The sequence below is a fragment of the Carassius auratus genome, chromosome 23 (genome assembly GCF_003368295.1).
Source record: "Carassius auratus strain Wakin chromosome 23, ASM336829v1, whole genome shotgun sequence".
In the NCBI taxonomy this organism is placed as follows: domain Eukaryota; kingdom Metazoa; phylum Chordata; class Actinopteri; order Cypriniformes; family Cyprinidae; genus Carassius; species Carassius auratus.
Window position 1 is genome coordinate 8,761,757 of NC_039265.1, and position 72,089 is coordinate 8,833,845.

The 72,089-nt window shown below is 34.8% G+C and overlaps 2 protein-coding genes across 4 annotated transcripts; one reads left to right on the forward strand and one right to left on the reverse strand.

Moving 5' to 3' along the window:
• Positions 1 to 3,891: 3,891 nt before the first annotated feature.
• Positions 3,892 to 42,013, reverse strand: reps2 (RALBP1 associated Eps domain containing 2). Of its 3 annotated transcripts, none has more exons than XM_026199616.1 (19): positions 41,702 to 42,013; positions 30,311 to 30,434; positions 27,192 to 27,367; positions 26,987 to 27,095; positions 24,541 to 24,644; positions 22,234 to 22,372; positions 22,080 to 22,143; positions 21,827 to 21,995; positions 21,618 to 21,674; positions 18,988 to 19,072; positions 18,509 to 18,580; positions 17,095 to 17,143; positions 16,069 to 16,205; positions 14,681 to 14,742; positions 14,283 to 14,372; positions 8,418 to 8,471; positions 8,155 to 8,288; positions 7,153 to 7,258; positions 3,892 to 4,614 (listed from the first exon to the last, which is right to left on the reverse strand). In XM_026199616.1, the coding sequence occupies exons 1-19, from the start codon at positions 41,879 to 41,881 to the stop codon at positions 4,546 to 4,548; spliced, it is 1,980 nt and encodes a 659-aa protein (XP_026055401.1). In that variant the 5' UTR covers positions 41,882 to 42,013; the 3' UTR covers positions 3,892 to 4,545. The 3 variants fall into 3 exon arrangements, with proteins under 3 accessions (XP_026055401.1, XP_026055399.1, XP_026055400.1); XM_026199614.1 differs by having other exon boundaries at positions 8,418 to 8,474; positions 41,702 to 42,012; XM_026199615.1 differs by having other exon boundaries at positions 8,418 to 8,474; positions 18,509 to 18,577; positions 41,702 to 42,011.
• Positions 42,014 to 45,070: 3,057 nt separating this feature from the next.
• On the forward strand, positions 45,071 to 54,743 carry cltrn (collectrin, amino acid transport regulator). The gene is made up of 6 exons (XM_026199617.1): positions 45,071 to 45,197; positions 46,390 to 46,448; positions 46,561 to 46,646; positions 50,270 to 50,386; positions 51,202 to 51,396; positions 52,425 to 54,743. The coding sequence occupies exons 1-6, from the start codon at positions 45,134 to 45,136 to the stop codon at positions 52,564 to 52,566; spliced, it is 663 nt and encodes a 220-aa protein (XP_026055402.1). The 5' UTR covers positions 45,071 to 45,133; the 3' UTR covers positions 52,567 to 54,743.
• Positions 54,744 to 72,089: the final 17,346 nt, after the last annotated feature.

Sequence of the window (72,089 nt, forward strand, 5' to 3'; positions counted from 1 at the left end):
CATTCAGTGTCTTCACATGATACCTCCCTGTGGGTATGAAAAATCTTTTACTGAAGGTCGAAATCCTTTCTCTTAAGAAATGACTGTGGTGAAAGCAACAGTGGCTTGACTATCCCCAGCAGTGTTATACTCCCCTCTGGTCCCTGCGGGTACCAAGGCCAGTTCATTTGTGCTGGGTCGGTGGGAAGGTACGACCTTTGCGTGGCATTTGTCTCACATGCGGCTGCTTGTTAACATTTGCGATGGCATAGGGTTGTGACGGGGTTCAGGTTGTGATGCATTCCATGGACCACTTATGTCATCACAACATAACTCGTGACCAACAGACAGGGAATGTCTTGGTTACGTATGTAACCCTTGTTCCCTGATGGAGGAAATGGAGACATTATTTCCCCATGCCACAACCTCCACCATCGCTGGAGGCCAGTGACAACTCCCAGCTCTTCAGTGTAAAACCTGACGAGTGGATGCACCTGTTGCCTATTTATACTTGTATGCTCGGGGAGTGGTTCAGGAACGCAAGATCCACTCGCCAAATTTCATTGGCACTTTCTCGTAAAGTCAGAGATGATTGGGGCTCTCCAGCAGAGAAAGAGGGTTATGTACGTAACCAAGATGTTCATTATATTTGATGCATTATGTATAGTAACTTATTAAACAATATTGTAAAGTATAACCATCAATGTTACTAGTTTTGGGGGGAATTTTGAATGGGAGCCCATGGAGTCAACACAAGATCTCTTATTTTAGCATTTCAAACTTAATTTTTCTGAATTACTTCTGAAAAGTGTGCCAGTTAGGTTTCTCTCTTTTTTTAGTGCATAAAATACTTATTAGTAAAAGTTAGTAGTAATTTCTTTGGGATGGTTTGCCTTCGCCATGCTTCCTGGAAGTTGACAGTCTCATGTGACAAGAACGAAGTTAATACATTTTTTATCCTTTATTTGGTTGTTTTCTTGCATGTCATTGAGAAATAAAACATGGATAACTCTAGAATAATACTAACAAAAGGAAAATGACAACTATTAACTGTGGCAACTATAGTTGCCGGTGGGCTTAAATGGGTGGTTTAATGGTCAAATACACTGTGGACTGTTCCAGACAGGCAGGACATGAGGCCCAGGACGCGGTTTATGTCATATGTTTGTATAAGCGTGTCACTCTCTATTGTCCTGTTGTTTGGCCTTCATTCCACTGCTGTGGCACATGATGGACAGAACAATGACGTGCTATCAGGCAATGAGGTCAGATCCAGTGTTCACATGATTACCTCTCAACAGCATCCGATCCCAACATTTACAAATTTACATCACTCATGCTATTTTACATTTAAACCACTGAAAGAATTATTTGGCTAAATGTTTTTAGATCAATAGCTGGAATTCTGTTGATTATCTGGACTAACATATGAGGATTTGATTGTTGTTATCAGAACCGTTTGGAATCGAAACAAATTCAAATGCCTGGCTGGAATGCTAATGGAATTCAGAATCACTCCTAAAGGGATCCAATAAGGATAAAAATGAGGATCCCAGTTTATATTAATTGTCCCTAATACCTGTGTACTTACATATTAACTAAATGTGAATGTAGTATGTAACCACAGTGTAAGTACATACTGGTATATTGTATCTACAGCTGTAATATTTCTGTAACTACATATATGCAACAACTCTCAGGATGGTTTGTGTAAGTATAAATGTGTAACAGGACATATTTTATTACATTTTGTAACAACAACATGTATAAGAGTAATTGGAACCATTTGATCCATTGATTTGTTTTGTTTGTTTTATTTAAATATATTTATAAATGTAATTTATTTTAAATGTATTATTATTTCAGCATCATTGCGCAAGAAACATTACTTATTATCATCAATGTTGCTTAATATTTTTGTGGTCACTGTAATAGACTTACATTCAAAAATACATGGTAAGATTTAAATAATAATAATAATAATAATCAAAAAGCTATTTTGAATTTTCCATTTTTCAAAGAATTTATAACAAAATTGTATCAGTTGTTTCCACAATATTAATCAGATACCATTATTAATAACGGAGCACAAATAATATTAGAAAATACCTGAGCACCTAATTAACATATTATCATTTAAGTGGCATTAAAACATGAACATTAAAAAAAAAAAATATTGTGCAGGTTGTGCCTAGTTGTCTTTGAGCATTTATAGTGACATCACAAATGCTGAAAATGTCAAATCTGAAAAGCGCGAGATCAGGCAGTGAAACAAGCTCTCCAGACAAACAGCAGAGGGTCGTCAGAGGTCAAGAGCCATCGCTCCACTTACCACAACTGTACAATTGATTCTCTACGCTCCTCATGCTCGAGTCACATACGAGACAACCAGAGAGATGAACTGATGGGAAAAGATTCCATTCAGGTTGAGTCTATAACATGCATTCCTTCACACTAGAAAATAGATTTAACAATTTCTAAAAACAAACAACAAATACATATATGCATCATGAACATTTAAAAACTAACCCAAAATGACAAGCAAACAGTTTTTAAAAATTTGCAAGGCAAGACACCACATCCATCCCAATCTCCCATAATTCCACCCTGTTTATTGACACACACTCACAAACAGAATATTCCTGAACACTCCAGCATCAGAACACAGTGCATGATAGTCAATCAGTATCAAAAACACACAACATGGCCCACAACAAGCTTGGCCCGCAAAATCACCAACATGATTTGCATAGGAAAGTATTTAGCACACTTTTGAACAAAAAAAATACAGACATTAATACTTAGTTTTTTTTGCAGTGGCTGGTTTTCATTTGATGCATTTTTTTTAAACAATCAACCTTTTTTTGGACATTTCATAATTACTGTTATTACCCCCCAAAAAATATTTTTAGGATATTGATAAATGCTTAAGAAATTACAGAAAAGTTAGAAATAATAGTTAAGATAAGACAAGCAATAAAAGCACAAATGGATGGATGGTTTTTGTAATCCATTACAAGCACAATCACTGGATCACCCTCATTGATCTGAGGTTAGTGGCATTCAACAGGTACGTCTACATATTCTAATATTCCAGTCATAAACAGTCCTGTACTGTCAAACTACTCACATACAGCATGCCGTCAGAACTAGCTGTGTAAAAATAAATGCCTCTTCAGTGTCAACGTTCATCTCATGCATGAACACAAACACACTCACATCTGAAGAGTCAACGCATTCAACACTCTTTGTCCCAGCACATAAAATAATGATCATTCTACGTTTGACTTACTTCCCAACAGTGTTCATCACGGGCGAATCACACAAAAACTGTCAAGGGAGAATTTTTTACCCCAAATCCAAAAGAAAAAATACCTGAAATTCTGAGAAAATAAATTATATTTTTCTCAAAAAAATTGAGCTTGTTTTTGTTTTGTTTTTTATCCCCAAAGTATTATTAATATTTACTATAATGGAAAACAAATATTACATATTATTATGATGAGGATATTATTTGTTGTGCTGACTTCAGTTAATGATTAAATTATAGATTAAATTGTCATAAATCTTAATAGGCTTTACTATATGCATTAGAAATTCTATATTTATTATAATAATTATCAATATAATTATATATAAAATAACTAAATATTTTAAGTCTTGTCAAATGATAAATGACGATTAATCGCATCCAAAATATATTTTTTTTTTGCATAATGTGTGTGCATACTGTGTGTGTATTTATTAGGCAAGTATATTTCAGAAAAATATGTTGTTTATACATTATATTATTTTATAATATAAATTATATGAATGAGAATGAATTATACCCATAAATATAGAGACGTTTAAATATTATTAAAATATATACTGTATGTATATATATTTAGAATTTAATTTGAACACACACACATACATACACATATATATGTTCATTATATGTTCACGTATACACGTATACATGTTCATTTTAATACATAAAATAATAATTATATATATTTAAAGACATTCTAATTCTAATTCAGTTTTTCTTCTGATTTTGGGGTGAAATGTTTCTTGACTTTTTCATGATTCACCCTTATAAGCTTATTCTTGGTAGAACAGGATTAGCCTCAAACAAATTCATTTTTATTAAAATTATGGGAACATAAAAAAAGTAGTTCAAATCATTACTCGATGCATTTGTGCAGTTATAGAACCAGATCCATTGGATAAACCATAAACTGATTTCCAGTTTCCTGGAATGAAGTGAAATACTGAACCTTTTCTTTTGCATTAGTCTGTGTAACTAGCGGTTAGCGGTGTTAGCGTGATTCTGCTGTAAAACAGACGGGAACACACAAACACAAACCCAAAACCAACTAAACCAAGAGAGTTTTTTTGACTGAACAAACTTCCTAGAATTCTTCACATTCTCCCGTGGAGGTAAAATCCTCTTCCTGTGCTTCTGACACAGTGTTTGTGGCGTCCCAAGAGTTTGGTCACTTAAAGTGCGTATCCTGTCCCAGCTCACAGTGTTAGGGACAGAAAGAGAGGGACGGCGAGCGCGTGTCGGGTCAGGACGGGTCAGGTCGACGTCACGGGCCGCAGTAACTCCAGCTGGGATTCCAGAGTAACTCGCTCCCGATGCACAACCTTATGAAGAAGACAAAGAAACAAAGCTGTGATGATCTGAGAAAAGCAGAGCTGACTCGATTCAATTAAACTCGACTTCATTTCACGATCTCCTTCAGGCCTGTATGATATCCTCCGCTCTTTCACAGTCAAAAACCTCAAGCCAAAACAGAAGTGATCTGACCGCTATGTGGTTGTTTTGAGTGGTTGCAAATCTCAAACATGAGCAATATTACAAGCGTTGCTTGGTTTAGCACTAATATAAGCTGATCCTCATTTGACAAATGTTTTGAGCACACAGACATCTGTTATATGAGGAATGCCACTGACTGCTGGTCAGAATGACCTGAGGTCACGACCTTCAGATGACATCAAACAAAAGGATGAAAGCGGCTGGTCTGACACTCACTGATGTTTCTGGAACATTTACTGCTACTTGTCCTCATTTGTCATTAAATGCCAGTATATCACGTATCTTCTGGAACAATCCAGACAGACAAAGACACGCATTCGGATCTGACACCCATCAGGAGCGTCTTCTCAAATATCTGCACTCGTCTGACTGCTTTTTGAAATATATGACAGATTCTTGTTGTATCAGTGAATCTGATACTCCATACATGGTGTTATTGCTCACCAGACTTTGTGCATTTCCACTAAGAAAATTAGAGGAAATATATTGGATATTCTATTGTGCATGCTCATTTTTCCTGTTTTTACATTTATATTACGCACCATGTAGAGCTCACTTAAAAAGTTCATATTTAAAACACTAATAATTGAATAACATCGTTAAACGTAATATTTAGCAAATCTCAAAATCGAAATTTTTCAGACTGTAAATGATCATTTACTGAGGACTTTGGAACATTTAAAACAACTCATTTAGTGATTTAATTTTTATTTATTTTGAAAAAGAAAAAAAAAGGACTGAATTTAATACAAATGAGTGCATCTTTAACAACAATTACATCTTACAATCCAAATACAATACAATCCAATCTCTCTCATGAAATTAATCTACACCTTCATGCATTCGCAAAAATCCTATATTTTTGTTGCACACTTTAGTTTCACTAGACGACTGATTATATATAAATATATTTTGTCATTTATATTTAAATCATGTTTAACCCCTTAAAGAAAAGCAAACTTTGATAAAATAAAGGTGCTTAATTAAATTTCAAAACTTAAAAATAAAATTTTTATATCTACTATACGTTTTTACATTTATATTTAGTTATTTACAGTATGCTGAGTAAATAAAAAAAAAAAAAAAAAAAAAAAAAATTTGAAAAATTTGAATGAAAGAAGAATGTTCTCAAAACTAGGTTTAAAGGTCCTTGCACACCGAGTGCGAAGGTTTTGTGCGTTTCTTTTTCTTTCTTTCTTATTTTTTTTGTGTTTGTCAAGCACAGAAAGCTTGCACACAGAATCTGATGTATTAATAATGATAAAAAAATAAAAAAATTCTTCCAGCAGTGAGGATGATTTTGTTGTCCTCTCTCTTCTTAAAAAGGAAATTTTAGCTCCATCCAATCCTGAGATTGCTTAGAGAGGAAGGAGAGTTTCATCTTAATTGCCAAAACACCTCTTCAAATTGCTATTGATACGATAAACACAGTAAACTGAACCGGTTCAATTTTGTTATGATGGACGAAAGTTTAAGAGACAGTGTGTTAATGTGATTGACACATCATGTTGTATTTATTTTTTAACGTATGAATATTTCGGACGAGAGTTTTGGACTAGGACCTAAAGACTAGAAAACAAACCCTTTTTGTGATGTGAGAGTCGTAACACAGAATACAGTGGTTCACAGGTTAACAGTTCCCAGCATGCAGTGCAACCTGATCTGCAGCACTCTAGCGTCTTTCGCTTTTCATTTCCCTAACTCTCTCTTTCTGTTCTCATTGTCGGTGGTAAAATGCATTTCCAAGCACATTCTGATGCTCACGAGAAACATCTCAGCCTCATTTAAAACACAACAGCTGCTGCAGGATGCACTATTTTAAAGAAGACAACTGCTCGAACCGGAGTCCAACCTTGCATTTTCAGAAAGCCAGCATGTGTGTGTGTGTTCGTTGAGCGGATCTCTGAATGATTTGAGGACTGTAACTCTAGACCATCTCCAGTCACTCAATAATTCTTCAGGCAAACACTAGCTGCCTGTGTTTATATATAAGAGCGGCATGCGTCCAATACCAGACTAGAAGAGATATTTGATCCGCTCTGGCTAGAGGTGTCGGAAATAGTATGTGCTGCCCATCTAGAAAAACTAACCATATGTGAACAGACAGCTTTAACCTCCAGATCCGATCACATGAGACTGCTAAAATTTTAGGCATCAATGGAGGCCATTTATTTATTAATGTCTTGGCTTCTTGGAATAGCCATGTGTAAGAGTAGAAAAAATAAAGGGATATAAATAAAATCTGTCATCCTCTGCACCCTCATGTCAAGCCGTATGACTTCCTTTCGTCCATGGAATGCAAAGGAAGGTGAGAAATGATGACAGAATGTAAATGTTTTGAGTGCACTGTAAGTATAAATGGGCACCTTTAGCTGTTGCTGTAGTTCACTGTTGAGACGTGTCAGGACTGCGTTGGTTTCTCGGTTCTTCCTTATGGCCATCTGGATCTCTCTCTTCTGCTTGGGTGGAGGCCTGGAACACAAGAGCGGATAACCATCATCACCTGTGTATGCATGTGTAGATGAGCTTTCAATGGTGTTCAATTCATGACCCCACTTGTTTAGCATTTAAAAATCACTGATTCATGCTGTTTGTTCTTTAATGTGTTGTGTAAGAGGGCTGTTTATTGATTTTAAGATTTAAATGTAGTTTTAATGTTTCTTAAATATATTATATCATATTGTTAATACATTTTGTTATTAGTATTATGAATATTGCATCTTTATTTTTTTTTAAATTAAGTATTTCCCTGTTTTTTTATATACAAATAATATTTAAGATATAATATATTATTGTCAATATTTATTTTAAATACTGGCATTCTTGTATATTTCAATATTTCATATTATAAATGTAATACATTATTTATTTTTATATTTACATATTTGCTTATTTTTTTATTTTATTTTTATAATTAATATTTAAGCTATAGCATGCTTTTTGGTAAACAGTTACTGTAAACAGTGCTATTCTTGCATATTTAATTATTTTATACCTATTAAATACATTTTATATTATTATTATTAATATTGGATATTTGTATATCTTTAAGCAAATATATGTTATTTGCGATAGTTACTGAAAACACTGTCATTCTCATATTGATTTTATATTATAGATTCAATACACATTAGATTATTATCACTTATTTATATTATTATCTAATCTAGAATACGTTCTTATAAACAGTTGCTGTAAATATTTCCATTCCCCTATATAATATTTTATATTCAACACATTTGAAATTGCATTTTCTGCAATTGCATTTGCTTAACTCTAAGTCATGCAAGTCATCTTTATAGCTATAATATGCTATTGTAAACACTGCCATTAAAAATAAAAATACAAATAAATACAAATATATGGACCTCTGTGTAGATTTGGTCAATGTTGCAGCAGAACAGGGCGTGGCTAATGGGGGCGTGGCACTCTGACTTTCAGGGTGGAGCTTTCTTCGCACTGGCTTCTGAGGGGTGTGGCCTTGATGTCTCAGTGTAGAATCCTAAGAAAAGGTTTAAAAGAAAATCATCAAACACACAATCCCTAAATGATGAGGCTGAGCATCCATGAGAGGTGGGCTTCTTTTAAAGGGACTCAGATGAGGTGCTGGGAGCATGTTAATGGCACATACCGATTTGGGAGGCGCCAGGTCCTCTGTGCTCAGACCTCCTCTCACGCTGCTCTCCTGCTGTAGGAAGAGGAGGAGTTTGAGATCAGAAAGCCTTCAATGTTAGTTTTCCAAAGCAATTTATAACATTAACCAAGACATCGACACATTTGTGAGGATCTTTCATCATGAGGGCCTTCAATAATTCCTCATTTTCTATCTACACTACTGTTCAAAAGGATTTTTTTTTTTTATTCCCATCAAGGCTGGATTTATCTGATCATAATGGCATGAAATATTATAATTCAAAATAACTGTTTTCTATTTGAATATATGTTAAAATGTAATTTATTCCTGTGATGAAAGCTGAATTTTCAAGGATTGCACATAATGCACATAGAAGTAACTAAGTGTTCCCTATGACATTTTTGTGGTCATTTCTTGTTTATACATCCCTGTTTTACACAAGCATGTAATCAGAACATTTAAATTTGAGGTTTTAACTGAAGCGTATTAATCCACATACTTCCTTAAAGGACAGGTCACCCAGAAATGGACATTCTGTCATTATTTAATCATAAAAAAATAAAAAAAAACATTCTGAAGAATGTTGGTAAGCAAGTAAACAGCTGCTGGTCCCCATTGACTTGTACAGATAAAAAATACAGTGGAAGTCAATGGGGACTTCAGTTAAACACATACTTCTGTGTTTAACTGAAGAAAGAAACTCATACAGGTTTGGAACAACTTACGGCAAGTAAATGATGACAGAATGTGCATTTTTGGCTGAACTACCCCTTTAAGTCTGCATTTTCCCTTAGTCGTATCTTTCCTAAAGCCACAATTTCTAAGTCTCTCTCACAGAGGAAGTGGGCAAAGAAAAAGAGATGTAGAAGAGAAGGCCACATTAAATTCTTCCCTCACTCTTTAAAGTGAATTACACAGCTCTCTCTCTCTCTCAATGCTGCACCGTGTGCATTCATGGACCACTGAAGGCATAACATCCGTCTTGACATTCTCATTGAACACTCTCCAGCTTACAACATCCCACTTACGCTGCTGTATTTCACACAGATGTGACTACTGTTCATTTAACCATGCGTGACTGGAACGCTATCGTACTCTGACGGTGTTGTGCAAACATTCAATCACTTCGTGAAAAATGCAATGCGTTGGTTAAAAAGCGCCTGTCGTCCGGGGCTGTGGTCGATGTGGCACAGGGAATCTGTTCTTTATGGCACAATGAAAAGTAATAGCAGAAACAGGCCGATTGTGAGGCTATAAATTTGTCTGAAAAGTCATAAAGCGGTTTGATTTGCTGCGGCACGCAACACGTTATTTCACTCAGCCAGCCGTACCCTCGGGAAAATACGCAAGAGTTACAAGCGTAATTCAGCCGCGTGAAGGTAACGGTGCCCATCGTCGCATATAAAACTCAGAAGGACTATTACATGGCAAAGGAGCATTAAATAAAAACAAGTGTTTCTTCGAACAGTACAAAACTTTGGAAAAATGTGACCTGCCTAGCATAACTGTGAGAGAAAAATAGGAAAAATTAAGTTTGGTTGGGGTCACATAGTCTAAACCTGTCAGTTAAAGCTGTTAATTTACAATAGTGCCACTTGTTGTTTGTATAATGTAGTGAGAATAATACAACAAAACATAGAGGTTTAATTTGCATGCAGAATTAATTCGATTAAGTGAATGCAGAGAGTATAGTATATATAGTCATTCAATAAAACAAATAAAAGCTCCAAAGTTGAAAAGCACATAGCGTTACAAAAACTATAATATTATAATTATATGTAGTTAAAGTTAGAAAAAAAAATGCAATATTTTTATTACATCAAACAAAATGTAATAAAATAAAATATTATATAATAAAATAAAATTTAGTTATTTGTTCCTAGAACAACATTTCTGTCAAATCGGCACAGTCCTAACCCTGACCCTACAGGACAGAAATAATAATAGCCTGATGTTACTGAAACATTTTACTACCCCAAACTCTAAAATCTGATTGGCAGATGGGAATATTACTACAGAATTACTGATTCAGGAACTACGGTACAACCCCAATTCCAGAAAAGCTGGGACGTTTTCTGAAATGCTAAATGCTGAAATAAAAAAATTCCAATGTTGTCACTGATCAACTTAGTTGTACATTTTTGATGGTTACAACACACTCCAAAAACGCTGGGAGAGAGGCATGTTTACCACAGTGTCACATCACCTTTCATTTTAATCATTTGGGAATTAAGGATACTAATTGTTAAAGTTGTGCAAGCAAAAGTTTGTCTAGTCTCGCCTGATACAAGACTTCAGCTGCTCATCAATCTGTAGTCGTTCTTCTTTTCATGATGGGCCATACATTTTCAATAGGAGACAGATCTGATGTCCAGTCAGTCACATTCACTCTGCCTAGTAAGCAGGCACTGATGGCAGTATATATCTCTGTACACTCCCAGTTTATGTCAATGGTTCCCTCACACATGTGGTAGTCCCATGTCCTTTGCACTGATGCGCCTCTGTACAATGTCAGGTTTGCTTTTGGATATATCGCTGGTTCAAGTCTGTATGGTTCCTTTGGTCTCTGTGACTGAGAATTTGATGTCTGGATTTCCCAATAACAAACTGAAATGTGGACTTATCTGACCAGAGCACACATTTTTTATGTATTTTGGACTATTGAAGATGAACTCTGGCCCAGTCATAGAATCACTGTATAGAATTGATGCATAGCTTTCTTCTAGAGTAACAGAGTTTCACGTTGCATTTCTTGATGCAGCAGCACACTGTGTTCAGTGACAGCAGTTTTCTGAAGTACTCCTGAGCCCATGTGGTTATATTTAACACCGCAGCCTGATGATTTCTTATGCAATGCAACCAAATTTTTACAAAACGTCTGGACTTGTTGTAATACAACCAGTACATCCAATTTAAATAAATGATTCAATTATAATAAAGTGTTTCTGTAACGACAGGGGCTCAAACAAATCATGATTATCACAATATAATACTGAATACTACATTAATATGCCCTCTGATCCATCACAAGGGAGATGATGACGATGATGATAATAGCGTGAGAGGATGTGATTTCAGGTCAATCACAAATCTCTTGGTTCCCGCTCAGAAACATCTCAGCTCTGAGTTTAATTAAGCTTGAGCTCATCCCCTGAAGAAAACGGAGAGATCTGAGATGTAAACGAGCGGAGAGTAAGTGATGGAGGATGTTTTTTTGAGACTGTGTTTCCATGACATGTGCCCTGAGCTCGGGATGAAACTCAGTAATGAACACCTCAGGGTTCGGCTGCTGTGTTGTCATTATTCAACAAGGGACGTGAAAATAAAAAAAAACAAAATAAAACCCCCGAGATATAATTAATCACAGAATGTCAGTCTGGTCCAAAAATAAAGTGTTAAGTGTCATCGTTATGACTGAGAAGTAAAATCAGATGTTAGGTGAAGTCCTGCAGGTAGATCATGCGTGTCAGAACTTGCCAGATATGAAGGAACACATGTCTCAGCAAACACAGATGCTGGATTTATTATGGCAACGATTCATAATTGATTCCAATAAATATAAATAGAAAACATACAGAAAATTAAAGGCCAAATCTTTTCAAAAACAAGTTTTTGATTTATAAACATTCTATATTACTTACTTTAATAATAATAATAATATCATTATTAATAATGCTATTATTATTATAATGTAATAAATTAAAATAATAATTTTACTATTATTCTCTCACAGTCTTAGATTTATTTGAATAACTACAAGAAAATACAAAAATAAATAATTAAATACAAATCTTGAACTTTCAAAAGTCCAAAATATTTTTTTTTTATTGTTTTAATAAAACAAATGTTATTATTTATGAAACATGTATTACTATAATCTCACAATCTTGGATTATTTTAAAATATAAAAAATCAAGGTAAAACAATTCCAAAAACAAGTCCATTATTATTTATTTAATTTTATGAAATGTTTTTATTCAATACTCCTACACTATAAATAAATAAATGAATAATACATAAATAAATAAATAACCTATTAGTTTCTCACAGTCTTGGATGCATTTAAATAAGTATAAAAGCATACATAAATATGAACATAAAACATAAAAATATTATCATCATAATTATTATAAAATGAAATATATTCAGTTACTCTTATTCTCTTGTATTGTGTTTAGAATTGAATGAAGTATCAATACCAAATCAATTATTGAGACATTGGAGATTTATTTGAGATTAAAGAACCTATCTCTAATGTCTTTAAAAAGCAGTCTAGAAAGGCGACTTGATTTTAGAAACGCACTTGTGCGATCGCACCTGATTAAGACACTGTTTCTCTGTTCAATAATGTCCTCATGAAACTCATAACTCATACGACTATGACAAATGAATTTCGCACAGCGAACACATTCCCTCTCACCAGTAGTCAAAAGTTAAAAGCACAAAGGGGCAAAAAGGCCATGTAGATGAAGGAAAGCTTGTGGTACGAGAGGGTTAAATGGGCTCAGCTGAGTTATGAGTATTTGATCAGACCAGAATCCCTTCATATAGAGTCTATGGTCAAATCTTCATATCTTCTGTAAGTATTAGCTTTCATAGACAGGGCTTGAGCACAGATATATGCAGGTGCCTGGGCTGTCAAAACAGTGTGTGTGTGATGTAAGCTGAGGTAAGAACGGCCCGCAGCGGTGAGCGCATGAGCTTGTGATGAGAGTGTGTGTGTGTGTGTGTGTTCACTGGGCTCCTGCGGCTTTATACTCTTATTAAACTGTGGGAAACTGCCGTCTCTCCCCAGCCTGCAGCCACAGAAACATGAGAACACACACATCATGGAGAGTTACACGGCTGGAGAGCTGCAGACACGTTCACACACGCCAAAAAGAGGAAGTTCAGTCTCTTCAAAGAGGATACATAATTAATAACCGAGAGATAAGGGATGACAGACAGCAGGAAGAGTGTGTGCACAATTTCAATGAGCCTAACCTTATTAAACTGGTTGATTGGAGTCTCTTTATTTTATTATAATTTTTTTTTTTTTTTTACAAAAACTGTGAATTACATATATATTTTTGGACATTAATAATTGCAATTATATGGTTAAGACCCTGCATGTACTTTTATAAATGAAATAAATAACCTAATAACACTGATTGAGCCATATATATAAAAATCGGCATTTATTGTCTGAATTTCCTAGAAAAATGTAATGATTGTGTAATGTAATGAACATTTTTGGTACGAATATATGTACCGTTACAGCCTAATATATATACAGTATATACATTTAAAAATTATTTCAAATCAATCATAGCTCTCTCACAATCTTTGATTTATTTAATAAATATTTTAATAATTAAATATAAAATTATTACAAAACAAAAAAATAATTTAAATGTTATAAATTCAAATCAATTCAAAAGACCTCATTATTACTGTACACAATTCATTTATTTAAAAAATTGTGTAAAATATGTATTATTGCAATATTTATTCAAAACAATCATAATTCTCTCATAATCTTGGATTTATTTTAATCAATACAAAATACTTACAAAAATCTAAAGTACAAAACTAATACAAATCTAAATGAAATGTTAAAAATAGAGTTAATTAAAATGTCCTAATTCTTAATGTATAAAGCCAATTTATCATAAAATTACATTTTACAAGTCCATTTATTACAAAATTAAGTTCTGCCCTACATTATTCCAGATGGATTTTCTGTTTCAGTTTGGAAAAGTCACATCAGAAGTTGCATTCGGTTGATACAATGCTAGTTTAGAAATCCCACATCTGATAATAAATTGAGTGTGTTTTTTTAGGCCTTACTTTTAAGTAGGATCGATGTGAACATCTACTCACCTCCTCACTAAATTTGCTGAAATCTGCAAAGTTTGGCTGCTGAACGGCCTTCTGGGAACTCTTCTCTGAGCCAGGGAGGAAGCTGAAGATCTGAGACATTGAATTAAGACACAAGTTATTATACAACACAGTAAAAGAAGAGTAAAGTACCAAAACCATTAACCATTGCATGAAACACACCTACAATCTGATTGGATGAGCCATATTTGAAACCATAGAAACTGCGCATCAGTTACATTCAATATTACTGATCATCTTTGACCAGTCACAAACCAGCATAAGGTCAAGTTGGGCTCTGGCAGATGAAAACAGGTCAAATAGCTAATGACAAGCTAGAAAAAGCAGCTGACCGCAGGCATCACGAAACACTGTAAAAGAGCAGATGCTGAGCGGTTCACCTGTGTAGCTGGGGGTCGTGGAGGTAGAGCTGGAGGACGAGGCAACCATCCACTTTTAGCACCTGAGAGAAGACAAGATGTTCAGAAAGCTTCCCAGTCACTCTAAAACTGCTACTACTAGTAAGACTGATTACAAACCTTCAGCACAACAAGATTCATTAACAATTCAACACTATAAAATACTTTGCATCTGTTATGCACTGCAATAATAATAATTTCTTTTACGCAATTTGTTTACTAAAATATTACAAGTACATACAATTGAGAAGTAATCACACACTACATCAGCAAAATAAACAAATAAATACATAAATTAACAAATTATATATATATATATATATATATATATATATATTTTTTTTTTTTTTTTTTTTTTTTACTTTTATTCAGCAAGGTTGCATTCAGTGACAGTAGATCAGAAGTGACTGTAAAGATATTTATAATGTAAAAAGATTTTTCTATTTTAAATAAAATGCATTTCATTTGAACTTTCCATTTATCAAAGAATCCTTAAAAAAAGTGTCAAGGTTTCCACAGAAATATTTAGCATATTTGAATGATTTCTGAAGGATCATGTGACACTGAAGGCTGGAGAAATGATACTGAAAATTCAGCTTTGCATCACAGGAATAAGTTATATTTTAAAATATATTAAAACAGAAAACAGTTATTACAAATATTTCACAGTATTCCTGTTTTTACTGTGTTTTTGACCAAATACTGTAAATGTAGTTCAATGCACTAACAATCAAGCCAAGGCCATTTTTATAATTGTTTGCCTGCCATGAAACTGATGAGAATTCAGCAATAGATATCAGTGCAAAATTGATCAAAGGATATTTTATTCTTTTAAACATTTCTATGGTTTAGACTAGACGCCGAATGTGTTTATGTATAGTAACACACCTTTCAAACTTAAGAAAACCCTCAATAATAATGTCCTTTAAATTAAAACTAACTAAGGGGTTTACTTAACTTGCATGGTTTTTCCACAACTGGGACCAGAATTTTTATTGAAACCGGACAAGGCGCAACCACAAAGATCATTTGTTTTCCGATCAAATACACATCTTATCAAAGCTCTTTTCAAAAATTGGTATGGTAGCTTATTATTCTTACTTTATGAACTTGCGGCTTCATACATTTTAAGAATAAACTTTCAATATTTTCTCAGAGAATCCGGTTACAGCAGCAGTCAAAGTATCCACACATGCGCCAATACGACTCTAGAACAGCCAATACCGCATTGAAAATCAAGTCAAATATTTACTTAAAATGAATGTAATAAATGTAAGATATTTCAATGTCTGTGCTTTGTATTCTCAGCATATGAAAGTCTGTTTGTGTTAACGGTTAAATACTCCAGGAATGTTGGGATGGGCGAGAACCTTGAGCGCTCTGTTGGAAGAGCTTGTTGAGGTCGAGAGAGGAGGCGCGGGAGTGAGTCTTCTGGGGTCGAGGAGGAGGAGTGGGGGGCTCCTCCACCTTCTTCATGGCATCGTCTATGGAGGTGCTGGAATATGACCTGTGGGGAAAACACACATACAGACCTCTTTTACACTGTATACCAAGAAATAAATAGCAATATGTTGTTTTTCCCGGGTTGAGTGAGGGATTTAGATAATACTTTAATATACAATACTATAGTATTTGTATGGTACTTTAGGTACTTCAAAAAACTCCATTGTACTTTTCTGTTTTTAAAGTTATAAACTGTAGTACAGAAACTTTAAAAGATGCTAATCCATGCAGCCGTTATTTCTGTTTCCTTGCGTACAAAAAGTATTCTCGTATCTTCATAAAATTACAGTTGAACCCTTGATGTGACATGGGTAATTTTACCAATCTCTTGCTATGTTTCTGGACCTTGATCATGGTAATTGCATTGCTGTCTATGAGAGAGTCAGAGAGCGCTCAGAATGCATCAATAATATCTTCATTTCTGTTCTGAAGATGAACGACGGTCTTACGGGTTTGAAACGACAAGAGGGTGAGTAATTAACCACAGAATTTATATTTTGGGGTGAACTAACCCTTTAACTAGTAGTTCATAAAATACATCAACTACTGTTTCAAAGTTTAAGGCTAGTATATTTGTTATGTTTTTGAAAGAACTGTCTTATGCTCATCAAGGCTGCATTTATTTGATCAAAATACAGTAAAAACTGTAAAATTGTGACACATCATTACAATTTAAAAGAACTTTTATTTAAACATATTTCAGTTTTTTTCTTTTTATTCCTGTGATGCAAAGCTGAATTTTTAGCATCATTACTCCAGTTTTCAGTGTCAGTAATCATCCAAAAATCAATCTTTTGCTCAAATTTGATGTGTCTGTGTTGAATAAAAGTATGAATTTATAAATAAAAAATAAATAACTGTGTAGCAGTAGAGAGAGTTTAAAAAGGTTTTACCTGGGCCGTGTTCTTGACTTCATGTTTGCATCCAGCTCTTGTGGAGAATCTGTAAAACACTGTATGCTATTAAACAGTTACAGATTAAAAGTATTATTTCAGCAATAAAACTGAACAAACTCCTTATGTAATTTATAAGCCAAACAAAGGCATTGTACTTTACTTACTGAGAACACCCCACATCTTTTATTTACCTGTCATCTACAAGAGAACAAAGCCACAACCTGAAGCTTTAAGCCTAAACTGCTCTCTCTAGCCAAAAGATTCCACTTCTCAACAGAAACACTCGATACTATCCAAACAACAGCATCTGAAACAGGCCTAGAACACCTCAAACGGGCCTCTGTCTTCTATCCCATCATGCACCGGGGCATTGACAAAAACTCAGTATCGACTTGGATTCTCTTTTCTACCAACCCTGGGTGAAAAATCATTTCATAAGAACCATATTGGAAGCAATGTTGCATTAAAAACTGAAGTAATAAAGCGGCAGATTATTTGTGAACGCCCTGGGATCTGGGCACTGTAATAAATATGAGCTGTTATTGGATCAGAGCATAGCTGCATGAAATATTAGAACAAAAGGTCAGCGCTGTGGATATAACGGGCTTTGTGTCCACACCCAGAGGCGCTGAGAGGTTTTACTTCATAACATCGCACCCGTCACGAGAGAAAATAACAAACAGGCCTGTGCTAGGATGATACACTGGATAAATGTGACTTCAACCTGATCTGAGCTGATTTGTAAAGAGACAGCGGTGACTGGTCAGTTTTTAATCATGATTAATCTTATCATGGGTCACTTAAAGAGACAAGTCATCCAGAAATGAGAAATTGTGTCATCATTTATTCATGTTGTGGCAAATACGGATGGCTTTCTTCTGTGGGACACAAAAGTAGATGTTTTGCAGATTGGTCATGCTGTCCTTTACAATACAGAGAGTGGCATTTGTCATTCACACTTTCATGTATTCAAAATACTGTGTAATGTTAGTTACATGAGACACAAAAAACAATGTTTCTGATTGATTTTATACCATGCAAATAAATGTTAGTCTGTTTTTTTACATTAAACTGCCTCATTCTTGTATCAGAAGACCTGAAATCTATTGCACGTGGGCTACTTTTATGAGACTTTTATAGTGCATTTTTTATTTTTTGAACTAGACAGCATGTATTCACTTGCACTTATATGGAAAAGAGCAGCTGGAACTTTCTGCTACACATCTCTCTTTGCGTTACACAAAAGAAAAGTCATACAGGTTGAACAAAATAAGAGTAAGTTAATGACCACAGAATTTTCATTGTTTCCTGAACACAGACAGTAAAGCACAGGTAAATTAGAGGCTTTGGGTTATTTGGTGTGGGTCAGGGGCGTATGCTTGGCCCGCTGCGCCTGAGGACATTGACTCACCTGGTTTTAAAGTGCTGACACGCTGTATTGGCTTTTCGTGCGGGTCTGGAATTCTCTTTGGGCTGAATTCTTCTGACACAGCAATAAAAACACAATAAGAACAGTGTAATAGGACATATACGTAAGACCATCAATAAGTTTACAGGTTTTCCTTTTCCTTTTTTTAGTTCAAGTGTGGAAGAGTGGCCCCAAAAATATCTGCACACTGAAGACACTAAACAAATCTATTATTGCATTAAAACATAAAATATCAAAGCTAGTGCAGTTTATTTTAAAGCACAAATGCACTTACTTAGAAAATCCCTTAATGTTTTGACACTTAGTACAGACACTGCATTTTAAATTTTGTAGGTGTTGTAATTCTTCTTTAGACATTTTTAAGTGTGCAAATACTTTTGAGCCACTGTATAAAAAGCATTAGCTATATTTTTTATGTAATCATGTTTATGCTTATTGACATCTGTCTCTAAAGTCATTACCCGGTTTCCTGCTTTCATCTCTCGTGTCCTGTTTAGCGGTCACACCTGGTCTAGAGGTCATCTGCAGGTCAACAGAACCCATTTCCTGTTTGGGAAAATGAAAAGCCAGAATAAAATGACTGATATGAGGACATTTAGAGGTTCACTCAGATATAAGGGCTGGACTAGATGGATTTTTGATTACTGAGATCTCATATGAGACTCATTAGCACCCTCTGCCTTCAGACAAACATACATTTTCAGAGAAAATTGCACATGAATAAATCTCTCTCTCTCTCTATCTATATGTGCATATTTTTTAACAACCAGGGACTGTTATTAATATCAAAAGCTAAATGAATGAATGAATGAATGAATAAATAAACCACAATAAACTAGCTATTTCATAGTTAACTAAAACAACAACAAAAATGTCAGTTACTGGTCAGTAATTTGGGGTCAATCATTTTTTTTTCTTTCTTCTTTTTAAATAAAATCAATACTTTTATTCAGCAAGGATGTGTTAAATTGATTAAAAAAAAGTGATAGTAAAGAAAATATATTATTAGAATATATATTATTATATTTTTTTATATATTTTGAATAAATGCAGTTCTTTTTAAACTTTTATTCATCAAATATATTAGACAGCAGAACTGTTTCCAACACTCATAATAAATCAGAATATTAGAATGATTTCTAAATGATCATGTGATAGACTGGATGTTACATGTGACACTGAAGGCTGGAGTAATGATGCTGAAAATTCAGCTTTGCATCACAGGAATAATTTTCTTTTAAAAGTATATTCAAATATATTTTAAGTTGTAATAATATTTCACAATATTTCATTTTTTTCTGTATTTTTGATCAAATAAATGCAGGCTTGATGAGCAGAAGAAACATTAAAAATAGTAATGTTTCCAAACTTTTGGTCTGTACTGTATATATATATATATATATATATATATATATATATATATATATATATATATATATATATATATATATATGTATATGTATATATATTAGGGGTGTAACGATTCACAAAATTCACGGTTCGGTTCGATACGATACACTGATGTCACGGTTCGGTTCGGTTCGGTTCGATACGTTTTAGATACAGCAAAATGTAAAAACATCTCAACTTTTCAGAATGCCGCAAGCGCACCGCGGGTCATGTGACAAGAACCAACCAATCAGCTTCATCCTTTCCCGTAACAACGTTGAGAGCTCAGCCAAGATGAAGGAACAGCTGATCATAGTTGTATATGGATTGCAATTTTGAAATAAATTTAGTAGTAGAGCTACTGCAAGCGATTTTTAGAGCTGCAAATCCATTTATCCTTCGCTGAAATTTCCGCGTCTCATGGAGAGAGCACGTCATTGTTGCTTAGCAAAGACAGACGCCTCATGAGCGCTTCTGCCCGAGCGCTTTGGAAAGGAGGAGAAAGACGCGCCTAGCGTTTTTAGGCACGATATGTGAACGGCCCCTAAGGTGCTCGCTCACTCAGCACGCGCTGAAGGCTCGTTGCAAAATGTCGAATGCATTTAACAGACCAGAAATATAAGATCCTAAAATAACCAACAGGTCTGGTGTTTGGGTTGGATTCCCTGTAAGCTATAGTGTCTAAATGCTGCAGGGATAGTTTGCTGCGTGCATGTTTCTCCTTTTTTTTCGTCTTTTCCCAGATAGTACTGACGCATATATCCCAGATATTCCCGCTGGTGTTTTTTTTTTTTTTTTTGTATTCCCGCTGGTGTACCCTGTCATGTTGCAGATGCGACATACCGTTGTTTTTTTATCCACCACTCTCTTGCCATCACCATTATAGCTTAAAGGGAATCCAAAGTGCACCCAAACACCAGACCTGTTGGTTATTGGAGGATCTTCTCATTTCTAGTCTGTTAAACGCACTGGCTATTTTGCAACGAGCCTTCAGCGCGTACTGAGTGAGCGAGCGCCTGCTGAGTAGCCTAACATAAACATATAAGATGGTGTTTTTTTCTTCTTCGGGAGTGTCAGGGGCGTTGCCTGTTACGTTGTTTGGGTTATTGGGCTACCTTGTTGAACGCATATCATTATATTTCTCTCTCTCTTTTTTTTTTTTTTTTCAAATATAATTAAATACTCCAACGAACCGTTCGGTATACATAATGCGTACCGCGTACCGAACCGAAAGCGTCGTACCGAACGGTTCAATACGAATACGCGTATCGTTACACCCCTAATATATATATATATATATATGTATATATATATATATATATATATATATATATATATATATATATATATATATATATATATATATATATATATATATGTATTTATTTCAGTGGCAGCTAATGGAAATAAAATGTTTAAGTTTAAATACTAAAATAAAAATCTAAAACTGAAATAAAATAAATATAAATATAAATATATATAAAAAAAAATATTACTTATTTTATTTTATAATGTTACTTATTTTCAACCATTACTGTGCAACTGTTCTTGTTATATTTTTTGATGCTTTGGCAAGTTTGTGTGCAGATCATTATGCCAGTAAAACATTTTAATATGAGAGAGAATGAGAGTCAAAAAGGACAGAACTAAATGTACAGAACATTGAAATCTTGGCATCAATGTTAAATGAAGATCTTCTTACGAGCTGATTGGCTCCGGGCATCGTATGGTCATCAAAAACAATAAGCGGTTCAGTCGCCTGGAAAGCAAACCCATTTGGAGCTCAGTTCAAACTTGTCTATCTGAATTTTCTCATAATTGCAGAACATGACACTGAATAAGAAATACTAGACAGTTTAAAAACAAGACATCATTAAATGCTTCATTTTTTGCGAGTTTTAGATCTCATACCTCAGATGGTGGCGCTGTAACCACACCTGTTTCCATGAAGCCGGGTCTCAGCGTGGCGGGGAGTGTTTCAGGAATAAGGTAACCATTTTTCCGTGCCACGATCAGATGGAAGGCAGTGCAGAACTCTGGGAAAGTGAGAGCACCATCCTTGTCGACGTCGCTCAGCTCCCTAAAGGACATCAAACAAGACTGTTTGAATACAAAGAGACTAAGTTCACCATACGTTAAAGAGGAATTGAGGCTTTATGTTCACCATATATGAGACAGCTCTGGAATCGGAAGCTTCGACTTGGTGAAGAAGTTTTTTGCAACAGTTCCTGAAAGCATAACCAATGCAAACTTCAAAAGTGTCCACATGAAGTCATAAATCTAACAGTATGAGATGATCTCAGACGGATCTCTCTTACCCATGATGAGAGCGTTGAGGTCAGGCTGGAGACTCCTGAACTGGTTGGTGTAGTATTCTCGCTGCTCCTCGGTGATCCTCCAGGGGTCGTCAGAGTAATCCATCTCCGCTCGCTCCACCAGCCGCTCCACAGACGCAACCTGAATCAGAAAAACAACTGAAAAGCCTGCAGACGAAAATATTTTCCAATTACATATGCCTTTCACTGATTTCAAGGAAACAGCAGGCTCTTGTTGATCAGCCAATAATGAAAAAAGAGCTTCTGAATGCTTTTTATTTAAAACAAGTTGAAGTGGGAATGTACTTATCAAAAGTTACGTGCAGCCTTGGATGGTGGAATGCAATGAATGATAATTTAAGCTCAACATTTCATAAGATTTATTTTTATTGTTTATTTATTTTTAAATACAGGTATTTTTCTTCTTACTATTAAACGTAATACACAATATATTACAATATATAGGTAAGGCTTTTGTAAGTTTATTTGATAAGGAAATTTAAGATTAAAAATACACACATAGTATATACCTGTAATAAAGTCATGTGAAAAAGTTTGGACACCCTAATGAATTCCATGGTTTTCCATGTCAGGACATAATACAAAAAATTATCTGGTTCTTGGCAATAAAACCTCAGATGAACAATAACTCATGACATATTGCACTGTGCCATTATTTATTTAAAAAAAAAATAAAGCTAGAATGGAAAAACCATTTGTGACAAAGTTAGGAGACCTTTACTATTAACACAGGAATTAAGAGGGGAAGTAATGGTCATGCTCTGCTAATCAAACGCCTCTGATTTACTGATCATCGGCAAGTTTGAGCACCTCTACAAATGCAGAAGTTTTAGCAGTTTGCTGCTCTGGAGCCTTCGGGTGTGTGTGTTAACACAATGTCAAGGAGGTAAGACATCAGCAATGATCTTAAAGTGACACAGACATTTCGAAACAATCCATTATTCTAAAGTGAGGAAGATTATTCACAAGTGGAAGAAATTCAAGACAGACATCAATTCTCCCAGAATGGACTTCTCAGCAAATTCACTCCAAGATCAGACTATGTAACGCTCAGAAAAATGGCAGACAACCCAAGAACATGTGAAGTGATAAAGTTAATGACTTTGAGAAAAATTTGCAAAAAAGAATGGCAGCAGTGTTTAGGTTTTCAAAGTTGCATCTAAACAAACCATAAGACTTCTAGAACAATGACCTTTGAACAGATGAGACCAAGGTGAAGAAGTTTGGCCATTTGGTAAAAACCTAAAGAGCATTTCAGCACAAACACCTCATACTAAAAGTCACACATGCTGGTGGAGGGCTGATGATTTTGTAACCACAGGATCTGGGAACCTCACAGTCATTGAGCCGAACATGAACTCCTCTGTATCCCAATGTATTCTAGAGTCAAATGTGACGGCGTCCGTCCGACAGCTAAAGCTTGGCCGATATTGGGTCATGCAACAGGACAACGATCCCAAGAACACCAGCAAATCTACAACACAGCAGCTGAAAAGAATCAAGGGGTTACAGTCAAAGTCCAGAGCTCGTCCTGACTGAAATGCTGTGGCCAGAGCGGTGCAGAAACTTGAATATAATCTGGAGCAATGTTGTAAAGAAGACTGGGATGAAATTCCTCCAGAACGATGGAGGGACTGATTAAGTCATACAGAAAATGATTCATTCAAGTTAGTGCAGCTAAAAGTGGATCTACAGGCAATTCAATCATAGAGTGTCCTAACTTTGTCACACTTGGTTTTTCCATTTTTGCTCAATTTTTGTTAATTAAATAATAAAACTGTGTGATGTGTAATGTGAGGTTTTATTTTCCAAATTGTAAGACCTGCCAAAGACCAGATCATTTATATATATACCGCACATTACTGTAGCTTACAAACACTATATAATTCATATTTATTATTCAATTTATTACTTTTAACACTTCACCAAGCATTGTGAAATTAGGAAATGCTTGACAAAGGTTACAAGATACAGTATCATATTGGACTTTTTCTCTTCCCTTCATATTGTTTTGATGTTTTATGCTCATGTCTGTAATCATTTTGTATGCAATTTACCAAATATACCTAATAAGCAAGTCTAACAAAACATAGGGCCTGGTGTGTATGTGCCCTGATTTGTTATTACTGATATTCTAACCCAAAAAACACTTTTAAAAAGCAGTGTCATGACCTAAATCCTGATTTCGAGCCCTGATGTGTTTCCTCATTTCCTGTAAGACTGACACCCAGATTTCTATCTGATCGTGCAATCAGATGCAAAAACGAGGCGGTGTGAGGAAATGCTCACGCGTGTGATGACCGGCTGCTCCGACTGCACTTTGAGGGAGTAATGACTGGGAGAGGAGTTTTCCTGAGGAATGCTGGGACGACCCGCCACTTTACCATCATACACTGTGAACGACAATAAGAGAGAGAGTGAACATTTCAAGGTGAAGACAGCTGACAGCATATACTGTAGCGTTTCATTACTGGGATCACTGCTTTTGGCATCTAAACAGTTCGCAGCACTGTAAATGACACACTGATGCAGATGACAGCATTAAACACTATCAGCAGATGCCTGTGACATAAAAGACACACTTTCAGACTCAACTTAAACCGAAGAAGAAGAAGAGTAAAAGTTTTCAGCCTGGACTTAATGGAATAATAAATGTAAAGTACTGAACGAGCATCAATTATTCAGGATGAGGTCCGTGATGGCCATGATCTTTGATATAACTGCAATCAGAAAGAATAAAAGAGGCCTGACTGGGGTTTGATCTCATGAGCGTGTTTTACATCTGAAGCCCTTCCAGAGCATCATTTCTTTTATGAGTAGATTCTGAAGTATTAATGGTCCCTGCTGACTAATGAAGAAAGCCGTGCCGCATTCAATAACACTGACGTTTCTCTGTTCACGGCCGGATTTAACAATGAGATAAAAGCTCTTTCACAACGCTGAATATCAGCACAGTATACATTCCTCACTGGGAGAATCTACACTTAATATTCATAATCACTGGCTTTAGTTGAGATTAATAAAAAATGGTATGTTTGAACACGACCCTGTGTTAATAATAAACATAATTGGATGCATGGATGGATGAATAGACACATGGACGGACGGACAGACAGATATATGGATAGATGGATAGGATAACTTACAGTATTTTTAATATCATTTGTATATATGTAAAATGTACACAGTTAATCTCTATTGAGTTCATATGCACTGCTTCCTACTGTACTGAAGGGGGCGCTATTGTATATGTGAAAATACTGTCCTCATAGCAGTCGCATAATTTGCATGAATTTATGATTCTGCATTTACTGCCAATATTTTCTATATACTAGATATTAAACGCTAACCTTGTCATTTTTTGGGGCGTGTACAAGAAGCAGTATTTCTGCTTTCTGACAAGTGCATGATAAAGTAAGTCGAAGTGCATGATTGCTTCACACTTCAGCTTCTTTTGACATTTTAGAGTGCAACGTGTCAAAGGGGACAAGCAGCAATAAATGAAGCACACTAGCATACATTATTACATTAAACGTGGTTAAATATCCATGCTCAAGGCATTTTCCTACCTCTGTGTGTGTGTATGTGTGTGTGTGTGTGTGTGTGTGTCTGTGTGTTGCTGTCTGTGGATAAACTGAAGGTCTTGTGAGTCAACAGGTGTGTGATTAGACGAGCGTGATATTGATACGCCACAGGAGAGCAGCAATTAGCCAACTGCTTTCTGTGGGCAGACAGCAGCTCAAGGCTGAGCGCTCACACACACACACACACACACACACACAGCTGTCTGACAGCATAGGTATCGAGCGACATCTACGCTCACAGTGTGTGAAACACAGCGGCTGTGTGATGTGTTCTCGTGTTATCTAATAACAGCATGACTCTGTGTGTGTGAATGTGGAAATATCTCCTTTCATATTCCCATAGGAATTGCTGGAAAAAGAAAAACTCGTTTGATGCATCATTTAAGAAGAGGTTTCGTCTTCTGTTTTAATTATCTGAATATTTACTATGCAAATGATCATCCGAGTCCAAATATTTATTCTCCACAAGGCAAAAGGATCTAAAAAACTCTCTAAAGGTAGAGTCCAGTATATGATTGCGTCACAAAAGTCTTGTAATTCATTTTATTTCCAGCAGGCAAAACATTGCATATAATAAAAAAAATAAAACAAAAAACCTTGATCATGGGGTTAGCATAGCAAATTAAAATGGCTCTAAAATTAACTTTTAGAGCCATTACATTATATTTTCCAAAGAAATCATATTTAGCGATTATTGTTCAAAAGTTTGGGGCCGGTGAGATTTTTACATGTTTTTGAATGTAGTCTCTTCTGCTCACCAAGGCTGCACTTATTTGGTTAAAAATACAATTAAAAACAGTAATATTGTGAAATAGTATTACAATATTAAATAACTGTTTTTTATTTGAATATATTTTAAAATGTAATTTATTTCTATGATGAAAAGCTGAATTTTCAGCATCATTACTCCTGTCTTCAGTGTCACATGATCCTTCAGAAATCATTCTTATATTCTGATTCAGTATATATTTTTTAAAGAAATTAAAACTTTAAATTATTCAGCAAGGATGCATTAAAACAGAAAAAGGTATCCTTTTTTTATATATATATTTTAAAATGTATTAATTTATTTATTTCCATCCGAACATTTTCCTGTTTAGGTTCATTTGACTGGTCTCTGTGAATGCAGAATGACTGACAGAGACTCTCACCCAATAGCGTGTCTGTTCCGTTTCTCTGTGCAGCATATGGATAGCTGCGATAGGCTGATGGTGAGCGGGGCGGGGAGATGCCAGGTGACCGTGGTGGAGACCACGCCTCCTGTCAGATACAAGTGTGAAACATATTCATTATAATCATCATTAATTACAGGAACAGTATCAAGCTAGTGTTGCACGTCATCGCTGATAACCTGACCTGTTTGTCCATGCTGGTGTCAGGGTGTCTGAGGACAGCTCTGTCTGCAGGGGGATGAGGGGCGGAGCCTGGAAGCGAGCCCAGGATGTGAGCCTGAATCTCATTGGTCGAGGGGTGATTGGGGTAACGCATCTCATGCTCGTTCGTTATCCCGATGAACACAGGAAGAGGAAGTTCTGTAGAGAAGGGGGAATGACACTATGTTCATAACAGTGTACTACTCATCCTATTTTCTGTGTACAGTGGTGTAAAAGAAGATCCACCTGGATTTCACTTTTAAAAAATATATATATTATTAATGATTTATATTTTATTACATTTATTTTTACTTTATTTTGTTTGTTTATTTTTAAATTTTATTAAATTATGACAACTTTTAAGATTGTAAAAAATTATTTTATAAATTGATTACTTCAGATTTTATTTTTTATATTTTTTTATTTTATTTTTTACGATCAAAGTGATTTTGTGGAAAACTTCGTACGCTTCTCAAAATATTTTTTTGAATTTTGTGGTTATTTTTATAATTATGATACCACATTTACCATATTATGTGTGACGCTAGATGTATAATAATGATTCATGACAGTGGGGAAAACTCTTATCAAATTCTGATACACAACTTTTCATCAAGATATTAATTAATAATTAATAGTGCTGTCAAACGTTTAATCGCGATAAATGCATCCAAAATAAAAGTTTTTGTTTACATAATATGTGTGTATACTGTGTATATTTATTATGTATATGTAAATACAAATACATACATGTATATACTGTATTTAAGAAAAAAAATCTGTTTATATACAAAAATGTATATATATATATATATATACTATAAAATACAAGAATGTGAATATAAATGTAATTATATAAAAATATAAATGTATTTTGTTTTTTCATTTTTACAACAATGATATAAATCTATATATTTTCACACTCTATGTTTGTGTATTCATACATAATACATATATACAGCGCACAGACATATATAATGTAAACAAAAATGTTTATTTTGAATGTGATTAACCTCGATTAATCCTTTGACAGCACTAATAATTAATACAAATAAATAAATAACAAATGAATGAATAAAAAGCAATAATAATGGGAATTAAATTTGCGATTTTTTGCAATCAAAATGACAGATTTTGTGGCTGTAAATGATATTTTGTCACACACTAGATGTAAAATAATCATATGACAGGAAAAAATGTAAAAAAAAAATGGTTTACATTTTTTTTGTAATCTGTAAGTTTACAATTACATTTTTAAACAAGTTAACTTTAGTTATGAAAAATGAAATGTGTCAGTAATGGTATTAATTTTTTTATCAGACTAATTTTGTGGGTTAAATAGAAAATTATGCAGGATTGCAAGAGAAAAGAAAAAAGATTTTGCATTGTTTCACGTTCACAGAATTGCGAACAACCTGAGGGATCAGCTGCTTCAGCAAGAGCTAAACTTTGCACAAAAACAGGAGCAGGACGAAGAAGCGCTGATCTAGAGGATCTTCTCTGAAAAGTAAACATAACCTAGCCAATCATTTCTCAAAGGAACCTTTGAGGTCATCTTGATAAATGTGTCTTTTCAGTCAACAAACTCATCTTTATGCTCATCTGTCCACAGTAAACGGAGCAGATAGTGAGATTTGTGGGTTAAACAGAAGCTGCCGTGAGGTCACCTGAGCTCCTCTCTCCACTGTGAGGGTCTTCTAGAGGAACAGTCTGTACCAGGATTAAAGACTAATCCAGCTCCGGCAGGGTGGCCTGGAGCTGTGCGGAGCTCTGAATTAGCCTAGCGCTAAAGATCACAGTGTTTAAGTAAATACATTTAGGAAATGAATGTTTTGCCTCTGCTGAGTTAATATTTGATTTATTTTCTGAGCTCAGGCCCAACAGTTATATAGCAACATTTTGGATAATATTATTGAAACTGGAAACTAGTTGTGCTTGCACAAGGAAAACTCACTGCTATGATCACTGTGGAGTTACTAAGATGTTCAACAGGAAACAATGGTGCTCACAAATAAAGTGATTTGCTTATTTAACAAATAATATGCATAATTACTCATTTTTCTGTTACATGAGCAACATGTTGTTTTAAACAAAAAAAATGCAAAGAAACCTGTGATCATATAGGTTGAAAAACATCAAACAATTTGATAAATAATACTTTTTATGAATAATAAAAATATATATATATTTTTTTTACCCTAATAATAATTAAATGCATCATTAAAAATACAATAAATAAAGATAATACAAATATTAATAGTATTATTAGCATTATTAGCAGAAATAATGATGCATTAATAAATAATAAATATTATAGATTTAATTAAAAACAACATGAAAACAAATAATGTAACAATCTTAATATAGTTTGTATACATGTTTTCATTTTAACTGATTTCCTAAGCAGAAATAACTATTAATCGCCTATCCATATGCAATTTATAAATAATTAATTTTATAAATAGTAAGAAATAATATGAATTATTACCATAATTAAACAAATAATTTAACAGCAACAACAATAATAATAATAATAATGTATATTTTGTTACGTCCTTTTTTATGCAGAAATTATAAACAATAATTGGTTATGGATATTGGTTATTGGATCTGACACTGTATTTTTATTTATTTATTTGATTCTTTGTTTGTTGATTTTTTTTCCCCCTCAAGACCCAACTTAAACTGTAATACAATTGTATTTTCTTTGGTGGATTCTAAAGTAAACTGAAATAAAAATGAATGAATTCAAAAATGAATCATGATGAGAAAATAATATCACGATCTTAAGTAATAAAGCTTTCAAATAATGTATTGCTTATCAGGTTTCTTTCATAATTTGTCAGTAAAAACACTACTGTAATGCCACACAGGAAAAAGTGAACTTATGTTGGTTAAATACGGATTTAAAAGGCAAGACCATAAAAGGAGGCCCTCACAAGCGTTTGGGGTTTAGATCACACGGCTCGTTCTCAGCGAGTTTTGGCTCAGCGTGTGGCGCTCTCTCCGCGCAGCACGGCCTCTGTGCGTTATCCCTCTTTAGTGCAAATCCAAGCACACTAGGGCAAATCCCTGATCCCATTTGTTTCTGCGAGCACTTACCACCTGCGACGCTCTCCAGACGTACCGGCAAACCCGTCTGCGCCGCGGCCATCAGCTTCAGAGCCACATAAAACTGTCCACAGCCGAAATAGCCAAGCCGCTTAGCACCACACACCTCTGTTACCTGATATAAAGAGAGAAAGAGGGAGAGATTTATTCATCAATGGCCACATAGACACTTTAAAATCACAGAATATATACTGGTTAAGTAAATTAAGCTATTTCAAAGGCATTCATTAATGTGAAGTGGACTTCATGGATTCTTCCTTAATGTGTGAAATTGCCAACATGGGAAAATGAAAAGATAATAGCTAAATCCTCATTATCTGCTGAAAAAAGTGGAAAGAATAGCCGGGTTGAAGATAAACCACACTCTGAACAGGCTGAATTTCACTTTTATCTGCACTTCTGTAATTGAAAACTGGTATTGTAATGAAAGCCGCGGGCGCAAAAAAGAAACCGCGCGTCCTGCAGGAAGTGTTTAACTTTAAACACAGACCTTCAGATTAACAACGCATCTCACTTTAGACAGACGCAGACGGTAAAATCCTGAAAACACATGCTGGTATTGACTGGTTTAAGATGGGCTTGCCCAGAACCTCTCTAACAGCTTCAACAGACCAGCCAGAACAGGTTTAGACCAGGTAAACTAGCTTGTTTCATTTATTTATTGATTGATTTGAGTAGCAAATTAACATATTAGAATGAATTATGAAGGAAGGCATCACAGGAATAAATTACATTTTCAAATATAATCAAATAGAAAACAGCTTCTTTAAATTGTAATAATATTTTACAATATTATTGATTTTATTGTATTTTTTATCTAATAAATGCAGCCTTGGTGAGCAGAAGAGCAGAAGAGACTTCTTGAAAAACATCACAAATCATACAGAGCAGAAACAGACATGTATTTGGAGTGAAACAAGATATAAGGCAAGTCTTTATTTTATGCATGCAATTTAGAAAGAATGGTGAAAAGCTGGAAAAGAAAAGGGCTTGATGATGTCAGCAGAAAATTAAAGTCGTTTTAAACGTGGAACGAGTTTGCACTTAAAGTTTTATGATTACAAATTGGAATAATATTCAACAACAAATAATTTTAAATAACAACACAAATATGCATACATTTTATTTCCTCAATTCCAGAAAAGTTGGGACATTTTGTAAAAATGCAACAAAATCAAGAATCTGTGATTTGTTCATTCTCTTTAACTTTTACTTAACTGACAAAAGTACGAAGGAGAGTTTTCAATAACCAAACTAAAAATATTTTGTAAAAATGAACATTTTGATTTTGATGAACAAAAAAAGAGAATGCACAAATCACAGATTCTTGATTTTATTGCATTTTTACAAAACGTCCCAACTTTGTACAAACTCTAAACCCAAGTCTAAATCATGTCTGTATCACTATCCTGAAGTACTATGAAACATAAACTACAATTTCCTCCTGGGAAAAAGCACATAGTGGCACTAGAGTCATTGTTATATCACTCCACACTGCTGGAATCCATCCTTCCGTAAAGACATAATCAATAGAGTTCAGCTCTGTCTTCTCCCACACACAGGAAAAGATCCGTGAGCTTTAAAAAGCAGCACATTGTGTTGTGTGCTGTTAAATATAACAAAAGCCTGCGTGGAGCCAAACGGGTTTCCTTATTGAATAACCAACTTCTCTTCAAGGAAAGATTTCACTTCAACACTCTTCAGAAAAAGCATAACTGGACACATATAGTTAATAGAGAAAAACATTCACATTTGTCAATGCAAGTAAGGTCATGCTTGTTCTCGAAACTCTTATCTCACCGGCGGCGTTCCCTCTGTCTTTCCAAACATTATCTGAAGAATTTACTGTGCTGTGCTGAAGGTGAACTTTAGCCAAAAATGATTTAAACTGAAAACCTGCTGCAATATTCTCATCTAATCAATGGCAGGGGTCCGGCAGGTCAGGCTTTAGACGGATGGAACGCATTCATGCTTATTTCTAAAGGACGCTGAGACATTCTGACCTGCTTGCAAACGTGAAGAGAGTCGATTTCCACACAAATAATGAAATATTCTCTGAACATAACATATGAATTTTATGAATTTGACATTATTACACTTCTAGTAATAATATATGGCCATCAACAAGATTTCCAGTATGCCAAGAAAAACTACATCCAACATGAGAAACTGTAAAGAGACATGATCAGGATCACAGTTAATGTTTAAATAAAGTATAAAAAAATTAAAATAATTTGTTTGGAATAAACAGAGAAATAATTATGAGCAGATTAAATATACATTTTATTTTTATTATTAATTTAATAATGATAATTCTGTGTAATTAAAATACGCAACTGAATGTATAAAATTATATATATATATATATATATATATATATATATATATATATATATATATATATATTTATTTATTTATTTATTTTTTTTTACGTTTATGAAAGTAAATACACATGCGCGCGTGCACACACACACACACACACACACACAAACACACATATATATAGGGTGGTCAGTTTCACACGTTAATTAATTTGTTTATGAAAAAATAACACAATTAAAATATTGTGTTATTGTTTAAATAAATAGAAAAATATATACTGCTATACTATGGACATATATACTATAGATACGGCATACTATAAAATTGGTAAAATTAGTAAATTAGATTGTGCTACATTACATAAGCACATCAAACTTTAAAAATTAGAAATGACTCTAAACTGATATTATTGTAGGACCCATACATATTTATTTACAAAATAATGCATTGGTAATAAGCAAACCTTATCTCATTGTATAACATATGTGGATAAGCTGCAGGGGATTCTGGGATGTGTTAATGTCCTCACCTTCATACTGAAATAGAGGATTAGATTAATTATTTTAGAAAAATACTCTGATTGTAAGAAAGTTAATCATATCTTCAGCTACACGTGAAGTGATAGTACAGGTTTTGGTGGAGGAAGCAGGGTTTGGATGTTAAGTTTTCTCATGAGTGTAGAACAAGCGCTGTGATGCTGTGATAAGAGCGGCTCTGAAGTCAGCTGTTACTGTGACTGATGGAAATAACAATGACTTCTGACAAGAGACTCACGCGCTCTGAGCGTGACCCAACTGCTCGCCTTGAGTTCGAGAGAACGTGTGTGTGTGTGTGTGTGTCGTTTAATCATCTGTCAGTCAGTGTTACTTAAGCCTGACCTGCATTCGCCCGATCTACACAGAGCACATATAATCTTACTCTATACATGTACATGTCGGAGGGAGGATAATAAAATCGGTTAGAAACCTCCCCACCGAACCCTCCTATGGGATGCTGGGATACAGGAGGTCAGCTGACTGCAGTTCCTCTCAGGTCTCAGTGCTCCTGCTTTCTTAAACGTTTGTCCAGCATGTCTTGCCTTCTGACAGGACGTGATTGTATAAGAAAGGCAAGAGCGACATTTATACAGATTAGTATACAAATGAAAAAAATATGAATTTACCAATAACGGCAAATGTGAAATGAAGATACATTTATTCTGGGTTTTGTCTTAGCAAAAGATTCAATCAACATGCTGAGATCTATGGAAGCACATTTTGGGTTTAAAATATAAATAAATTGCAACTGTATTTCACAATTATGACTTTCTTTCGATTTATTTTTATTTATTTATTTATTTATTGCAATTCTAGAGTTATATATCTTGCAATTTTAAGGTTAAATCTTGCAATCCTGACTTTTTCCTCTTGAGAACTTCCCTCAGTTTATATCACAATTCGGACTCTTCTTTTCACAATTGGAAGTTAGCACTCCAAATTGCATGAAAAAGAGTTTATAAATTGCAATTCCAATTCTTTCTTTAAAGAAAATTGCAACCTATAAAATACACAAATGATTACATAATAAAAAAAACACTATTAAAAAATCTAAACCTAAAGCAGCTCTTTTAAGACTACGTAAATGCTGTTTACAATTATGCTGATTTATATTCAGCTGATCATAACTCAACTGGAAATTAACCTTGAGCTTCTGCAAAAACACTACATAATAATAATAATAATTATTATTATTATTATTATTATTATTATTATTAATAATATTATTATTATTAAACTTAAAGTGTTAGTAATGAAAATTAAGCCATAAATTACTCCAGACGAATTCAGTTGTAGTCATTTACAAAATGGTCTTTGATCTTTCAAGCTGTTTGATGCAACTCAGTGGCTGTTGCACTGCATAGGTCCACGAGAAGTTTAATAAAAAACGCATCCATTAAAAAAAAGTGTCTCATACAGCTCCGGGGGGTGAACAAAGGCCTTCTGTAGCAAATCGATGTGTTTTATTCAAAATGTAATAGTCACTTTCTAGCTAATCTAGCTTGCGCTCACAGTTGTAAACAAAGCAGTTCTGGGAGAATGATGTATTAGGTCAGCTTTGCGCATTAAAGGGATTATTACGTTTTTAATATGGATATTTTTCTTACAAAACCACGTCAATTCGCTGCAGAATGCCTTTGTTCACCCCCTGGATCCATTTTTTTAATGGATGAGCTTTTTAAGTTTTGGGTGAACTAACCCTTTAATTACTAAAATATATGATAAATTATTACTTTAATAAAATATTGTATTATTATGTCATTGTAATTTATAATAAAAATTATCAAATAGTCAGCTGCTATTTCAATCATCAATGAATGCTATTGCAACTAAATAAATTCCTTCATAGCATATTCTATAGACACACCATTGATTCAATAAATCTGTGTGGACAGGAAGCTGTATTAAATCCATTCCTGTACAACCGGATCAAACGCAGCTCATGTACCTTCTGTTTCCTCCATCTGGAGTTGGGAAGGGATTTCACAGCGTCCCATCACAAATGTGCAGATGCCAAAACAGTTTTAATGCCGCTGGCAACTGACATCACTTCACATGACACACCCCATTAAATTATTATTTATGTCGCAAAATGGTGTTTATTATGTTAAATAAAGCTCCAGTGTGCAACTCATGCACAGTGTGCAACAGCAGCCAGTGCCATGAACCATTCAGATCTGAAATGAAAATGTCTTTTATTTATTTTCTAATTTAAATTGAATTTAATGAGCAACAAGAATTGCGCATTTAAAGGGGGGGTGAAATGCTATTTCATGCATACTGAGTTTTTTACACTGTTAAAGAGTTGGATTCCCATGCTAAACATGGACAAAGTTTCAAAAATTAAGTTGTACGTTTGAAGGAGTATTTCTGTTTCAAAAATACTCCTTCCAGTTTGTCACAAGTTTCAGAAAGTTTTTTTCGAGTATGGCTCTGTGTGACGTTAGATGGAGCGGAATTTCCTTATATGGGTCCTGAGGCACTTCTGCCGGAAGAGCGCGCGCTCCCGTATAGCAGAGCACTGAGAGCACAACAGACTTCACTGATCAGAGCGAGAGCGTCGCGAAAAGTCACAAAAGAAGTGTGTTTTTGGTTGCCAGGGCAAGACAACCCTGCACAGATTACCAAAAGAGAAACAGCATTAAGAGACCAGTGGATGGAGTTTATTTTTACAGAGCATCAACGGAGTTGTGCAAGTGTTTGTGTTTGTTCCCTGCATTTTGAAGATGCTTGTTTTACAAACAAGGCCCAGTTTGATGCCGGATTTGCACATCGTTTATTTCTTAAGGATGATGCAGTCCCAACGAAAAAGGGTCACGATCGTGTGTTGGAACCGCAGGCGGTGAGTAAAACTGCTTCAAATATCTCTGCCTTCTTGTTAGTGCGTCCGCTTTCTCTTATGAATATAATAAAACTAAAGACTTTTTGGAGTTATGAAGGATGCAGTACTACTCTAAAGGTACTCAAGATTAACAGGATATTGAGTGAAAACGAGCATTTCACCCCCCCTTTAATTTATATAGTTACTATTAAAAGTGTTTAATATTTTAAAATAATGATTTATAATACATTTGAATCATTAAGTTTAATAATTATTATTATTAAATTATTATTATTTGTTATTTATATAGTGCCTTTAAAAAAGCACTGTTGTTCATTTAAAAATAAATCACGATCAGTACATTAAACTATTATGAGCAGCATTTGAATTCAAATGTGCATTTAAAATTGTGATACAACTGCCATTCAAAATAAAATCTAAATAAATGATGAGTTTGGATACATTCACATGTACTGTACTGATCTAGCAGACTCTTTTATTCAAATACAGAAGTTCACAAGAAATTTGTCTGAACGTTTAAAACGTTCGAAGATAAACAGATGATACCAGACGACAGTGACAACGGTTGTTGAACAGGTTGGTCCGGTCCGGAGACCAATGACAGCATTTGAGGAAGGAACTGGGTGTGTTTGCATTATAAGGATTGCAAATGCTGCGCTAAAGTGTCACAGAACATTTCCTTGTGAGTGACAAATGTATTCTATTGCTACTATTACTATTAGAAAAATACAGTTATAGTCAAGCACACGCTAACACTCTCCGCCAAGAGACAGATGGAGACTGCTGCAAATACCACAACAGACTTATTCTACTGTTAGCAAGACGCTAAATCTACAAGACACCTGTGCTGTCATTTACATGAAGAGCTGTCAGTGTGGTCTAGAATGACCAGATTAGCAACCAACCACCCTGAAATGTCCTAGCAACATACTTCAGCATCCACAAAGAGCACCTACAGTAGCAACTAGCTCAAAACTATTCAACAAACTTTACCAAGCACATAGCAATGCCCTGGCAACCAACCAGACATCCCAAAGAAAATGCATAGCAAGATGCTAAAATAACATTCAGCACACATAAACAAGGGCCCTACGATTTCTGCCATGGTGTCGCAATATTGACAATAATTGCGATATTCGAAGCATGAAATATTGACATTGTGCTAATTTAGTGTGTGATTTACCATTATTACTGACTTGTGCTATATAGTGCTGTTTGTTTCAAAACACTAAAACTGCACTCTAATGTTGCCCTTATAAATACCTCCTCTTTTAAAGGAAAAAAGATAAATAACTTCCAAGATTTTGATTTCATCAAAACACTTGTTGAACAGCACTAATCATCAGCACTAATGCATCTTGTAGCAAAAGACCAGGAAATAAAAGAAACAAGTAAAAAGAGGGACAAAACTGATATCATTTTGTAATTAAAGGGAGTACTTGACAAAATAGCAGAGCATCAACAAACAGTTCAAGAAAAAAAGAAAAAAAAGACACCCTAATGAGTATGAAATTCATCACTACAAACCAAAACAAAGAAAAGCAGCATGACTGTGTCTGACGCTTCCAGCTAATGAGGCCTTTCAAAATGTTTTTGTGCATGTGGTTGTGTGTTTGCCCGTCCTATATTGGTTAAGTCAGTATGGGTCGCCAAGCCAGGGCAAACGGACAGGAAACAGAACAGAAGGACATGCTGGACTTCCTGTCTGTGCAGGAACACAATGAGATGATTCTCCCAGCACACTGCAGCAGCGCTCTCGGCCAAAGCCTGCTGAGAAAACACTTCATCTAATCGCCTGAGTTTGTTTGTGTTTACACAAGATTACTTGTGCCTGAAAGTCCATGAAATATGAGCCAGAAACCAAAGATCTTAGAAATCATCTTCTATATGTTATGAGTTAATACACTACAGTTCAAAAGTTTGGCATCTGTAAAATTTGTTTTACATATTATATATATATATATATATATATATATATATATATATATATATATATATATATATATATATATATATATATGTATATGTATATATATATGTATATGTATATATATATGTATATGTATATATATATATATGTATATATATATATATATGTATATATATATATATATATATATATATATGTATATATATATATATATGTATATATATATATATATATATATATATATATATATATATATATATATATATATATATATATATATATATATGTATATATATATATATATATATATATATATATATGTATATATATATATATATATATATATATTTATTTATTTATTTCTATATTCATTATTATTACTGATGGTAGTGGATGGTAGTGTATATCATGAGAAAATTAATGAATTAATTATTTTTTTTATTTTTTTATTTTTTTATAATAAAAGAGTATGATAGACTATGAAACAGTTTAAAAGCTTCCCCAGTCTAAAAAGACTAGCCCTGATGAAAATAAGCTGCAAAAACCTCAGTTGTCAGATTAATATATTAACACATGACCATCCAGTTTAACACATCAACAGTGCCAACCGGGTGTTCAGAAACGTGACCCAGTCACAGTGAGGTAATAAGTAGGACAGATAGGCTAAGACTAATCCTAATCACCAGAATAACTCACGGTGAGTAAAATGTGAAATGAGCAAAGCAAAGGCAAAGCACATGCAAAATGGCTATTTACATTTAAGTCTTAAAGGTACAGTAGCAACAGAATGTAATTCAGAGTTAAAAGACAAAAGTTTTAATTAAAATAAATAAATAAAATTGCATGAATAAATACGAAATTGTACGAACTTACTGCAGAAAAACCAACCTGAATTATTAAGACTTTTCATTTTCGTTTAGTTTAACTTGATACTAAAATATCTAAACCTGAAATTAAATTAAAATAATAATGACAAAAATTGCAACAAAATTCACTAAAATTGAAATGGAACATATAAAAATTAAAAACGAATTCAAATTGTTCATAAAAGCTTTAATACTATATCAATAATATGAAAAAACCTAAACACGGTTCTTTATATAAATGTGACTAAATTTAAGACTAAATAAAACTAATAAGGTCAATGTAAATTTCTTGCTGGTTTATCAAACAGATTCTGTAAACCAGAACAACATGCAAACTTTTCATGGATAACTAAGGTGAAATGAGGTATTATTTGTGTCCCGCCTAACAACCAGTCCTGTGAGCCCGTCCAGCCCAGTGTTATCTGTGTGTGAAAGAGACAGCACCCTTCCTGTCATCCTGATTTCACATGCTCACACAGCCCTTCTGAGTATTTAAACACCACCCACAGCATTAAGACCGACTAAACACAAAGGTAAACACCTTTCACATGACTCATGTGACGTGTCAAATGACACATGACGCATCCTAGAGTTTACTACAGTAAAAATGCCTGGTAATACAAACATCAGCAGAAAATCCTCACCCCAAATGATGATGTTTGTCAGGAATTAAGCTCCAAATGATTTTAATAATGAATCAGTGTCATACAGAAGTGTTTTTACACTGGTTAAATCAGAAAACATCTTCAAAACAAGCACATGACCATAAATTCAGCCTTTTACTATGAAATTACTACTGTGAGTTACAACAAGATAAATCAATATCAAGTCAGAATATATATATATATATATATATATATATATATATATATATATATATATATATATATATATATATATATATATATATAAATTTAAATCAGTAGTCTTATATTACCTAAAATGCCTAATGTAATGAATTACATTTTAAAACTATAGTACATTTCTGTCATGTTTGGAACCAGTAACATAAGTAACACTGGTATATTTGAAGCAATAGCCAACAAATACACTGTATGGGTCAAAATTATAAATGTTCATTTTTAGCCAAAAATCATTAGGATATCAATTATAGATCATGTTCCATGAAGATATTTTGTACATTTTAAATCTTATATTTTGATTAGACAGACAGAAATATATTCTTCGACTTTATTAATGTATTAATCCTGTGAGGCAGATTACACATGATTACAGTAGGCCTATAATATCTAGAATGACTTTATTTTCATATAATCTATATAATGAATCTAGTGTATATATATATATATTAGGGGTGTAACGATACGCGTATTCGTATTGAACCGTTCGGTACGACGCTTTCGGTTCGGTACGCGGTACGCATTATGTATACCGAACGGTTCGTTGGAGTAATTAATTATATTTGAAAAAAAAAAAAAAAAGAGAGAGAAAGAAATATAATGATATGCGTTCAACAAGGTAGCCCAATAACCCAAACAACGTAACAGGCAACGCCCCTGACACTCCCGAAGAAGAAAAAAACACCATCTTATATGTTTATGTTAGGCTACTCAGCAGGCGCTCGCTCACTCAGTACGCGCTGAAGGCTCGTTGCAAAATAGCCAATGCGTTTAACAGACTAGAAATGAGAAGATCCTCCAATAACCAACAGGTCTGGTGTTTGGGTGCACTTTGGATTCCCTTTAAGCTATAATGGTGATGGCAAGAGAGTGGTGGATAAAAAAACAACGGTATGTCGCATCTGCAACATGACAGGGTACACCAGCGGGATTACAAAAAAAAAACAAAAAAAAAAAAACAGCGGGAATATCTGGGATATATGCGTCAGTACTATCTGGGAAAAGACGAAAAAAAGGAGAAACATGCACGCAGCAAACTATCCCTGCAGCATTTAGAAACTATAGCTTACAGGGAATCCAACCCAAACACCAGACCTGTTGGTTATTTTAGGATCTTATATTTCTGGTCTGTTAAATGCATTAGACATTTTGCAACGAGCCTTCAGCGCGTGCTGAGTGAGCGAGCGCCTTAGGGGCTAAAAACGCATGGAAAACGCTAAGCGCGTCTTTCTCCTCCTTTCCAAAGCGCTCGGGCAGAAGCGCTCATGAGGCGTCTGTCTTTGCTAAGCAACAATGACGTGCTCTCTCCATGAGACGCGGAAATTTCAGCGAAGGATAAATGGATTTGCAGCTCTAAAAATCGCTTGCAGTAGCTCTGCTACTGAATTTATTTCAAAATTGCAATCCATATACAACTATGATCAGCTGTTCCTTCATCTTGGCTGAGCTCTCAACGTTGTTACGGGAAAGGATGAAGCTGATTGGTTGGTTCTTGTCACATGACCCGCGGTGCGCTTGCGGCATTCTGAAAAGTTGAGATGTTTTTACATTTTGCTGTATCTAAAACGTATCGAACCGAACCGAACCGTGACATCAGTGTATCGTATCGAACCGAACCGTGAATTTTGTGAACCGTTACACCCCTAATATATATATATATATATATATATATATATATATATATATATATATATATATATATATATATATATATATATATATATATATATAAGTATCATGATAGTGTAATGTGTTTTTGGACATGGCAATGCCATGCAATTCCTTAATGCATCTTGTCAATAGTGTGTGAATATATGGTACTCATTCAATTATTGTATACATATCAGACTATAGTATAACCATCTGATATCATCACTGTACCATAAACACTTTCAAGGCACAAGCAGGTCCCTCAGCTTTCCTCTTTCCTGAACACACCGCCACATACTCAATGTACATCCAGACACAGCAGATATCTGACCCTGGAGCTCGTTGAGGGGTGGCGGTCAATTCCGCGGAAACTCACCTGGTGCAGCGTCTCGGCCGGCAGCTGCGACGCCCGGAACAGCTCCGCCACTTTCCCCGCCGCCAGTTTGCCGCTGCTGTCGGGCTGACAGAGAGCGTACAGCCCCGAGAAACATCTCTGCTCAGTGTCGCTCAGGGAAATGAAGGTCCCTCCGGTGCCCGCGGCGGATCCCTGATCCATCCCCGAGCGTGAGCCGCAGACGTACGGCCTCTCCGTGGCCCTGTGGCAGAGGGACGGAGAGAGGCAGGGAGGGGCGTCCGCTCTGCGGTGCTCCAGTACAGATTCGCTCACACAAACACACAATGAACTCAGATGAAGATTAGCCGATTCTCTCTCAGTACCACATCCGACCGCAGAGAGGCGCCACAGAACCACACAAACTCTCACTGCACGCACCAGCCTAAATATCCACAGGTAAAAATTGCATTTTGATTAGATATTTACGTTGATATTTATTTATTTTTTGTTGCAAAGATGTACATTAATAGATATTTAGACTTTAAATGTAGCCTAAATGTTTTCATTTACATAGTGTTTTAGTGATTAAGAATTTGTTTATTCTTGCTTTAAAGAGTTTTTTTATCTTCATATTGTATACAGATACAATATGAAGATATTTTTGTTAATATTTTAAATTTGTTTGAAGATTAAAATGTATTTAGACTAGACTATATTTATTATTTATTTAACATTTATTTAATATTCTATTTATATTTAAATGCACAAAGACATAACATTTGCATTGTATTTAAATTACATCTAGTAATGACTAAATATATGAAATAGATTTACATTTCATGTTGAAGATTTAAAAACGTCAACGTCTGTACTTAAAATGATGCTTTTTTCATAAATATTTATGCATAGCTACATTTTATGTTAAAATTTTAAAGACTTTTAAATTTGTATTTAAAATCTTACCTTCATATTAATATTTATATGTACATTGTGTTCAAGATTTAAAGACTTGGGACATACATTTGCATTAAAAATGTTACATTTATATGTATAGTACATTGTCATTTAATTCAGAAATGCTCATTTCATATTAAAAGCATGAAAAAATAATGACATTTTAAAATGGCATGCAAACGAGGCTTGCTTATTTACTTATGTTTTATTTATGTTTAGAACTTGAAAGAGAGTGTGCAATTTCAAAAAGCAAACTGGATTCATTTTTATGCATTTGATGTGAATTATTGAGACAATCAATAATGAACAGGCCACAGATATGTAGAATACTAACTATGAACCCTATTAATGATTTCCCTTTGAGTTTGAAAGAGAATACATTAGATCTTTACTGCCATCTTGTGTCAGGCAAATCAAAGCTCATTTATGAACTACGATCATTGTACACACATATTTTATTTCTACTCATATATATTTCTTTCCACCTCAGGTCGGGTTTGGCTTGGCTCGAGTTAAGGTGTTTTGGCTACTTCCTATTACAGTAAAAATGCCTTCAGGAAAATGATGAGATGATGAAGGTACTGTAGTTCTGGGGTGTTGCCTGTCTCATGTGAACAACAGTTCACTCAGGTAGCAAAGCGTGACATTTTATGACATTTATATGTAACAGACAGCGTCTCATAAGACTTTATATCCTGTTTGGAATGTATTGATGTGGAAAAGGGAGTTGAAACAGCACTAAAATCCTAAAATCCTTGGAAAATGTGCTTTTGCAAATATTAACAGGAAATATCTTATTAAACCTCCTGAAAACAAGACATTTCTGTGAAATGCTCAGCGGATGTATCTTGAATTAGGTTTATTTTTCTCACACTGTCGGCAAAGTGTTGTTTCTTGTTTTAAGCATAAATTGAACAAAATTTAGTCAAGGTTACGCATAGAAACTTGCCAGGGGCTGAGACGAAACACATAATTCAGGATCTATTCTCTGAAAACTTAATATCTGATGCTACTTTGCTTCTCAAATACATTCATCTTTTCGTAAGGATGTTTATCTTTACTGGAAAACATGACAAAATATTCATTAGGGAAATTATGTTCTTGCAGAAAGTTATAATATTTGCTTTTATCTAATATCTAAATGTGTATATATATATATATATATATATATACATACACACACACACACACACAGAGAGAGAGAGAGAGAAAGATAATCTCTTATAATCACCAAGGCTGCATTTATTAGTTAAAAAAAAGTGAAATATTGTTACAATCCAAAACAACTGTTTTCAATATGAATACAGTATAATGTAAAATGCAATTTATTCCTGTGATGACGCAAAGCTGAATTTTCAGCATCATTACTCTGGTCTCATTCTAACTGATTTGCTGCTCAAGAAACAATTCTTATTAGCATCAATGTGCTGATTCTTATCTTTTTTTTTCAGGATTCTCTGATGAATAGAAAGTTCAAAAGAACAGCATTTATTATAATAGAAATCTTTCGTGACATTCTGAATGTCCTTGTCACTGTCGACAGTATGTAATGCTCTTTTGCTGCATAAAAATATAAATGGACTGATTCTATAATACATATATGAAACCTGAGGTATAGAACGATGAATGAGTAAACCTGGTCTTTATTAGGTAACAAATTAACCGCATTGAACGTATGCTCATCTTGCAGTGTCAGAAGGTGGTTAACCATCAACCTTCTTTCTTGTCTGATTTGTCTTTTTCTGGTCTTGCAGGAAAAGCTTTCATCTCAAGCAAAGGGAAGATGCAGAAGAAGCGGTTTGCTTCAATCATCAGGGGTTCACAGGAAGCGCAGCCTTCATCTGAGAACTGATTTCCCTTGTATTTTTCAGAAACAACCCATGTCTAACCCACCTACGTGAGTACGCCGACACTTTGAAGTGACGTTACCGACGACATATTCAGAAACACATCATTAAAAATAAAAAAATACAACTTTAAACAACAGCATAAAAGCATAAGACAAAATGACATTTAGGTTCATGTTGATATCACACATCACACAGCTGTAAACACCCGGTGTTTGCTGTGTTTACATACTGAGACGAGAAGACATTATTACAGAAGCAAAAAATCAGAACAGAGCAGGTCAGCGCAGTCACATCTGTTGTTATGAGGAAGAGAAATCATACGCATTTACATTCATAGACCTGAGTGCAAGCAGGAGAGCTGTTTACAGACTCCCACACTATTTCATTTTATTATTTCACGGCAGAAACAATCAAAGGCAGCCAGGCACACAGCTCTCCTTTTAAATTTACATTTATGTTCTCCGCTGACAGTTTCTCCACTATATGTGAATATACTGTATGGTGTTTGTTCTGACTCTCTCTCTCTCACTCTGGAGGCAGATCTAGTCATCGCTTAACCATTAAACAGCTCGGTCCAGCCCTTTGTATCTTATGCTCTGACCGGTTTATAATCTCTGACCGCTGAATTCAGCAGCATATGAGATAAAGTTGCTCATCCAGATAGAGAGAGATGCTAGCTGGAGTTCTTCTTCTGATATTTCTGCCTCCCCTGGTGGCAAAGGATCTCTGTAAAGGTAAAACATCTCAGATTTGCCGGGATCTTGTGTGGATCAGTGTCTGTTTGAGTGAAATAGTTTTCCTCTGATCTTTGCACCTGCTGAGGGTTGGTCATTTGTTTCTGAGTTCAGAGTAGCTGCAGTCATTTTTAATCTCACAGAGGAAAGAAAACACGGCCTTTGAGCCATCTGAGAGGCTGAATAATAGTGTTAAAGATGAATGAATGTACTAGAAAATGTGTTCAATCAGATGGAATTGAGCATTTGTAGATATTTTCTTTTTCTTTTTCAATTCAATTAATAAAATGGATGGATTAAAAAAATGGTCATGATCATGATAATTATGAGAAGAAAAAAAACCAATTCTCATTAAAAAAAAATAATCTGTTTATCTTTATTTTATTTGTTTTTTTAATAATAATTGTATTGTATTGTTGTTTTCCATTTTCTGTTTTTCACTTTATTTTTAGTTTTCTATAATTTGTTCTAGTATTTTATTTGTGTTTTTGCATTTTTCTTGGTTTTAGTTTTTAAAATGTCTATAAAATTGTTATTAATTTTTACTCATTAGTTTTAGTTATTTTAAAACTTTTAGTACTTATTTTTAGTAAGTTTTTGTATTTTTTTTTTTTTTTTGGTTTATTTAGTTTTTTTTTGTGTAAGTTTTAGTATATATATATATATATAGTTTTAGGCTTCATTGTCTTACATTGTATTCATTGTCTTTTTTTATATATATATATATATATACATATGATATTTTTGAGAGATTTGCCTGCCAAGGAAAAGGGGACTGAATTCACGATAGTCAGGATACATTTAAAGAAAATGAGAAAGTGAAATGTTCAGAGGGAGTGTGAAATGACAGTATACTGAAACTTCAAGAGAGTTTAAATTAGGACAAAATCATCGCCGAAGCGTCTAAACATCTAAACTGGATTCTGCCACTTTGTTGTCCGACCAAAAAGAAAACATACTCACTTTCTTGTTTGGCATCGTATCTTATCTCATTCAGTTTGGTATCTTGAGAAATCACTGAGAAATAAAGTGACACATCATTTCCCTAATGAGAATCTTTTACAAGGACGGTACATAAAAACAAACTCAGCAAAATCCTATCAGCCCAGAAAGAACGAGAAGTAACGGATCTACATAACAACAGCAAGCAATGATTTCTGTTAATAAATGAACTCTCTTTCTCTCTCCGTAGACAGTCAAGATGGATTTAAAGTCAGACTAAGCATTAAAACGGCCCTCGGAGAAGAAGCCGTAGGTTTTGGTTTACTTCTCTTTGCATTTGATTTGATGTCCTCCTCATAATTTTATTCAGGCATATTGTGCAACTTGTTAAATAATGAAACTTTTTTTCTGTTTATCTCAGTATGACTGGAATGAGAGCGAGATGTTTCTTTTCAGATCTACTCTGGCGTATGCGATGAGGAAAGAAACTAAGAACGACACGTATGAGTGAGTAACGCTTTCCACCCACGAGCAGGTGACACACTTTACAAAAGATCAGCAGCAGCAAATCTGCTCTGTCCAAGGTTGTTTTTGTGATGACCACTTTGATTGTGATTCAAAACGTAAGCGGAATGATTTGACCACAGCTGTTGAGAAGAGCTGATGGCTTTTAAAGTCAAATCTGTCTGTTCTTCATGCGTGGGTCAGGTTTTGTTGAGGTTAAACGTGTCAATGGTTGCAACAGAGTGAAACACTGGGGTTCTGAAATGCAACATCCAACAGCCAATCATAAGCTTCTTCAGTGCTTGCTTCATTAAATATTCATGTGCTTCTACAGCCGTAGATACTTTCAAGTGCTGGGTTTATTTTCTCAGTTTTTGTACCTGAGGGAAACAGGTGGTATGTTTTAAAAAACTTCAGAAAATAAAGTGAATTATCTGGCAACAGTTCTAGATGGAAGAGCAGTTATTTAAAACATTAACCTAAACTACCCAAGGTTTACAACTGTAAAATGTGAAATATTATAACATGACTAATACGTGAAACATGAAACCATAGAAGCCAAAATTATATAAGGCTCCATTATATTGCATTACTTTGCATTGTTTTGCTTTGTCTTCTATTATACTGTATTACGTTAAAATACATGACAAAGAGGTTAACAATTTCAGATAAACCAAGATTCTATTATTTTATATTGCTTAGCTTTGCTCCGCTTTGTGTTCTCTGCATTTCTCTGCTTTATTTATTGCAGCATTGCTTTTTGTTACATTCTCTTGCCTTACATTAACTTACCCAACTCACAGAAATATTTGAATATAGAAACATTTGGCTTATGTTAAGTTATGCAAACATTATTTCTGGATGTTCTCTGAACGTTCAATACGTCCAGTTTTTTTTTTTTTTAATGGTTATGAGAATGTCATTGGAGCATTTTGCGTTGCTTTTTATTATTTTATGTTGTAGCATTGCTTTGCATTATGTTATGTTTCATGACAGAAAGGTTAAACATTTAAAAGAGACCAACAAAATTATATTGTTTTGCTTCACATTGCTCTGCTTTGCTTTGAGATGTTAATTTCAGATAACCCAAGATCATATTATGTGACACTGCATTGCACTGTATTGCGTTTGTTGCGTTCTGTTTCTTTGCTTTGTGCTGCATTGTATTGTGTTGTTGCAGCATTGCTTTGTGCTATATTTGCATTATGTTATATTAAGTGACAGATGGGTTAACAATTTAAGATACACTGAGATTGTTACATTATTTTGCTCTGCCTTGCATTGCGTTGTCATGTGTTGCAATGGTTTGCGTTACATTATATTACACTGTTTTACATTAACAATAACAGACGGGTTTCCAATTTTCTTCGTTAATTCTTAATATCCAGCAGTTTTTGAAACCGTCTGCCGTAATATTCTCCTCATCGCTTATCAGCCTTTGGCATCACTGGTAGAGTTTTCCTCTGGCTAACATCATTTCTTAGTGCAAGGCAGTAATTTGTATCTATTGAGGAACATAGATCATGTACTGTTCCAGTCTAACGCGGTGTGTCCCCCAAGGCTCCAATCACAGCCCTCTCCTCTTTCCAATTTATATGCCTCCCCTTCGGCAAATAATCTGACAGGCACAGTCTCGGATTCCATTGCTACGCTGCTGACGCGCAAATCTATATCAGCTCCAAAGCCAGAGCAGTGTTTCAACTGCCTTTCTTATGTTCTTGAACTTCATGTAGTGTTTTTTTTCTGTTTCCTTTATTTTTCTCACTCAGAGTTAGTAATTTGAACAGACTCATAACCGTACCAAACCTTCAGTGTATATCTCATCTCCATTTGCCATAAAGATAATGCCTCAATAAGGTGTGCTATAGTACTTTTTGTTCTAAAACTTATGTCTTTCATCTTGCGAACATAAAATAGGTTAATAAAAAAAGAAAAAATCCCATAGCAACACACGATTGATTAAAACTTATTTTCATAAAGCTTCACAAAGCTATAATTTAGTTACTTTAATAAAATAAAGCGTCACATTCACAGCATGAATATTTAACCAAGTTATTCATATCACATATTATTCATTTGACAGATCATTTAAATGAAAATCATTAAGAATCTCCTTCCATGAGATAAATTACGTGTTTAAAATGAAATAGATAAAACACCACATATCAGGTAACCACTGCATTAGTTTTTTTTTATTTTTTATAAATGAGATATGATGTTCAATGAATAGATATAATTTAGTTTAATGATGGATTATTATCCAAGCCCTATGCTCTAGCAGTCATATTACACATTCAGTAATAACAGTAATAATCTAAAGGTGAAAAGAGAAATGCATGATGTTATCTTAGGCCTGACCTGTTTTAGTGGATTAAATATGTATTTTTTAATCAATGTTTATCCCCTCAATTATATTCGTGTAATTGAGCCGCTCTCGGATGTAGGGAAAGCATGACTGATTAATTTAACGAGTGTAATTACGGGCCGATATAGACGCTAATGGGTCAAGGGAAATCAATTGCGGTTAACCTTTCCCAGCCAGATATCGGCCCCTAACGATTGAGAAATCTCACAGCTGAAGTGTTGCAGAGAGGCTTCAGGCTTGTTTGTGAGAGATCCGCAGTATTGATTGATGCCGGTGTGCTAGATAGTGAGCATGCACTCCTTTTGAAGCACCATGATACATTGATGAGATGCTGATTGTGTTTGATCCTTATTGGCGGCTCCCAGTGTATTTTGATAAAAATGATGTCCACTGACATTATGTGAATATGCAAATTCATAAATTATATACAATATATATATATATATATTTAAATGTATATATATTTAAATGTATATATATTTAAACAATAATAATTATTATTATATAATTATTATTATAATAATAATAATTATTATTATTTCACCAAGGCCTCATTTATGTGATCAAAAGTAGATTTAATAACAGTAATATTGTTAAACAATTAATGAATATTAAAATATCTATATAATAAATGATGAAAACGGTTGTGCTGCCTCCTAATTTTCTCTAAAAGTGAGACATTAAAAAAAAGTGTCTTTACTGTCATTCTTGATCAATTAAATGAATTTAATGCAGAATAAAAGTATTAATAAAATATAAAAAAGGAAAAACAAATCTAACCCCGAATGTCTGAATAGTAGTGTAGTGCGTAATTATTTATTTATTTAGGATTATTTAGCATTGGTGATATTAACAGGAAGAACCATCTCATTCTAGTTGGTTTTTGATAACTTAAAGTTAATTTTGTCAACTTTTTAGAGTACTCTATGGCATAAATTAGAAAAAACAATTAGTAATTTGCAAATGAGTTAAAAATCATAAACTTAAATTAAAAATATGTTCTCTGGAGGGGAAAAAAAAGCATTATAACACACAACTTTGCTTCTCATAATCGAAAACAAGACAAAAGTATTGATTGAAGCAGTGATTTTTTAATTTTTTTTTATTTATTTTTTATGCTGTGTAGGTGTATGTGTGTTTGTGTGAGGCTGTTTCATTAGTTTCAGTGCTTTTTCTATGATGCCCTCGAAAACGAGAAGAAAAAAGCAGCACATCATCTGCCTCCAAAATAATACACATTTTTCTAATCAATCTTTTTCAGCATTACCAACATACTGGTGTGCAATGATACACCAAGAGTGTCGTTCATGTTCGTGGTGACATCCCCAGGTCAACCAGACCAACTGATCCCCAAAGAACAAGTAGAAAAAGCAGTGAGGTGAGGTTTATAGGTTTAGACTTTATGTTCTGATGACTTACTCGATGGTACACAGCACATGGGCAACAATGTGACATTACTGCAAAAACGTACAGCCCTGTTTCAAATCCTCAAAGTAAGCTGGCCTGCTGGCATGCAGTTACTTCAAAGTTTGAAAAGTATAATTAAAAAACAAAAACTGAATTTGCAGATAATGAAATATTAATGAAATAAAAGGACACTTATGTGTATTTAAAGAGAGTCTGCTCATGGCAATTTTTAGCAAACTTTTAAAAAGTGCATTTTCTCATGTCAAATGAAACGTTTTATACTTTAAAATGCATTTTAATTAATTATGCTAAAATATATTTTTGATGTGTTGGTTAACATAGTACTAAAGCACATGTTTTGTTTAAACTATAATAGGCTACATTTAATTGCACAAACATTTAATAGTACTTAAATGTTGTCGTCTGCAGAGGAGTGCGATTTTAACACACCATGATTCAAGATTGAAATAAGCACAAAATAGTATTGATTTCATAATTTTCAGTAATTCATCATATCAAATGTATTAACAATTTCTTTGTTTGCCAGTTTGAATTAGCCTAACATTTTCTGTGTGTTTTTACAAATCATCTAGGATGCACGTAGATTTGAAGCAAAAACAAGATATCTGGTTAGGCAGCATAATTTTGACACCTATTTAGAAAATCCTTTGTATAAAGAGCACAACCTTAAGGTTTGATGGTTAAGCCTAAAAATTGGACATTGTCTATCATGAAAAGACTTTTCTTTAGCATGCCAGACCCTTAACACATTTTTCATTATTCCAGGGAGAATAAGCATCGCATAAACAATGCATTCCTGTTATCGGACATGACCCTGGAGTTTTTGGGAATACCGCCGACGCTGTCAGCCCCGATCATATACGACACTGAACCCTGGCTCATCGTGTTTGGGGTGGTCATTGGTGCTGTGGCTGTGGGGATCGTGGCTTTACTGATGTCCACAGTAAGCAAAAAACGACGGTCAGTAATGCTCTTGACAAACCATTTATTACCAGTATTAATTGTAATCAATGATGCACCTAACATCACTGCAAAAAATTATTTGTCTGGATTTCCAATATTAAAACATTTTAAAATCAAGATGCAAGATACTTGAGAAGACAAATGACAAGATATTAAGTCTATCAAAATTGTGACTTACATACATTACAATACAATGCAGAAGAAAATCAGTTTAAAATGGTTAAAAATGACCACAAGAGAGACTGAGGTTTAACCAAACATTTAACATACACATCTCAAATACATCTCCTGTGCCTTTTTCTTTTTTTTCTTTTTTTTACATTATAACAGAACTAAACTAAATACTAAATGCTGCTTAATATATTTGTCAAAAGCAGATTCTTTACATGATTCCTGGATGACTAGAAAGCATTTTGTGACATTACACAGTAAATATCTTTACACAATACATTTTTTTCTTGAAAAAAAATAAAAAAATAAAAATAATTAATGCCCCAAACCAAACTTCTGAATGGTACTGTATATATTTAGAGATTGTATTTTATGAAAATATATGTTTTGATGTAGTGCTGTCACCTCAATTCTAATTGTTTATTTATTCATTCATTCAAACACACACACACGTTTGATTTTGTGAAAAGCAGGTTCATCCCATAGGCGTTATAGTTTTTATACTGTACAAACTGTATATTCTATCGGTCCTTACCAACCCTACACCTAACCCTAACCCTCACAGGAAACTTTCTGCATTTTTACTTTCTCAAAAAAACTCATTCTGTATGATTTATAAGCATTTTGAAAAATGGGGACATGGGTTATGTCCTCATAAGACACCCTCTCCTTGTAATACCTGTGTCATACCCATGTCATTATACAGAGTTGTGTCCTGATATGTCACAAAAACACACACACACATACACACACACACACACACACACACCGTAGGACTTTTCATGCACTCAGACATAGATTACTGTTAGGTCCTTCCCAGATCTGACCTGTTTATGATGTTTTATTCACCACAGAGCCAAAGAAAAAGCTGCTGGTCTTTCAGAAGAGGATGAAGGGATAGTCAAAGAGAACGGAACCGCACTTTCGAGTTTTGGTGGGAAAGAAGGCGCCTATAATCAAGCGTTCTCAAATGACGACCGCTTCACCAAGCTGTAGACGCTGATGACAGCCAAAGTGAAATAGTAAAGCCATTCAGATTCACTGAATAACCTATAAAATGCTTCACATATAACAAAGAATTTATAGCCTCCTGTAGACAGTCCTGGAATGCACAGAAACAAGATTGAGTATTTATTACTTTGTTGAGTTTTTCTGTTAGTTTCAAAGCTAACACAGTGTCCTAATCAATTTTTTTTTTTTTTTTTTTGAGAATTATTTTTTTAAATAATGTTTATTTCTGTAGCTGGAACAACATACAAATTATGACAATGATAATCTCAGGAACTGATTAAGTGCTTCATTATTATTATTAATGTTAAAACTGTCTAATATGACCTGGAATATATAGCCATACTGAAAATGACCATGGAAAATTTACCTCAGATCTTGAAGATATATAAAAGATAAATATTAATTATATAATATAAACTCAGTGTGAAAAATACAATAAAATATGGTTTTAGTCACTCAACTTTTCTCTGAATTTAGTTTTTATCTCACAATTAGGAGTTTTTTCTTGCAATACTGAGAAAAAAAAATTATACAATGTATTCATTCTAAATTGCGAGAAAAAGTCATATTGTGAGATGTAGAATTATTTGATTTAAACTCAGAATTGCAAGAGATAAAATCAAATCTTAGAGAAAAGGTCAGAATTGTGAGGTTCAGACTCATAAATAGGAATTATAACTCGCAGTTGTGGGAAAAAGTCTGAATCGCGAGATATAAACGTGAAATCTGGGGGAAAAGTCTGAGTTGTGAGAAATAAATGCGCAATTGTAAAAAAAAAAAACTTTGAATATTAACATAAATTGCAATTATCTTTTTAATATTTTAATTTGTGACGGATCTATTTGATTATGTACATAACCATTATGTTCTCAGAGAGAGACCCGCCCATATCCTCTTCTGATTGGCTGGAGTTTTTTGACGCATTTCATTGCATGTCTGTGGAAAAACACTTATTATTGTTGGAATCTTATCGCAATGCATCAGGTTAGGACACGGTGTAACATCAATATACTACTGTGCTACAAAAAACTGTCAAAAAATGGTTAAAAGCAGTTATTGTAGTTAATTTTTTAGCTTTATAACAAAGCCCTTCAACATGTCCTGCCCCCATCTTCGTGTTTAAACAGGGAAATATGTCAACTCAGGAAAGAAAACCATGCTTGTCAAACATTTCACGAGGTTTTTAATTCAGCTGACAACAGTAATCCGGAGCATATGCTGACGTCTGAATTATGTTCTAAGGTGCCTGTTTATTCAGCAACAATGCATAATGAATTATTAGAGGGAATCAATAATTTATGAAACGATGAGGCACTTCTACACAGTAACAGATTAGGCAATTTTCTAGTGTCAAAAACAAACTTCTTTTTTTTTCATTATGAGATCTGGATGTTTGTGAATCTATCACACTTCAACTGCCTTAATTGATTGGATCCTCCACTGAGTGGGAAAGAAGATTGAATAATATTAAGAGAAGATCTCCCTGAAGAATATGAGATGTTGAACTTCTGAGAACGTTCCTATCATGAGATTTACGGCACAATCTTTCACTAATTAGATCCTCCGTCTTCACAACCACACACAAAAATAACAGACCAATATCACAAGAAAGCACATAATGTATCCATGCCCTGTAGGAATACAGAGACCAATACAACAGATCATCACTCCACACCTGCTGCAGTTCTTCAGGTGCTAGTTAATGATCTCTGCTGCTATAAGTTCAAGGTTCAAACCCCAGTTTTTGTAATACCTAAACTTTTATGTATTCAAACTTGTTATTTTAGTGCACGCATATTCATTTGGACACTCACTGATACGTACATTATTATTGTACTGACAACAAAACATAAATACCTTGCATATATTACTTAAAAAAATGATTAAATGATGAAAAGGATTACACAATGTTGAATATTTGAATTTCAAAAATGTATTTATATGATAGTACAATACGTTGATTTAATGTCTCATTTGTAATCAAACTGCTCTCTGTTCTATTTTTTCCTTTTTTTTAAGGTAAGACTGGTCACAAAATAGTTTGCTTTAGTCATAAAATCAGTGTGTTTCACTTATATTTAATACTTGTGGAGCTTTGATAAGGATCAATTTCCAATGTACACATAAATTATCATAAAAATAACAAATTCTATAAAAAACTGAATATCTCATTTTGTGTTAAAACTACTTTATTTTATGTTCTGTTTTTTAAGGTTGGACTGGTTACAATAGCTTGCTTTAACCAAAAAATATATATTATTACATTATACATATATATATATATATATATAGTAAATTAGGTTAAATACCCAAACCCCACCCCCCTTTTTTCTTAGGTCAGAATGGGCACAATAGTTTGCTTTTGTCATGAAATAATGTGTTTAAATTATATTTTATTCTGGAGCTTTAATGATGATTAACTTCCACCATATAAAGAGTGCAAATGACTTTAATTTAATTACAAGTCCCATCTGGATTTCATTTACGAATAAATTTACCATGAAAAAGATCTTTCTCTGACTAAGACTCCCCATCATGTATGGATAAATGAGAATCTCACTATGTCTCCGTACTGAACTCTGTCACCTGCGGCGATGCTCTTGCAGGTTGAAGTTTTCAGCAATCCCCACCAGTCTGATGGTTTTTATGCATTTACCAGATGCTTTCATCCAAAGTTATTTACAATGCATGCAAAGTATGCATTTTTATCAGCTTTTGCATTCCCTGAAAATTAAGCCTTGAAATTGCCAGTACCTTATTTAAGTGTTAAACATTTGTAAATCTCTACTTTGTTCATATCAAAACATTTACATTTTAGAATATGTCAGTGCTTTGATGTTGCACTTTCCCAAAGTTTAGAAAAATGCATTTAATGTGCAGCTCCTTCAAAATCTAGCAAATGCAAAGGAGATAAAACAGACTGCGCACAGACAAAATATTAAACCCCCATAAGAGTAAATGACTGGCACACACAACATCTGTTGCTTCTAAAGATTCATTGCTGGAACTTTAAGCAATAGTTCACCAAAAAAATGAAAGTGATTTGTTGACAATGCACTCGCCCTCAAACCATCCAAGATGTAGATGAGTTTGCATCTTCATCTGTACAGATTTGGAGAAATTTAGCATTACATGACTTGGTCAACAATGCATCCTCTGCAGTGAATGGGTGCCATCAAAATGAGAGTCCAAACAGCTGATAAAAACATCACAATAATCCACAAGCATCCCTCACTACTCCAATCCATGAATAAACATCTTCTGAAGTGGAGAGCTGCATGTTTGTAAAAATCAACTACAGTACATCAAGACACTTTTATCATTAAAACCATTTCTTCTGGCTGAAGTCCGGTGTCCATAATATTGTTTCCCACAGTGAAAAAGACATTTGAATCAATAGGAAAAATATGCACAGATCAAGCACCGTTTTAAACAAATATTTTGATGGATTTTAATATGAAAGGACAGCAGGGGATGGACTTTTTTTTACTGTGGATTATTGTGATGTTTTTATCAGCTGTTTGCACTCTCATTCTGACGGCACCCATTCACTGCAGAGGATCCATTGTTGAACAAGTGATCCAGTGCTAAATTCATCTACTGTACATCCTGGATTACAGATTTTCCTTTCCGTCCAGGTTTTTATTTTACATGACTCACCTTCCTTGTATTTCCATCACAATGCTTTCTGTTGTTGTTTTTTTCAATACATAGCTGAAATGACTTGTCAAGGCTTATGCCGGTTTTTGCTCTCTCTGATAAAGCTGTACACACTGAAAATCATTCGAACAGAATTAACTGGCATCCTAATGAATAACAGCCTTTCATTGTTTTTCTTTCACAGCCATACAGAATGCATTCTTCACATTGTACGTCTGCCAGAAGGATTGTAGCATTTATTATTATTTATTATTATTACAGGATTGTAATAATAGCATTTAAAGCACATTTAATTGACTGTGTCTAATCTAACGCCTAATCTTCTCTGTGAAGCGTATCTCTGCCCAAAGCAGCATGCGTTTGACATTTCCACCTCGGTTTTTACTAGAAGAACAATAACCTGTAAAACTGCCATTTACCTTTGTTTTAACAAACATATTTTTTGACTAAACTCACTTAGTGTGATTTCAGCATTAATCAGCCAAGAACACAAGCCAAAAACAAATTTGCATGATGATTGTGCTTATATTAAAGCATTAAAAAAAGTTTTCCTAAATGTCACAACCTGTTTTTTTAAGTTTTGATTGAGTTGAGAATTGACGGCATGCACACGTTAGTTCCACAGGGATGAGCGTTAAACCTGGTTAAGCATTAACCTGCTGTTAAATCATTTTGCCACGAAACAACAACTGCCACACGGTAAGATCTCAAAGGTACCAGAGGTTACCCTGAGATTTTAATGATGCAGCATCAAAGAAAAGTTAGGAAAATCGATGTCAAGTCATTTGAATATCTCCATGGCAACAGACAGCTCTAGAATTAATCAAAGTGAAAAAGAAGATATTTGAAAATATGGCTATAATCAGTGTACGCCAGTCAAAGCACGTGTACACGATTGTTTTACCTCGAGAACAGCAGGGGACAAAGTTCTGCAGTCATTATAACGCAAATGAGTTTGGGAAGCTCTTTTACTATTATGAGCCATCACATAAACATAAAATGAGCAGATATGTCATGTTCATAAACCATGACATTTAACACTGCCCGGTTAAATGGATTGAGCTGAAATAGATGTAATGACACACATCCGGCATTATGTGACCATCAAAAGGGTTTACCTGGTATTTTATCTGGCCTTTGAGCTCAGAGAACCAAAGATGGTTTTAAACGGCTATGAATATTTTAGTCAGCTGTATGTGATTACACACCGTGTAGGATGCATCTCTTTTTTTTCATTTGTTCCATTTGCTATATACACTATGAGTCAAACGATTTTAAAAGAAGTCTTTTTTGCTCACCAAAAATACTGTAATATTATTCATTGTTATTATGATATAAAATAACTGTTACTATTTGAATATATGTTGTTAAAATGTAATTTGTTCCTGTGATGCAAAGCTGAATTTTCAGCATCTTCAGTGTCACATGATGCTTCAGAAATGCTGTTTTGCTGCTCAAGAATGTTTCAAGGGGTTGATATGATTCTTTAGGGTCTTAATGAAAAGTCTATAACATACTCTGGTTAAAATTTCTCAATTGTAGTGTGCTGATCAATATTTTAGTGGAAAGTGTGATACACCATGTGACACTGAAGACTGAGTAATGATGCTGAAAATTCAGCTTTGCATCACAGGAATAAATTACATTTTAAAATATGGTAAAATAGAAAGCAGTTATTTTAAATTGAAATAATATTTCACAATATTTTATGCATTTTTGATTGCATAAAAGCAGCCTTGAAGAAAATAGAAGGCTTCTTTCAAAAAAAAAAAAAAAAAAAAAAACTTAATTATTCTAATATTTGACTGGTTATGTAAGGCTTTAATAATTTTTTACTATACATAATGTTTTATCACATTGTGCATGGAGATTTTTAATTAAGAACAGGTAAGTGTTGTAATGTATTTTAGCTGTGTGTAACTAATGAAAGAGTCTCCTCAGACTCATTTCGTTCCTCTGAGATGAATGGGTCATGTTGGGCAATGGTATTGATTGTCATTAAAGTGCCATTATACAGTCATTATATTCACTAGCGCTCTTTTGTTTTCTCATAAACTAGATTTCTAACTGCAAGATACTTCCAGTTATTTTATAGTTTCATGATTTTTTAATTTCCCCAAGAAGCTAATGAAGTTTAATGGGAGCTGTATTGTAATGATTTTAAATTGAGTGGTGAAGATACTTTTTGTCTTTATTTTGGTGTTACTGTTGTTTCTAGCTGTTGGTTTACATTAGAATTGCATTAAGAAGCTATTTGTTTTCCAGCAAACAGTAGTTTAACATGACAGCAGTGTTTTTGTTGTCACATTTTATTGCATTAAATTCAAATTACTTATTGTCATAAGCTGCAGTGGAAAGTGTGAATGTTCACACATGAACTGATAATTCATTGATTCAAGTGGCATTTTAGTTTTTTTTTAGTGCTAAAATATTGTTATGCATTTATATGATTTCTAAATGTGTAGTTTTTGTTGTGGTTGTGATTGGTGTAAACAAACAATAAGGTTAAAAAGTTTGGGGTCGGTAGCATAAGTCTCTTTCAGTTTTTTTTAATAAAATAAAAACAGTAATATTAAGAAATATTATTAGATTTTAAAATAACTCATTTTTTATTTGATTATATTTTAAAATGTAATTCATATTTATCATGCAAAGATGAATTTTCTGCATTTTTCCTATAGTCATCAATGTCCTTCACAAATCATTCTAATATGCTGATTTGCCACTGAACTTAATATACTTTTTTTTTTTTTGTGGAAACTGTGATATTTCATTTCCAGGATATTTTTTATGAATAGAAAGTTAAAAAGAACAGCATTTATTTAAAATAGGATATTTTTGAACATTATAAATGTCATTTTTTGATAAATGTAATGCATCCTTGCTGATTACTGAATAACCCTAACCCTAACCCTACTAAATATGTTCAAGTTGAGTTGTTCATTCATGTCCGTTCATATTTCATACTTCAGTCCATCCAGTCAAAAATTTTAAACAGAAATTTAGTATAAAAAGAAGATTAAAAAGTAATTGTATGCCCAAAAAATGTATTCACTAGACTAAATTGGACTTCACTGAACCCCAAGGGGAAATTTCATGCATAAACAGCAGCATGATTGTGAATCGCTCAGTCCTGAACTGCACAAACACTCGGTGCAGAGACAGTGTCATTAATCGTGACTGGGGAAGCAGCCCAGTCTGCTGTGAGGACAGTCAGCGCAGGAGTACGGTGAGGAGGCGTTGTACAGTCTGATGACAGCAGGCAGAAAAGATTCCCAGTAGCACTTGGTAGAACACCTTGGTGAAATAAGCCAGTGGCTTGACATCATTTGACATCACTGCAAATCTTCAGTGCCTGCTGGGAGCTAGATATCCCAAACCTGGCAAAACATCGTATTTATGCACTTAGAAATGTTCCAAATTTGGCTGCGGTATTGAAAAACCTCCTCATTCTTCATTCTTCAACTTCCGTGTCGTTTGGTATGGTGTGAACATTTGAATAAAGAATTGCAAAAGCATAAAGCCTCATGAAATGGGCTTCACACTCTTATATAACGACTCATTGCAACCTCATTTTTCACTGTATAGAGTTCTTGAGGTTCTACAGAGCGAAAAAGTTTATGATGTAACATTATATTGTCATATATTGTTGGTTTCTGGGTTCTTTATAGGTGTATTATTGCACCTTTGGAGCCCCCTACAGTTAAGTATTATAATATATATATTTTTAGGTATACAAGTATGAAAGCTATACACATGGGTAGCATCCAAAATCGCATACATAACCTACCATATAGAATATGGAGTATAGTATGGCCAAATTCAGTATGACCTACAATTTTAGCCAGTTAAGGGTATGTTAACATGAAAGTGATGTAATAAAAAGTTTTTCCTCTGTGTTTTTGAAAAGCTAAAACATTGTTAAAACAATCCCTGTTCACTTGGATCCATGAAAATTACTAAAAATGCTGTATTATGCATGCCAAACCAGTAGGTGGCGATGTCACTTTGTAAAGAAATACTGGGTGCTTGCGCACATACAACTGTGGCCTAATGGTTTTAACCGATATTTCAGGGTAAAAAAAATAACTGAACTGGACTGATCCGAACTGAATTGGTTGATGATGCTTTCTTGAAGACTACAGCAAAAAAAGTTTTTGGAACTTTGTGGAACTCTGACTTTAAATTTGTTTCAATTTGTTCTTTCACGTTTCCAGGTTTAGGGGCGGATAAGGCGAGCGACTCTTCTCAATTATACAATTATAGATTGCTATCCTGATTGTGTCTCAGACATTTCTGATGTAATAAATCACAGCCATTGGCTGCCTCTTCTCACTTTAATTACAGATTAAGGGTAATTGAAATCCACCATCCATCATGAAAATTAGTTGTGGACTTGCCGACCCCTTGCTGCCAGCCGACACAAGATAACTATTTAAATCATTAACAGATGATCATTTATCTTACTAGATTGTTGTTAAAACTTCAAGTGATATTCAATCATAGCCTTAACTTTATGTTTTAATCTTGACGTTTAGTTACAGATGGATTTTAGATCATGAAAAAAAAAAACACATCCTTGAGCTGGAAAAGACTAAACATTATTTGGATAATTTATTTGAGAAAGGCTGTAATGAGCGACTTTTGAGGTCAATTGCAATTATCCAGATTCTTATTTGTTTGGGTTTTTCGCTTAGCAACCGCGAAAATGTCAGCATCCCTGTTTTGAAAAGATAAATGGATAAACACCACATAAATAAACGAAGCAAGTAGCATAATTGGCAATTTAACAGTCTCTCTGTTGTCTGGGCAGCTTTGGAAATAACTTAGCAAATAGTGTGAAGAATGTTTTATCTCGTTATATCTCCCCTCCAGTGATACACAAATCTAAGAGTACATTTAGTTAAAAAGGAGATAGGAATAGTTCACCCAAATATAAAATCTGTTATTTACTCCACTTATATACTGTATGCTGTTTTTCCATTGCATGCTTTTTAAGAAGACTAAATGTAAAATCTCTAAAAATAGAGGATCAAAGTTTACTTTTGAGACTGAAGAGCTTGATGGGCTGATATAAAGCATACTATGAGTTTCAAAACTCAAAACAGACGTTCCAGCTGAATTAAAAATAAATTGTATCCATTTCAGATGCAGTCATTTGAAATGGAGTGCATCAGTGCATGGATAAACCAAACTTAAAAGAAGAAAGCTGGATGATGGTTTTTATTTTATTTTATTTTTTTATTTTTTTTGGCCATGAGAGTGATTTTATTGCTCAGATGTTGCTCATTCATAGCTCAGGAGGCAGGTGGCGTTCTCAGTATATTATATTTCTTTGATGTATCAGCTTGGTCTCTGCAATGTGTGTGCATCATGATTTTATTTCTAAATGACTGTTACTGTTAGTCCCTTCAAATATTCAAAGAAGTACTGGGATACATTTCCTAGCAGGTGGCAAAAGGTTATTAACCAAATGCGTGAGTCATTGAATTAGTCACTGAACCTAACTGTTTATTACACAGATTTATTCAGGTACAAAAGTGGGGGAATTTATATATATATATATATATATATATATATATATATATAGGTGAGTCATTAAGGCAATTTGAAACAGTTTGAAATTGTTTATATATTTGTATATATATATATATATATATATATATATATATATATATATATATATATATATATATATATATATATATAATTTATATATATTTTATATATTTATACATTTTATCAGACACTCTATTAAATTGCATGTTGCTTGGCTCAGTAGTTTTTTAAATCACTGTAATAAAAGTTGTTCTTCAAAAAAGAAAAAAAGAAAATCTAGAAGTGCGCAGCTTAAATAACACATGCACAACTGAAATTGATGAGAAATGTTTGCCTTCGTATTAAAACATTGGTATATTGGCAAATCCGAGTACAGCTTGAGACATTATTTTCTGAAACTCTGTAGACACACCTAAGATTACTGGCATTTTTTACTCAAGAGCAAAATTGAAGATTGAATTGTAGAAATGCTGTGTTGAAGAAATATTAAGAGATCTCATTTGTGATTTCTCTTTCCTGTGGGAATTTGTGGTTATTGTTTAAAAATGAATATACACAGATAAAACAAATTCCTCCTGCGGGACCATAAAGGCTTATGATGAGACACTCGTCCCATAAGTTTTACAATAACCATTGTTCAAGATTTCTCGTTAAGAGCAAGGGGGATTATTAACGAGATCCGTGTGTTGATTAGATTGACGCACAGCTGCATTGTTTGAGGCACACAAAAAAAAATGTAATTCTCAAATAAATGCCCGTTTGCCCTCAGAATCACTTTTAAAGTTTTTCCTCTGCAGGAAGATTAACAGATAATGTTTCTTTGTGTGCTGTTGGGGGAGTGAATTAGATTTGTACCCAAATCTGTTACATAAACCTGCACCGTGCCGGAAACTTTGCAATGAGTTCTTTTACATTTCTGTGTACTTTCTATACTCTACAGATGCAGATGCCTTCAAAGCGAAGCTCGCAGAGGGACGGGGCGTTTAGTCGGCAACATCTGAACTTAAGAGCCTGTCAATCAAATCTCAGCGGGAGCAGGTGAATCCATCGGAGGAAAATGACTGTAAGAACTGGGAATGGCTGTGAAAGCATAGAGAAAGAGGACGTAATGTAGAAACACTCAGTCTGAAAGATCAAATGGAGAAAGTCAGAGTGAACTTAGGAGAAATGAATGACAGAAAGATGGAAATAAAAAGAGAGATTCACTTTGCAAAGTTGCACATAGTGAGAAAGAAGTATACTTGTTTAAACCTGCAATGGTGCTAGAATTTCATTATGACGAGCAGCGGGTGAATTTCCTGTTATTCAACCTCAACTCAATCTATGTCTGAAGCCTGGAATAAATGAGCAGCCGGTTTTGAATGTTCACGATAAAATAAAATGAACCACACAAACTGAACGTTTTAATGTCCATTTTGCAGTCCGTCATTCACAGCTTGAAGGACATTTTTGGTTCTGTGGACCTTTTGACAAACTCTTAAAACCTACATCTACAACGTCTTTATTTATTTATTTTTTTTTTGTGAAATGACACTTAAAACACCATTTGGAATGAAATGGATACGGCTGATTTCATAGGTAGCATATAATGTATTCTAAATACATATTTATCACTATGCATCATTTCACAAATGTACTGCTTGAGTGATGATGCAAAATAATGTTTTCTCTAATTCCTTCTCAGTCTCCTTAGTAACCAAGTACACTGATTTGGGGGGGGGGGGGGGGGGTGACTTAGGTAGAGGAAAAATTGTTTATTCTGGTGAAAATCACACCAAAACTGCAGCCATAATTTGCATAAACAATTAAACATTACGATTTTCACAAATTGTAATTACATTTTAAATGTTAACAATTACAATAATGTATAATGATTAATATTTTAGAATAGATTTTAGATTTAAAAAGTAAAAAGGGGCCTTAGACTAGTCTATTCATCTATTCATTTTCTTTTCGTAAAATCTGAAAAATAAAAGAAGATAAAGGAGTTTGCAAGACTATTGTAATATGACCTTCATATATAGTATATACATACATACATATATATATATATATAGAGAGAGAGAGAGAGAGAGAGAGAGCGCGCGAGAGATGTGATCAAAGAAGGCTGTGAATATAAACCTGCATTGGTAATCCTTTAATTTTTTTTTTTTTTTTCACAAAAATCGAACCTTTCATTAAACTAAAACAATTGAATATGGGGGAAAGTAGCATTAAGAAATACATGTTTTTCTCAAATACACATTTGACACAATTATTAGTAACCCTAGAAATTCTTATAAGTAAAATACGCATATTCCCATTCATATTTACAATTTTGAGTCCACCAGGGTGATTCTGAACATAAAGTTATCCAGCCATGGCTTCCCTGTTTCACAGGAATATGAATAGAAGGGAAAACAAAGGCCAAATTCCCTTAATCATCCATCACAATGAGAAAAACCAAAGAATATATTTTAAAGAATATATATGAGCTTCACAAATTAGAAAGTGACTTTAAGAAAAGAGTTAATAAAAATCCCCATTTCCACCATCAGGGCAATAATTTAGAGACATTAACAGAATTAAATTAACAAATTAACAAAACAAATGAACAGAAAATGTTACAAATCTGCCTGGAAGAGGACGTGTGTCTATATCGTCCTAATGCACGGTGAGAAGGAGAGTTTGAGGGCTAAAGACTCTCCAAGGAGCACAGCTGGAGAATTGCAGAAAATAGTTAAGTCTCAGGGTCAGAACAACTAAAAAATAATAATAATAATAACAATCCAGAGCATATTATGTTATCAAACATGACTGGAACTTCAAATGGGACGGGCTTCTAAGGTCAGATATAACAACATTTTTTGATTTTTAGCAGCAACCACTCAAGATGGGATTGGTGCACACAGGGATAAAAAGTACCTCATGTGTACAATGAAATATACAGCTGTATTTTTGATGTTGTGGGCCTATATTTCTGCTGGAGGTCCTTGTTTAGACACATGACATCATGGATTCTATCAAATACCAACAGATTAAAAAAAAATCTAAAACAATTTTTCTGTTAGAATTCTTATAATGGGCCATGTTTGGATCTTCCAACAGGACAATAATTCAAAAACAAACCTTAAAAAACAACACACAAATGGGTAATTGGGCACAAAACCAAGCTTGTGCTATGACCATTCCAGTTCCCTGACCTGAACCCTACAGACACGGAGTGAGGTGAACTGAAGAAAAGAAGCACCAGCATGTTGCTGGGAATCTAAAGGGTCTGGAGAGATTCTGGATGAAGGAGCTGTCTCTGATCTCTTGTCAGGTGTTCTCTAACCTCATCAGGGGTTATAGGAGAAAACTAAAAGCTGTTTTTATGCCAAATGGAGTTTTAAAAAAAGTATTGAATAAAAGGGTACCGTTAATTTTGTCCAATGTGTATTAGAAAAAAAAAAAATTCATAATGATATTTCCCCCCCATTTTAAATTCTTATTCTCCAATGAAAGGTTTGATTTTTGTGATTTATTTATTTATTTTTAAATAAAAGATCAAAAGGATTAACAATGCAGATTTAGTTTCACAGCCTTCTTTGATCACATTAACTAAGTTCTGACCGCATGTGTGTGTGTGTGTGTGTGTGTGTGTGTGTGTGTATAAAAGCCTGTTGAATCACACTGGTCTGCATTTAATAAGTATGAATATTGCTTTTCTAGAAAGCTTTCTGTTGGTTGTCCAGGAATTATAGCATCAAATATCAGGAATGTAGGAATGCATTTATACCCCTCAGCTGCAGTGCGTAGCTAAAGAACATAAATCACAAAGTTGGTCATTAAAATCAGTACATCAACTGCAGTGCTGACGACCTTCAATTACTTATAGACTCTTTCCTCCCACTATACACCAATCAGATGGAGGTAGTAATTATGGCCGGCAGCTGTCTTGGTCTGGAGGTCAAGTAGAAAGTCCAGTGATCTATTTTGTGTAGTTAAAGTTATGACATGTTTCTTTTCTTTTAGGGCTCATCCACATGAAGCCAGAGTTTTCCCTATCCAATCTTTTTGCTTCCTCGTTCTAAAAAAAAAAACTAAACAAAAATCCATAAACATGGCTTCGTCTCAAGACATATCTGCTTACACATGAAACCATTGAAAACGACTCAAAATGATGTAATATACATGCCAGACCAGTATGTCAGCCACAGAGATACACCAAAAACGGAGAAGATGACTTGGAGCATGTGAATAAACCTTGGTTTCCAAAACGCAATACGATACAAAATCTTAATGTATGGACGGGCCCTTATATTACTTTTATACACTATATTTTATTAAAGATTTTCACAGAATGATTTCAACAAAGTTGGGCCCCTCCCTCATGCATATGGAAGCATATGGGTAGCATTATTCAATTTGGGATGTAATATGCAAAATGACAATGCAATATGTAAAATGGCAATGCGTTTCTGTATTTACATTTACATTTTCCAATACATTTGTGCAACGTTTGGTGCAAAATTAAAATGAAAATTAAATTACATAATTTTCATTTGGCGTTTCCTACACCAGTTTTGATATGTAAAATGAATATTAATTTTAACGCTTTATAAGTTGCAAAATTAAAATGAAAATGTATTACAGAAATGATTAGATATGTCTAACATGTTCAAGCAAAAACTGTGGCAAAATGATCATTTAAATGCTATTTTTCTTAAATGCATTAACACTCACAGTCAAGACACTTACGATTGCATTTTCATTCAATGACCCGCAATGAATGTAGCAAAATTCAAAGTGCACACTGAAAATGGATTCCGAGCAGATCACATCTCTGCCCCCTCCCGCCCTGTCAATCACTGCGTGAACAAGGCGGGGCTTACAGAAGGTCAGCGACTCAAATCTCAAGAAGAGGATTCAAGTGGCTTCAATATTTCATTCACACTTGTGGGCGGAGCTGAAACGCTGCTTTCATCCGATTGGTCGAATCGCTCCGCCTTCAGCTCGGTCTTTTTATTCTTTCAGGCAGAATAAGAGTCAGTGCGAGTGAAGCACTGTAATGTCTGAAACCACCGCTCACTGTTAATTAGCATAATGTTTGAATCAGATGTAGCTGTGCACATAATTCGTGCTGTCGAGACCTGCAAATTATTTCTAGGTTGTAGTATTATATGAATATTGTCCCACTGATAAATACAGTGCAAATAGTTCCCTCTCTTTGGATAAAAGTGAAGTGGAAATAAAAATCAATAATAGACTGAACAGTTCCATGTCTGTAACATTTACCACTCTCATCTTTTAAGTCATAAGGCACTAGGTATGTGTGTGTGTGACATTAATAAATAATTGTAAAAATTAATATAGTTAAATTTCTAAATTAAAATAGTAAAATTAGCTCTATGCTGCTCAGTGCTCCTGTGAGAAGGGTATTCCTGCACAACCGGAGGGTGCAGTTTCAGGACCGCAATTCTGTGACCGCAGCTTTAGGACCCTAGTTTTTTTGTTACAGCGCCACCTACCGTACTGGATCAACACTAATTAAAGATGGACGACGTGGACAGCAATCAGACGGTGAGTACCGATATTTAATTAAGTTTTATTTTATAACGTTCAAACGGTGCAAAGTTTACATAGTGAGAACTGCTACATATGAATTAATAATTAATTCCCACCAAAGTAAGAATTTGTGAGCTAGTTTTATTAATTACTAGGACGTTAATTCGTGGCCATGATTTCATAAATCCTTGTTGTGTTTTAATGACGAAGTATTGTAAGTGAATCTAGCATGCACATTAATTAAACTTATCAGATGACAAGAGCATGGTTGACGTAAGGTTTGTAAGATTTACCTGCAGCTTAATGTATTAGTGTGAACACTGGCTTAATAGTCGTTGTTTTACCATATTTGTGTATAAAATATATTTCATAATTAAACTGCACTGACTGCCTAGTTGCAGTATGTGTTAGCCTGTTGTTTTGGCCTTGTTTTGCAATGATAAATGAGGCATTTGGCAATTTTAATAGCTTGTTTCAATTTGGCCTAATCTGCAGGTCTGCTCCACATATACATTGCTATCATGTGTTAGTTTCTGTCATGTTCTGCATGGCCAATATGAAGTGATTTTATGGATTCGATTAGGCTCATTGTAGGACAGATGATTAAAAAAGGCATTAGGGATATTTTCATGATCTCAAAATATTCTAACAAGTACACTCTCTCTTTTCCAAGATACATATAACAATCCAAAAAGGGAGATCCTTGCCCGAATTGAAGAGATGCACCATATGCTGCAAGGACTTTCTCTTTTCATATATATATATATAATCCAGTTGAATATGTTAAACAAATGTTTCTTGTTTATCTCTCTCTGTCTCTCGCTCTCTTTCTCTAGAGTTGAAGCCTACAGCCATTCTATCCATGCAGCAAATGATGGAAAAGGGAAAAGGGGTTAACTTTGGTGCCGTTGTGATGTTGTCGCAAAAATGACATATATATACAGGACAGACCAAAAGTTTGGACACACCTTACTATTCAAAGAGTTTTCTTTATTTTCATGACTATGAAAATTTTAGATTCACACTGAAGGCATCAAAACATATTACATATTACACATTACATATTAACACATGTAAAATTATATATGGAATTATATACATAACAAAAAAGTGTGAAACAACTGAAAATATGTCATATTCTAGATTCTTCAAAGTAGCCACCTTTTGCTTTGATTACTGCTTTGCACACTCTTGGCATTCTCTTGATGAGCTTCAAGAGGTAGTCACCTGAAATGGTCTTCCAACAGTCTTGAAGGAGTTCCCCGAGAGATGCTTAGCACTTGTTGGACCTTTTGCCTTCAGTCTGCGGTCCAGCTCACCCCTAAACCATCTCGATTGGGTTCAGGTCCGGTGACTGTGGAGGCCAGGTCATCTGGCACAGCACCCCATCACTCTCCTTCTTGATGCCTTCAGTGTGACTCTACAATTTTCATAATCATGAAAATAAAGAAAACTCTTTGAACGAGGAGGCGTGTCCAAACTTTTGGTCTGTACTTTATATATATATATATATAATCAGAATCAGAATCAGAATCAGAAAGAGCTTTATTGCCAAGTATGTTTGCGCATACAAGGAATTTGTTTTAGTGACATAAGCTTAAAGTACACAGAGACACCAACACACAGAAAAAAAAAAAAAAAAATGTAGCCAAATAAATAAGTGTATAACAATTGTGCTATAAATGATAATGGGATAGGACTGAAAAAGATGCAGGGATGTACTAGGATGGAGGGGTAACAAATAAATATAAGGATGTTGCACTTTTGTTTGCATAAGCATAAGTGGGGAACATTTAACTGTTCATGAGGTAGATTGCCTGGGGGAAGAAACTGTTCTTGTGCCTTGCTGTTCTGGTGTTTGCGGCTCTGAGACGCCGGCCAGATGGCAAAAGTTCAAAAATGGGGTGACTTGGATGTGAGGGATCCAGAGTGATTTTATGAGCCCTTTTCCTCACTCTGGATGTATACAGTTCTTGAAGGGTGGGCAGGGGAGCACCAATAATCCTTTCAGCAGTCCGAACAGTTCTCTGTAGTCTTCTGATGTCTGATTTTGTTGCTGAGCCAAACCAGACAGTTATAGAAGTACACAGTACAGACTCAGTGACGGCTGAGTAGAACTGTTTCAGCAGCTCCTGTGGCAAGTTAAACTTCCTCAGCTGGCGAAGGAAATACAACCTTTGTTGGGCCTTTTTTACAATGGAGTCAATGTGATTGTCCCACTTCAGGTCCTGAGAGATGGTGGTTCCCAGGAATCTGAATGACTCCACTGCAGTCACAGGGCTGTTCATGATGGTGAGTGGGGAAAGTGCAGGGGGGTTTCTCCTGAAGTCCACGATCATCTCCACTGTTTTGAGCGTGTTCAGCTCCAGGTTGTTAAGACTGCACCAGAAAGCCAGCTGCTCAACCTCTTGTCTGTAAGCAGACTCATCACCGTCCTGGATGAGGCCGATGACTGTAGTGTCATCTGCAACTTCAGGAGCTTGACAGAGGGGTCTTTAGAGGTGCAGTCGTTGGTGTAAAGGGAGAAGAGCAGAGGGGAGAGAACACATCCCTGAGGGGCGCCAGTGTTGGTGGAGCAGCTGTTTGATGTGAATTTCCCCAGTCTCACTAACTGTTGCCTATCTGTCAGAAAGCTGGTGATCCACCGACAGATAGAGCTAGGAACAGAGAGCTGGGTCAGTTTGGTCTGGAGGGTTGTTGGGATGATGGTGTTGAAAGCCGAACTAAAGTCCACAAACAGGATCCTCACATAAGTCCCTGTTTTGTCCAGATGTTGCAGGATGAAGTGCAATCCTATGTTGATTGCATCATCCACGGACCTGTTTGCTCGGTAAGCAAACTGCAGGGGGTCCAGTATGGGTCCAGTGATGTCCTTCAGATAACCCAGAACCAGTTTTTCAAACGACTTCATGACGACAGACGTTAGAGCCACAGGTCTGTAGTCGTTAAGTCCTGTTATCTTGGGTTTCTTTGGGATGGGGATGATGGTGGAGTGTTTGAAGCAGGAAGGTACTTCACACAACTCCAGGGATCTGTTGAATATCTGTGAAAAGATGGGGGCCAGCTGGTCAGCACAGATTTTCAGACAGGCTGGTGTAACACCATCTGGGCCTGGTGCTTTTCTTCTTTTGTTCTTCTTGAAGACCTGGCGCACATCATCTTCACAGATTTGAAGAGCAGTAGGTGTGGAACGGGGGATTGCAGGAGGTGTTAATGGTTGTGCAGGGAGATGGTCAGAATGGGTGTTGGGGAGTTTCAAATCTGCAATAAAACTCATTCAGGTCGTTAGCAAGCCGTTGATTAGCCTCAGTGCAAGGGGATGGTGTCTTGTAGTTTGTGATGGCCCTCAGTCCTCTCCAAACTGAAGTTGAGTCGTTGGAAGAAAACTGGTCTTCCAACTTTTTAGCGTAGGTCTTTTTAGCCGCTCTGATCTCTTTGTTCAGTGTGTTCCTGGCCTGATTGTACAAGACCCTGTCCCCATTTCTGTAGGCATCCTCTTTGGCCTGACGAAGATGTCTGAGTTTTACTGTAAACCATGGCTTATCGTTGTTGAAAGTTAAATAAGTCCTGGTAGGAATGCAAACATCCTCACAGAAACTAATATAGGATGTTACAGTCTCTGTGAGTTCGTCCAGATCGGTGGTAGCAGCTTCAAAAACACTCCAATCAGTGAGGTCAAAACAAGATTGTAAATCCTGCTCCGTTTCGCTGGTCCATCTCTTCACAGTCCTTACTACAGGTTTAGCAGATTTAAGTTTCTGTTTGTAGGATGGTATAAGATGAATCAGACAGTGATCAGAATTTCCCAAAGCTGCTCGTGGAACAGAGTGATATGCGTCCTTTATTGTGGTGTAGCAGTGATCCAATATATTACTGTCTCTGGTGGGACATGTAACATGCTGTCTGTATTTTGGCAGTTCACGGGAGAGATTGGCTTTATTAAAGTCCCCCAGAATGATTAAAACAGAGTCCGGGTGTTGTTGTTCTGTCTCTGTAATCTGATCAGCAAGTTTCTGTAAAGCTGAGCTCACGTGCGCTTGCGGATGGATGTAAACACTAACCAGAATGAACGAGTGAAACTCCCGCGGCGAATAGAACGGCTTGCAGTTGACAAACTGCATTTCTAGATCAGGACAGCACATCTTCTTTAACACAGTTACATCTCTACACCACCGCTCATTGATGTAAAAGCATGTCCCGCCGCCGCGCGATTTCCCCGTGGATTCTGATTCGCGATCCGCTCTGAACAGCTGAAAGCCCGGCAGATGGAGCGCGCTGTCCGGTATGGCGTCATTCAGCCAGGTTTCCGTGAAACACAGAGCAGCAGAGTGAGAGAAATCCTTATTTGTCCGAGAGAGCAGAAGCAGTTCGTCTGTTTTGTTAGGTAGAGAGCGGAGATTTGCCAGATGGATGCTAGGCAACGGCGTTCGAAATCCGCGCTTCCTGAGTCTGACGAGCGCTCCCGCTCGCTTCCCCCGTCTGCGCGTCCTGAAGCGCTTGATCAGCGCCGCCGCTCCTCCGATAACAACGTTCAGTAAAACGTCTGAATAATTTAAATCTGGTAAAAGATCTTGTGGTGTGTTCTGCCGAATGTTCAGCAGTTCATCCCTGGTGAAACTGATAGTGTTTGTTAAACAAAAAACAGGAAAAAGAACAAAAACAGTACAAACACTGGAGAGCCAAGCACTGAAGCAGCCATGCGCGGCGCCATCGAGTACAGACTGTATATATATATATATATATATATATATATATATATCGAG

What these genes read in the sequence shown, in the direction of transcription:
- reps2 (XM_026199614.1), bottom strand. Translation starts at nt 41,881, where the DNA reads ATGGATCAGGGATCCGCCGCGGGCACCGGAGGGACCTTCATTTCCCTG. An exon ending in CGGAACAGACACGCTATTGG is followed by an intron (nt 24,645 to 26,986) that starts GTGAGAGTCTCT and finishes TGTCGTTCACAG; the next exon opens with TGTATGATGGTAAAGTGGCG. An exon ending in CCAGAGCTGTCTCATATATG is followed by an intron (nt 21,996 to 22,079) that starts GTGAACATAAAG and finishes GATGTCCTTTAG; the next exon opens with GGAGCTGAGCGACGTCGACA.
- cltrn (XM_026199617.1), top strand. Translation starts at nt 45,134, where the DNA reads ATGCTAGCTGGAGTTCTTCTTCTGATATTTCTGCCTCCCCTGGTGGCA. An exon ending in CGGCCCTCGGAGAAGAAGCC is followed by an intron (nt 46,449 to 46,560) that starts GTAGGTTTTGGT and finishes TGTTTATCTCAG; the next exon opens with TATGACTGGAATGAGAGCGA. An exon ending in ACAGTAAGCAAAAAACGACG is followed by an intron (nt 51,397 to 52,424) that starts GTCAGTAATGCT and finishes TATTCACCACAG; the next exon opens with AGCCAAAGAAAAAGCTGCTG.